Source organism: Narcine bancroftii, chromosome 3 (assembly GCF_036971445.1).
Source record: "Narcine bancroftii isolate sNarBan1 chromosome 3, sNarBan1.hap1, whole genome shotgun sequence".
Classification (NCBI taxonomy): domain Eukaryota; kingdom Metazoa; phylum Chordata; class Chondrichthyes; order Torpediniformes; family Narcinidae; genus Narcine; species Narcine bancroftii.
Genome location: NC_091471.1, coordinates 154,731,672 through 154,803,760, shown reverse-complemented (window position 1 = coordinate 154,803,760; position 72,089 = coordinate 154,731,672). Strand labels below are relative to the sequence as shown.

The following is a 72,089-nucleotide window of genomic DNA, read 5'->3' as shown; positions in this document are numbered from 1 at the left end:
TTCCTTTGTCTGCTTTGCATGATGTTTCAAACAGGTCTCACAGCTTGAAACCATCCTGTCAATGTCAGTTTATTCCTGTCCAAAAAACAGCAGTTCTGTCCCTCTTCTTGTATTTCTCCATTCCAATGTACCTCTTGTGCACCTTTTTCAGCATCCCTTGTTGCAGTGATTGAGGAATGATCATTCTGCCCTATCTGAGTAGAAGCCCATTGACAACACTCTGCTCAGCAGTGATGTTGTAGTATGGATGACATTTACCTCTAGGCCAACCTTCATTCAGATACTTTATGACCTTCTGTAGAATTGTCTCCTTTTCTATTCAGCTGCGATCTGCTTGAATTTCATGTCAGATAGGGGAAGAGATTCTGTGATCAGGTTCACGTGGAGATTCACATCTGTCTCTGTGGAACTCTCATTGTGTGCTTCACTCTGTGTCATTGCCCTGGATAATGCATCAGCTAAGACAATATGCTTTCCTGGTGTGAACACCAATTCAAAGTCAGAACGTTGTAGCTTCATTATCAGTCTTTGGATTCTCAGCAACATTTCACTGAGATTTTTTCTTGATTATTGCTATTAAAGTTTGAAAACCACTGCTCTAAAACAACTGCAACATGACCTCCCAACATCTGTTTCCTGATTGATAAAGGCCAACGTGTTGAAAGCCTTTTAGGCCACTCTATCGACCTATGATGCCAATTTCAAGGAACTATGTACCCATAGTCCTGGATCCTTCTGCTCTGCAACACTTCCTGGATCCCTATCATTCACCGTATAGGTCCTCCCCATATCCTATATATCAAGCCATAACTCAATAAGCAAAGCAAAGAGTATGCAGATAAATTACAGATTTCAGCAAGAAGGACATGTGAATGTGAAAATATTCTTTAATGAAGCCTAAAGGTGGAATGGGCATCATCGTCATTGAAGACATCTTCCATATCCAAAGTGAACTGGAGGAATGAAAGCATCTCCTCAGTTGCTCTGAATTTGTTTAGCCCAAACCCTCTGTACAATTGGTGACTAATGCATGATGCAATGCAGTGGGCAAATCATAGCAATACTACAGAGCAAAGAATCCTTTGGCTAAGTGGCATTTCAAAAATACATTACTTAATTAAATGAATCAAGTAACTTTAAATACATCTGTTTTGAAAGACAATGGAAAACACGTTTCAATATATGCCGAAGAATTTGGTTGCTAAGTCTATGTCATCTACCTCTTCCTCAAAGGCCATTTGAAATTATGGAAAACTAAAAGCAAAATTGTTTTGTAATTATTACAATGAATCTGATAGTGCATATGTAAAGTGTTGCTCGTAGTCAACAATTGAAAACATTAAAATTTAGCTTATTTAGTTATTAAGTGCACCAAAAGTGGTTCTGAGCCATTCAGAAGATTCCCTTGCAATTAAGTTGATCTGGTTTTCAGTGGGTTTTAATGGGGCTGGAAATCAACCATCATAATCAAGATCATAATCCAGTGTGACCTGTTGGAATACATTTGAGTATGAATGTTCTTATTCCTGTCACAATCAAGTAGTTCGCTAACATAGAAACAGATCTCACAGCTTTGTACTGCAGCTTTTTGATTGGAAGCAGATGTGAATTAGAATGAGGATGTTGATGCACCCAAGATTTACCATTTACAATGGGAAGACCACTCTGTGTTGCATACTGCCTGGGCTCCTATCACATTTCTTACTTTTTCCTTTTGTCAAATGAGGATACAAACCCAAAGCACTAAGCTGCAAATCCTATGTAACTATTTAAGGTTGCACAAGAAAAATGGCCATTTGAGGTGCAGTAAATGGAAATGAATGGAAATGGAAATGAATAAGAACATTAGTAGTAAGTCTTTCCAGTGCTCTAAGTCGTCTTGTAATTTTTTCATTAATGGCTGATAATTTAGTTTATATAGATGGCTGAGATTATTATTTAGTTGTATACCTAGGTATCGAATTGCTTGTGTTTGCCATCTAAATGGTGATTCTTCCTTAAACTTGGTGAAATCCGCATTATTCATTGGCATTGCCTCACTTTTATTTGCGTTGATCTTGTACCCCGATACTTCTCCATATTCCTTCAATTTCTTATGTAATTCTTTTATTGATATTTCTGGTTCTGTTAAGTATATTATAACATCATCTGCAAATAGACTGATTTTATATTCCTCTTTTATTTTTATTCCTCGTATTTTATTTTCTGTTCTTATCAGTTCTGCTAGTGGTTCTATAGCTAACGCGAATAGTGAGGGAGATAGTGAACATCCCTGCTTTGTTGACCTGCTTAATTTAAATTTGTTTGATATATATCCATTTACTGCCACTTTCGCCAATGGCCCCTTATATAATGCATTAGTCCAATTAATATATTTCTCTGGTAGGTTGAATTTTTGTAGTACTTTGAATAAATAATTCCATTCTACTCTGTCAAAGGCTTTCTCTGCGTCTAAAGCAACCGCTACTGTTGGAGTTTTGTTTCCTTGTACTGCATGGATTAAGTTAATGAATTTACAGATATTGTCCGTTGTTCGTCTTTTTTTAATAAATCCAGTTTGGTCTAGTTTTACTATTTTTGGTACACAGTCAGCCAATCTTTTTTGCTAATAGTTTAGCTATTATCTTATAATCTGTGTTAAGTAGAGATATTGGTCTATACGATGCTGGTGTTTGTGGATCTTTCCCTGTCTTTGGTATTACTGTAATTATTGCTGTTTTGCATGAATCTGATATGTTTTGTGTTCTTTCAATCTGGTTCATTACTTCCAGGAGAGGAGGAATTAATAAGTCTTTGAATGTTTTATAGAATTCTATTGGGAGTCCATCCTCTCCCTGTGTTTTATTGTTCAGTAGTTTTTTTAATATCTCCTGTATTTCTTCTATTTAATTTACTTTGCTCCTCTGTTTGTAATTTCGGTAGTTCAATTTTAGTTAGAAATTCATCTATTTTGTCTTCTTTTCCTTCATTTTCAGTTTGATATAATTGTTCGTAGAATTCCCTGAAGTTTTTGTTGATCTCCATTGGGTTATATGTAATTTATTTGTCCTTTTTCCTTGATGCCAATACCGTTCTTTTAGTTTGTTCTGTCTTAAGCTGCCACGCTAGAATTTTGTGCATTTTTTCTCCTAGCTCATAATATTTCTGTTTTGTCTTCATTATGTTCTTCTCCACCTTATATGTTTGTAGTGTTTCATATTTTATTTTCTTGTCTGTCAATTCTCTTCTTTTAGTTGTATCTTCCTTTATTGCTAATTCTTTTTCTGTATTTGTTATTTCCCTTTCCAACTGTTCTATTTCTCAATTGTAGTCCTTCTTCATCTTAGTTACATAACTTATTATCTGTCCTCTGATGAATGCTTTCATTGCGTCCCATAGTATAAATTTATTTTTCACTGATTCCGTATTTATTTCAAAGTACATTTTAATTTGTCGCTCAATGAATTCTCTAAAATCTTGTCTTTTAAGTAGCATGGAATTTAATTCTTGGTGGGATGTCCTCTAGCTCTATTGCCAATAACAGGGGTGAGTGATCTGATAACAATCTAGCTTTATATTCCGTTTTCTTAACTCTTCCTTGAATGTGGGCTGATAACAGGAATAGGTCTATCCTTGAGTATGTTTTATGTCTACTTGAATAATATGAATATTCCTTTTCCTTTGGGTGTTGTTTCCTCCATATATCCAAAAGTTGCATTTCCTACATAACACTGATAGGAAGGATAAACTGTATTAAAATGAACATCTTCCCAAGGATACAATACCTATTTGAGTCATTACCAATTCACCTAACAGAGAAATTCTTCAAGGAGCTAAAGAAAATAATAAGGAAATTCTTATGGAAAGGGGGGAAACCGAGGATAGCACTAGATAAATTAACAGAATGGTACAAACAAGGAGGCTTACAACTACCAAAGTTTAAAAAATTATTATAGAGCAGCACAATTAAGATACCTATCAGATTTTTATCAAACAAGGGAAAAACCAGATTGGACCAGATGAGAGCTAGATAAAATAGGGGAGAAGATACCTGAGCATATACTCTATAAGTGGGATGAAAAATTGGTGCAACGTAGGAATTCAGCAGTATTACACCATCTGCTCAACATTTGGAAGAAGATTCACGTAGAAAGGAATAAAATAAATGATCAAATACCAAAATTAATATTAACACAAAATCAACTAATCCCTTTCACAATAAATAACCTTTCCTTCAGAGAATGGGAGAGAAAAGGGATCAAAAGAATAGAAAATTGTTTTTCGGGAAATAAATTATTATCTTTTGAACAAATGAAGGACAAATATAATATAACTCACGATACAAGGTTTGCATACCACCAACTGAAAACCAACTTGAAGGACAAATTGGGAAACAGTCTGAGGTTACTAGAAGGAAGAAATTTTGAATATGTGATTACAGACACAATGATAATTAAAAAATTTATAACAAACATGTACATCAAACTGCAAGAAAAGGAGAACGAGGAAACAAAAACCTAAACAAAAATGGGAACAAGATCTAAACATAAAGATAAAGAATGAAACATGGAAAAGCTATGCTCCGGAACCATGAGAAATACAATGAACATGAGGTTACGTATGATACAATATAATTGGTTACACAGGCTATACATCACACCCCAAAAGTTAAATAAATGGGACCCAACAGTATCAGACAGATGTTTTCGCTGTAAAAAGGAAACGGGAACAACAATTCATTCAATTTGGACATGTGAGAAAGAGGAAAAATTTTGGGAAGATCTAAACCAGATATTAAATAAAATCACAAAAAGCAATATACCAAAAAACCCAGAGACCTTCCTTCTAAGTAATATAAGAAATAAAGAATTTGGACTCGATTTGGATGGAGCACAGAAAAGATTTATTATGATAGCCCTAGCTGTAGCAAAAAAATGGATTATGTCAACCTGGAAATTAGAAGACAACTTGAGAATACAACAATGGTACATAGATATAAATAAATGTATTCCATTAGAAAAAATAACATATAATTTAAGAAATAACATCACAATATTCAAACAAATATGGGAACCAAACATGAAATACAACAGAGAAATCCTACCATGAACCTCCACCACCTAAAATGACAGTAGGAGAAGACAACAAAATGAACTGACTCAGTATATAAAAGTAAAAGATAAAAATTTCTTGTTTATTTTATTAAGTGACAACATTGTTCAACGGATTTAATGTATCTTATAGATTGAAATTTGAATAAATGGGAAGGGGGAGAGGGAGGGAGGGAGGGAAGGGAGGGGGAAAAGGGGAGAAAATGACACTGTATATATTCAAGAGAAAAATGTCTGTATGTATTTTGGTCAATATGGTTTATTGTGTAAAAAATAAAAAATAAAAAAAAAAAGAAATGAATAAGAACATAAGAAGAGGAGCGATGCGCCATACAGATCATTGAGCTTGAACCAATATTCAATAAAGTTGTGGCTGATCCAATGCTCCAAGAACTGCACCTCTTGTTTAAAAATCTTACAATATCAACTTAAAAGATAAATATCCACAAAGAGTTCCTGAGACTAACAACAAAAAATTTAGAGGGTAAATAAAATTTTAATTTCTGTCCCAAATAGCTAAACTATTATCCTGAATTATGTTCACCCTGTTCCAGATTTTCCAGCTAGCAGAAAGAGCCGTTGGTCACCTCCTCCTTAAATTCATTCTTGAATCTTAATAGCTTCTCCCCTCCTCAATCTTTTGGATGCAAAAGTCAAGAAATAATTGGCAAAAGTTAATGATGCATTTAAGTTTAAATTTTTTAATTTAAATTTATTTTAAATTTAGACCATACAGCACAGTAACAGGCCCTTTTGGCCTATGAGTCTGTGCCACCCAATTATACACAATTAATCCCAATACATTTTTGAACAGTGGAAGGAAACCAGAGCAGTGGGGAAAACCCTCGCAGAATGTACAAACTCCTTATAGACAGTTTGGATTCAAACCCTGGTCTTTGGAACTGTAACAGTTTTATAGGGAAAGTGATTAGGGCAGTGAACTAGCAAGGGGTTCAGCTGAAGGACCCACATAGGCTACAGGTGGTTGGCAACGCAGTCAAAGGACTCACACAGGCTGTGGACTACTGGAGATTGGCTCATGGGAACCGGATATCAGAACCGGGATTAGATAGAGTGTTGAGGGAAAGAGTGGTTCCCGAAGGGGCTCAGGCACTGAAGGCTCCTAATCATATCAAAAGTTTGGATCTAGAGTTCAGGTTGCTGAAGGTTTGAACTGAAGGCTTCGCAGCTGCAGAGGAAGTAGAAGCGCTGGAAGTGAATCCACAAACACTTAATGTCTCTGAGGGACTCTTTTGCTTCTTTTTCTCCTATTATTAGGGAGGCCAGGCAATGCTCATGTCGACTCTTTGCCCTTTGACAGACAAAAGACGAAGTATATCATTGTGGTGGCATGTTATTACACCACTAGGTCAGTAGGTCTACCGCCAGTGGGCTGATATCGCCTCAAACCGTGCATCTTGGCGCCTCACAGTTCGGCGGGCAGCAACCTCCTTTGAGGAAGACCGCAGAGCCCACCTCACTGACAAAAGACAAAGGAGGAAAAACCCAACACCCAACCCCAACCAACCAATTTTCCCTTGTAACCGCTGCAACCGTGTCTGCCTGTCCCGCATCGGACTTTTCAGCCACAAACGAGCCTGCAGCTGACGTGGACATTACCCCTCCATAAATCTTCGTCCGCGAAGCCAAGCCAAAGAAAAAGGTCACTAGGTGGCTCACCTGGTGACCTTGCATATATAAACTGGTTGCAGCTCATTCCCCATTCTGGTCTAGGCTTGCACAGAGGCAAGGCCTAGCTGTATATATTAGTCTATTAAAACTAGCATTTTACCTGCACTGTCTCGTGTGGTTTGATGCTAGATGCCATCACTCAAATATATTGCATCTTTAAAGCATTATTATGTGACAATCAAATTACTTAACATGAGCTTGCTGCTACAGTTTCTGAGTCAACCCTCTGAATGCAGATAGTGCACCTCCTTTCTCCACCAATTAGAGTGCTGAAGAAGTCGTCTGTGTTCTGCCTCAATGACTACCACCCAGTTGCACTCACATCCATCATCATGAAGTGCTTCAAGAGGCTTGTCATGGGGCTCGTCAAGCTCCTACTGCCCCTGTCACGAGACTCCCTGCAGTTCACATACAGACCTAACCACTTTATGGATGATGCCATTGCCACTGCCCTCCATCTAGCCCTCACCCACCTGGAAAATAAGGACTCATATGTTTGTTGACTTAACTCAGCATTCAACACAATCATACCACAGTACCTAATAAGGAATTTGAAACTGGTGGGTCTAAACACCTCCCCCTGCAATTAGCTTCTTAACTTCCTGTCTGGGAGACCTCACGCAGTCTGGATTGGTAACAGTTATCTCCAAAACTATCACACTGAACATGCCCCCCACCCCCCCCCACCTAGGACAGTGTACTGAGTCCACTGTTATTCACTCTGTTGATCCACGACTGTGCAGCTAAACACAGCTTGAACCACATCAGGTTCGCTGACAACATAACTGTGGTGGGCATGATCAGTATGAATGATGAGTCACCGTACAGAGATGAAGTACAGTCGCTAACAGTCTGGTGCAGAGCCAACAATCTGCATCTGAACTTTAAAAAGACAACTTCAAGAGGGCCCGAGGGGAACCTTGCACTGCTGACGATTGATGGCTCCATCGCTGAAGCCATCAAGAGTATCAGGTTCCTTGGAGTTCACTTGGTGGGGAACCTCACATGGTCCCTTAACTCAAGCTCGACAGCCAAGAAAGACCAGCAGCGCCTCTACTTCCTGCAAAGGATGAGTAAAGTTAATCTCCCACACTTCATTCTACAGAGGATGTATCGAGAGCATCCTGTGCAACTGCATCACCGCCTAGTTTGGAAACTGTACCACCTTAGACCGCAAGACCCTACAGAGAATAGTGAAATAAGCAGAAATTATCATTGGGAGGTCTCTTCCCACTATGAAGGACATTTACAATGCAGGCAAAAAGCAATATAGATTGTGAAGACTTCGACATATCCCTCAAATAAACTGTCCTCCCTTCTGCCATCAGGTAGGAGGTACCGTAGCACTCATGCCCTTATGTCCAGATTGAGCAATAGCTTTTCCCCCCAAACCATCAGACTCCTAACTCCCAGAACATTTGGGGATAGGGTACTGTGGACTGTTACTGTATAAGTCTTAATATTTTAATGTGCTTAACTTCTCTTCTAACTTATATTTATGTAAATATGCTCTGTGGTCCTGGTACGAACGATAAATAAAGACGACTTGACTTGAAAGTAAGAAGGCAAAAGCAACATATTTACTCTGAAGCTAGTCTTCTCTACCCTCTAGTGGAGAAGTATGAAATAGCACTAGTGGAGGGTACTCTTCATCTCAATGACTGTCCTGAGGATTCAAATAAGCAAAGCGTAACCTTGGCACTGCAAGAACAGCATCCTGCACTCTACCAGAACAATTGTTCAATTTCCCACATTACACTTCCAAAAATGCTAATCTTTCAACAGGGTTTACCAGGTTAAAAGGAAAGAATAGAAATGAGAAAGCTTACAAATTATTGCATTTCAAAGGCAGTAAATGCAGTAGCCAACAAACTAACTTACTGTTGAGGCTTTTACTACCAAATCCAGGCCTATGTTTCCTGCATAGACTCTTCATTGGAATTTCATCTGGACCTGGCATACTTTCTTTTTTCAAATACTGCTGTGGATTGCTAACATTTTATTATATTACTATTATAACTGATGGCACCAAGTGACTCAGGGAAAAACTCAAGGCTGTAAAGATTTGAATCAGAATTTATTGTCATGAACATGAATTTAGTTGCTTTGTGGCAGCATCATAGTGCAAACATTTAGACAAACCACATTACAAAATAAAAATAGTGGAAGAAAAAGAAAAAGTAGTGTCTATGATTCATTGTTCATTTAGGAATCTGATGGCAGAGGGGAAGAAGCTGTCCTTAGGCTGCTGAGTATTCGTCTTCAGGCTCCTGTACATTTTCCCTGTATGAAAACAAAGGCGAGAAATCAGACTGCTCAAACTACAGGGGAATCGCGCTGCTCCCCATTGCAGGCAAAATCTTCGCTAGGATTCTCCTTAATAGACTAATACCTAGTGTCGCCAAAAATGTCCTCCCAGAATCACAGAATGGCTTTCGCGCAAACAGAGGAACTACTGACATGGTCTTTGCCCTCAGACAGCTCCAAGAAAAGTGCAGAGAACAAAACAAAAGACTCTACATCACCTTTGTTCACCTCACCAAAGCCTTTGACACCGTGAGCAGGAAAGGGCTTTGGTAAATTCTAGAGTGCCTCGGATGCCCCCCAAAGTTCCTCAATATGGTTATCCAACTGCACAAAAACCAACAAGGTCAGATCAGATATAGCAATGAGCTCTCTGAACCCTTCTCCATTAACAATGGCGTGAAGCAAGGCTGCGTTCTCGCACCAACCCTCTTTTCAATCTTCTTCAGCATGATGCTGAATCAAGCCATGAAAGACCTCAAGAATGAAGACGCTGTTTACATCCGGTACCACACGGATGGCAGTCTCTTCAATCTGAGGCGCCTGCAAGCTCACACCAAGACACAAGAGCAACTTGTCCGTGAACTACTCTTTGCAGACGATGCCGCTTTAGTTGCCCATTCAGAGCCAGCTCTTCAGTGCTTGACGTCCTGTTTTGCAGAAACTGCCAAAATGTTTGGCCTGGAAGTCCGCCTGAAGAAAACTGAGGTCCTCCATCAGCCAGCTCCCCACCATGACTACCAGCCCTCCCACATCTCCATCGGGCACACAAAACTCAAAACGGTCAACCGGTTTACCTATCTCGGCTGCTGCACCATTTCATCAGATGCAAGGATCGACAATGAGATAGACAACAGACTCGCCAAGGCAAATAGTGCCTTTGGAAGACTACACAAAAGAGTCTGGAAAAACAACCAACTGAAAAACCTCACAAAGATTAGCGTATACAGAGCCGTTGTCATACCCACACTCCTGCTCGGCTCTGAATCAGGGGTCCTCTACCGGCATCACCTATGGCTCCTAGAACGCTTCCACCAGTGTTGTCTCCGCTCCATCCTCAACATTCATTGGAGCGACTTCATCCCTAACATCGAAGTACTCGAGATGGCAGAGGCCGACAGCATCGAATCCACGCTGCTGAAGATCCAACTGCGCTGGGTAGGTCACGTCTCCAGAATGGAGGACCATTGCCTTCCCAAGATCGTGTTATATGGTGAGCTCTCCACTGGCCACCGTGACAGAGGTGCACCAAAGAAGAGGTACAAGGACTGCCTAAAGAAATCTCTTGGTGCCTGCCACATTGACCACCGCCCAGTGGGCTGATATCGCCTCAAACCGAGCATCTTGGCACCTCACAGCTCGGCGGGCAGGAACCTCCTTTGAAGAAGACCACAGAGCCCGCCTCACTAACAAAAGACAAAGGAGGAAAAACCCAACACCCAACCCCAACCAACTAATTTTCCCCTGCAACCGCTGCAACCGTGTCTGCCTGTCCCACATCAGACTTGTCAGCCACAAACGAGCCTGCAGCTGACATGGACATTTACCCCTCTATAAATCTTCGTCCGCGAAGCCAAGCCAAAGAAAGAAAGAGCAGAGTGAAAAGGGCATGGCTTGGGAAGTGGGGGTCCTTGAGGATAGAGGCTGCAATCACGAAGAATCACAAAGAAGATTTGCCAGCGGCTAAACTTTGAGGTGTTTGAGGAGATTCGGTATGTCACCGAACTTTTTAAAACTACTATAGGTGTACCATGGAGAGCATTCTGGCTGGTTGCACCACTGCCTGGTATGGAGGTGCCAATCCTCAGGACAAGAAAAAATTCAAGAGGGTTGTTAACTCAACTTGCGACATTACAGGCACCAGACTTCACTCCATCAAGGTCATCTACAAGAGGCGAAGTCTTAAAAAGGCAGCCTCTATCTTCAAAGACCCCCACCACCAAGACCATTCCTTCTTCACTCTGGTACCATCAGGGAAAAGGTACAGGAGTCTAAAGATAAGCACTCAGCATCACAAGGACAGCTTCTTCCCCGCTGCCATCATGTTCCTGAGTAATCAATGAACCAAAGACACTGCCTTACTTTTTCTTGCACAATTTTTAAAAATTGTTGTAAGGAGGTGTATATGAATGTTTGTACGATGATGCTGTCACAAAACACCAAATTTTGTGGCTTGTTCATGACAATAAATTTTGATGATGCCCTCGATGGAGTGAAGACTGGTGGTCATGATGTTGCAGGCCAACTTAACACCTTCTGGATTTTTTTCTTGTCTTGAGCATTGGCACCTCCATACTAAACAGTGATGCAACCAACCTGAATACTCTCCACGGTATACCTGTAGAAGCTCTCGAGAGGCTTTGGTGACATACTGAATATCCTCAAACTTTACCAAAATTTGGTTGAGAAAATTGAATCCATATATTTATGTACTTATCATTTTTTGTAACGCTTGTTGGTTTGCTAATATGAGATCCCATTGGCGCATGTGCAGCCAATTCATCTCTTTGACTTGCAGCACATAGCATGAAAGCCATTTTGAGCACCGACAAAACTTCAAAAAAGACGGTACATCGTGTTTAATTCAATCCAACCAACATGTGGAGGCCGAGCGTAAACCCCAGGGAGGCTCTTCCTCAAAGGAGGTGAGCAAAAAGCGATCCAGGGCAGCTGGTGGGAGGTTCCCGTGCCCTGAGCTGGGAGAGGAGCGCAGCAAAAAGGCTTCAAGCTCACAGAACTCCTACAGCGCAGTCGAAGCACCAAAGAACCAGTGGGCCTTCCGTGGAGCAGTCAACCCACTGAGAAGCAGCAATGCTGACCTACCTCCATTGAGGGTTGAGTTAGGGCAAGTCAATCTACCTCCATTGTGGGTGGGATCAGGTGACAGTGGCCTACCCTCATGGAGGGTGGGGCCCAAGTCTAGCTGAACTGACCTAACTACGTTGAAATTGGGGTCTGACATGTCTGGCAGTGATACAGAGATGCTGCCGCAGGAGGCGAGCTCAATGAGGGTATGTCGCCTCAGTTCTAGCAGCAGTAAAGAGGAGGTGCCTTCACTTAGTAAGACAAGGTCTAGCTACTTTACGACCCACTCATCGGGCAGTTAATCTGACCACTTGATGGGCGAGGATGACCAGCAACCGCACAAAAAGCCTGAGAAAAGGCAACATAAATGTCTGATCCACGGGCACCTGCTCAATCGGGGTCCATCACAAAAGCCTGCCAGAGTGCAGAGCCTATGACCAATGAGGAGATCTTGCTAAGACTGGATAAGTTGGAAGGCATGATATCAGCAATCATGAGTAAACCACAAGTGCCTTCTTAGCAGGGGGAGGAATCTTATTTCCAATATGTTGATCCACAGAAATTCCTTCCAGTTAGGAGTAATAGCTTATACAATTATATATGCAGCCCCCAGATCATGGAAGCTACACATAAAGGATTATGTATTTAGAACATGAAAATGTAATAGAACGCTGCTGTTGGGAAGAGAATGAGTTTGTCTCAAACATATTCACGAGACCTAAGAGGATTGAGGGAACAAGAGCAATCTTAGATTTATCTGACCTAAATATGTCTTATACCAACATTTTAAAATGGACATGATTCATTCCATTATGCCATTATTACGTAAGGGCTATTTTATGGCATCCATCGATTTACAAGATGCTTACTATTCAGTATCTATACACCTGCTCTCTAGAAAGTACCTGAAGTATATTTGGAAGGATGAATTGTGGCAATATAAGGCATTACCTAATGGACTTAGTTGGGTGCCAGAATATTTACAAAATTACTGAAAGTGGTTTTCTCCTTCCTCAGAAAGGATGAACACATGGTGATGGGTTAGTTGGATGACACCATCATGATCGGCAGGTCCATGGGCGAAACACAGAGAGCAGTGAACGCCACTACAGCGCTGCTACAGGAACTGGGATTTATTATACACCCAGAAAAATCAGTCCTCAGCCCAACCAGAGAAACTAAATTCCTCAGGTTCCTCTTAAATAATCTATGAGAAATACCCTGCCAAAAGATAAAAAGGTGGAAATTCTTTAGGCTTGTAGTGCTTTGCAGAATCACGTCCCTCTATACGTAAAGTAGCAAAAGTAATTGGGAAATTGGTGGTTGCTTTCACAGCTGTTCAGTATAGTCCGCCAAAGTATAGATTCCTAGAAAGAGATAAAGTACAAACCTTAAAGGTCCCCAGGAGTCATTTTGATAGACCTATGAGCTTATGGCAAGAGGCTAGAGCAGAACATGCATGGCGGATGACAAATGTATCTCAGGCTTATGCCATGATAGAGATTATAAAGTTTGATATGGAAATCCAATCAGATGCTAGAGGTGAAGGATGGGGCGCCACAGACTTAACGACCTCTTCCGGTGGCAGTTGGCCTATTCAAGAGATTAGACTGGCATTAATTTTCTAGAAATGTTGGCAACTCAGTTGGCACTGAAGTTGTTCTGTGCAGAGAAAAGGTATACACATGTTGATGAGGTTAGACAACTCCTCAGCATACCCGAATAGGAGGTTTGAAGTCCCCATCATATAACTGGCTCGCAATACAGACATGGAGTTGATGTATCAAAAGGAATATCTGGATTACATCTGCATATTTGAACTATCAGGTGGATTTGATATCTAGAAAGTTCAATGTTAGAACGGAATGGATGTTGGGAGGAAAGAGTTTTAATCTGATAGTACAAAATTTTGGGTTGCCAGAGAACGATCTGTTTGCATCTCGTTTAAATGCCCAAGTACCGAGATATGTATCCTGGTTGCCAGATCACCAGGCAGAAGCCATAGACGTCTTTACGATTGATTGGGCAGAACTGAATTTTTATGCTTTTCCCCCCTTCTCATTAGTAGCATCTGCAGACTTTCATGTTTTACTCCAGGACATTAAAGATTTGTCTACATTTTAGTAATAGCATTTTTTTTGCACTAACTGCAACTATGAGTATTTATCTAACCCTTTATATTTATTGCCTTTTGATTCTTGTAGTAACTTGATATTTATTGTTAGTATATTTTATGTATCTGTGTAGCTGCACCAAACAAGAATTTCAGTGCAGCTGCACATTGTACATTCATTTGACAACAAACTCTCACCTTAACACTCTACAAGGTAGTGAAGTAATTTTGGGGTGACACACTATTTGTTAAGAAATTGAGCAGGCAATTTACATGCCATCCATGACAAGACAATGTGATATCTTCAGAGATGTTTTAAGGGACTATGCACATTTTTAAAACGTTACAACCTTTTCTCTGTCAACTTGATCATTTATTCCCATGACAAGAGCGTCTATTTAGTGAGTCAGGTATCAGACATACAAATAGCATGGTCAGCCTGATGGAACTAGGCATATTAAATGGATCCAGCAGAGAATGTTCCAGTGAATTTGGAGAATATTATAGAAGCAGCAAAGGTGATATTTCTCCTGTCTCAATGTGCCTTCTGTAGAAGGCTCATGTTTCAAAAGCATCTCAAATCACTGCTGTCCCATAGAATGAGTTCTTTCTTCCTCTTCAAACACCCTTTTCTTCAACCAACTAAAGGCTGTGTTGGTGCAATGAAAGTGGCAATGATGTTCATCGTCGATATTTTCTGATAAATGGCTTCCAAAGAATGTTAAGTTTTCCAGGGTCTCATCATGAACTTATTTGCTGGAGGACAGTGTGGTAAGAGTGAGGAAGGTTGGTAGTTACTGTAGTGATAGAGTTCTACCACCAGGAACTGTCGGGAGTGTGTGGCATCTGAGGTACGTTGCATCTTGGGAATGCTGTTGCATCTTGTGTAGATCCAAGGTGGAGGACTCCATATGAGGTCCTGACTGTGTGTATTCTGTCTTAATGCTGTTTGATTTAATTGGTTAAAAAGAACCCAAGTTTCTTTATTGTAATAAAAGAAATATCATTTGTTTCATGGAGGTTGAGTGCAAGGCCTGTATCTTCTATTCTTCAAAGAATAAGTTAACAATGGTTTGTTGCTCAGAGTTCAAGTTTATTTACCATCTGATTTGTCAAGTACAACCTGACCAGTGTTCTCCAGTCCTTGGTGTAAAACACTGCATTTACACATAGAGACATAATACACATACAAATGAATCATATGCACAGTATTGTGACAGAGTAGATAGAGGTGTTTGGGAGATAAATTGGGAAAGGTTTGTTAGAGCAGGTCACACACAAACACTTTAAAACACAGAATTTTTGCAGGAGCTTTTGCAAGATGCTCAGACTCATGATGGACTATTATTTGCAAAAAGGCAACAAATGTAACAGCCGGCAACTGCAGCTTTGTCTGGAATGGAGCATTTACTGTCTGGAAGGCCATGTGATCTTTGCAGGCAGAGAGGAGAAAAAGAAGCTTTGCTCTCAGAGTTGGAGGGAGTGAGAGAGAGAGAGAGGGAGGAGACACAGACATCGGGCCCAGAGGGACAAGCTGGCAAGCTTTGGAAGACAGCCTGGTCAAAGGAGAAGACTGGCTGCCCGGTGTTTCCCTTGGAATAGAAGAAACAGAAAGGCACTCTGTGGTGACCTGAAAGAAAGAGGTTATCATCTGGAAAACCCTGAAGGGGGCAAGACACTGGAGTGGCTGATTAAAAAGGAATCAGTTGTGGATGTCCTGGAACAAGAAAAACTCTCTCTGAAAACCAACATGAACCTTTCTGAGTGGTAACCATTTACCTGTTAAGCACCAAAGCCCATTGAACTTTATTAATGCTAACTTCTGTGCACAGTATTAGCATTGCCTGCAACCAGTGAGATTGGACTGTGAACCAAAGAACTTTGCTGAACTTACACACACATGCACTTAGAATTAGAGGGGGTTAAGTAGGTTAAATGAGTCAATAGAGATAAGATAAAGTTTGATTCTATTTTCATGTTCAAAGATAATTAAAAGCAATTTTTGTTTAAGTAACCCTTTATCATGGTGCATATCTATTGCTCATAACAGTATGTATATACAAATATTAAAATAAATAAATATTATTGTTAAATAAATAGTAGTCATGGAGGGTTTGTATGAGCAGTTCATTCATCATTCAGCAATCTGATTGCCCATGGAAAAAAGCTATTTCTCAGCTAGATGGTTTTGGCTCTGATACTCCTGTATCTCTTTTCAAATGGGAGTAGCTGGAAGATACTGAAGATTTTCTGAGCCCTCTTTAGGCAACGATCCTGGTAAATCACGTCAATGGGGGGGGGGGGGGAGGGAAATCTATTGATCCTCTCTGCTGCTCTTATGGATTAACCTCCGATCTGATGCTCAACAGCAACCCTACCGCACTGTGGTGCAGCCAGCCAGGACGCTCACAATAGAGCTATGAGAATGTTGTCAGGATGGTGGCCGGTAGCCTTGCCAGCCTCAGTCTTCTCAAGATGTGCGGTTGCTGTTGCACCTTCCTGACAAGTGAAGAGATGTGTGTCCAGGATAGGTCACTTCTTGAGAGGACTCCAAGGAACTGGTGATAGCTATTCTATCTACGACCGAGCTATTAATGTTTATTAGAGGATGGTCATCCCTAGTCCTCCTGGTCCTTTGTCTTGTCCACATTGAGACTCAGGTTGTTATTTTCACACCATATCACAAGATTTACCACCTCTGTCGTGCGACTCATTGTTGTTGCTGTTGAGTCCAACTACTGTCATGTCATCTGCAAATGATGACTCTACTAGAGCTGAAACTAGCGTTGGAGTCGTGGGTCAGTAGCGTGAACAGGAGTGGAGTGAGCACACAGCCCTAAGTTACGCCAGTGCTTAGCAGGATGGTGTTTGACGTTCTGCCGCCAACCCAGACAGACTGAGGTTTTTTTGTTAGGAAGTCTAGAATCCAGTTACAGAGTCTGCAAACACAAGTATTGTCTGCATTCTGCAGCTCAGTGACTGAGGATGAGATTATCCTGATTCTGCTGTATACTGTCCAAATGTTAATCAGTTTCCTATTGGTTCTGAAGGTCAGCTCCACACCAGAAGTAAACAATCCAGTGATTATTGGAGGATCAGAGGTGGAGAGGGTGAGGAAATTTACATTCTTGGGAGCCACTATCTCAGAGGATCTTTCCTGGACCCAACACACCAATGGCATCATGAAGAAAGCACGTCAACGCCTCTACTTCCTCAGGAGTTTTCAGAGGTTTGGTGAACCCTGGGAAGTTTCTACAGAGGTGTGGTGGAAAGTGTGCTTCTTGGCTGCATCATGGACTGGTATGGGGACACCAATACCCCTGAACGTAAAGCCCTGCAAAAGGTCGTGGACATAGTCCAGGACATCACGGGAAAAACCCACCCCACTATTGAACTACATCCACGATTGGATTGGATAGCAGCAGCAATCATTAAGGATCCACACCACCCAGCACATGCTCTGTTCTCACTGCTGCCATCAGGAAGAAGGTATAGGTTCCACAGGACTCACACCACTAGGTTCAGGAGCAGCTGCTACCCCTCTACCATCAGACGTCAAACTCAATCCAACGTCTTCTTATAGATGGCCATCTCTGAGGCTTCCTCGTATAATCTTCCACCATCACGTTCCCTCTGTTCGTCCGCTACTGATTTGACCGACGCACGCATGCGCAGGGCTTTTCCGCGGTGACGGGGAAGGAGCGACGGACGCTTCGGAATGACGTGCGCCTGCACGGCTTGTAGGAGCGCAGCGAGATGATGAGATGGCCAGCCGCGAGCCGATTGTTGGCCGCGTACGCGCCGCCGAGGAGTCCCCCGAGCTGGAGGGTAATCGCTGCCTTCGCGCCTGCAGACCACCAGGCTCGCGCTCGGCGCGCACCGCACGCCAGGTGGGGCAGCGGCCTATCAGCGGCGGGGCTGGTCGGGTCGGCTCCTCTGGCGGCGCAGCCTTTCCTTAAACTGATGAGGCTGGACAAACCGATCGGTAAACCAAAGCGGGGTGGGGTTGGGGGAGGGGAGTGCATGCCGGGGTGGGGGGGGGGGGGGGTGGATGAGTGCGCGGGGGATTAGGATATTGGTTGGGGGAAGAAGCTGATGTGCAAGGGTTCATAAGGAGAGGACAGGTGGTGGATGGTGAAAATTGAGGGGGAGTAATTTGGGAGGCTTTTGTGTGTTGAGATAGTGTTGAACTGAGAAGGTTTAATGGGTAGGCAAAATGGGCTGTGAATGGGCATAGACTGGAGAACGTTAATCGAGAGGACACCACTCAACTCGATATACTTTTAACACAGACACTACCTTCTGGTAAATTATTCCCGTTTTTCTATGTAAAAAGAGCAGAACCGGAATGGGGGTGACATTCCAGTTCTGACTTTTTTTTGCCTAGACCCCTTGTCGTTTTCCCAGAATGCCTGCAGTGTAAACACTGCAAGTGTTCTGGGACTAATTCGGATCAAAGTGTACTGACATTTTCTCAGTATATTTGTAATTTTCTTAGTGCTGCCTGCTCTCTCCCGCAGTCCGCTGTCCGGACAGTCCGCTGCCAGCTCTCTCCCACGGCCTGCTGTCCCACTGTATCCCATTGGACCCCTGTCTGCTCTCTGTTGCAATGAGCCTAACCAGAACCCCAACCATAGCCCTAACCCTATCCCAAATCCTAACCCTAACCCTAAAGTGTTAATATAAGGTCACCACTATGCAGACAAATTTACCCCAGGGCATATCAAAATGCACAACTGATCCCACTAAGAGCTAGAAACTAACATAGGGTAATGAAAGCATAGGCCAACCAAAAGTGCCAGTTTATAGTTACACAGAACCTCTGAGAGAGGAGACCAGTGAACACAAGAGGGATGATTATCCTTCCCACATATTGATAAGTTAACCTGAACCTTTACCCTAGATTTGACCCTAGGTCTGCCAGATTGTGACCAAGCTGCTCTGTGGATTTGTCCTTATTGAACAATCTGAAGCCTACCGCCTCACTCCCCCCACTGACACCCCACCACCAGCCCCCAACGAAAGGTAGCAGTGATTAATAAGGGATTGCTTAAGGTGGTATGTGAGTGGAAAGAAAAAGTTTGAAATTCACTTCTTTCAATCAATACTTGCAGTAGATTTTCCCACACACTTAATTGTGTGTGCATTTCCCCCACTCCTTTATACATTGTCAACATATGTCTTATTAAATTGTGTGTTTTTGTTCCATGCTCTTTCATATTGTGCATGTATGTGCTTTATTCCCACGCTCTTCTATTAATTGTTTTTTAAAAATAAAAATACCAATTGATAGCAAACCCTTGGTTTCAGACTCGTCTCTCACTTTCTCAACACAACAATGACCAGTGTGGGGACCTTCAGTGTTTCTGTTGGCATTACTCACCATTATCACCCAATTTCAACCTGGCATATAAAACTGGGGGAATATTTTTGAGTGGGTCTAACATTGCCGTCAAATACAGTATGTTATATGTGACATTAGATGCAGACACCGACACTATTGAGTTATACATCCTGCCACTTTTGTTCATGGAATGCCAGTATGCTAACTAAAATCACAGACAGAAATGGAGATTTGCAGTTTTGGTTATTCCTGTGTCCAATGCTGGGATATCAGAGACTATTTAACGGTAAAATCCAGCGAAGTCTGTAAAAATCATGTGTTTCCAGGTACATGTGCAGCAATTGTAATTTCCTCAATATTTTCCTCCAGTGTAGGCTATCTGAAATAAATAGTTAGACAGGAGCAGATGCTACATGTGCTAAGTCACTTGCTAATCTCCTTTGATTTTCCCCAATTCTTGTTGTAAACCACTGTGTGGTTGTTGAGGATTTGGTCGAGTTCTGGCTGTGAGGTGTCATGTAGTTTACATTGAGTATTGAACTGATTTCCAGCCAGTCGAGGGGAATGTGTTGTAGCCAGTTTCTTCTGAAGAGTGCTGGTCCTTGGGTATCTACGATGTAGAGAGAGAGAGTGTTTTGGTTGCTTTTGTTTGTATTGTGCTTGGACCATACTTTTTCCAAACACTGATTCTGTCTCCTACGACAGATCTTAGAGTTATTTCAGTTGTTTTTAACCAGGAGGCATGGTAGCAAGCATAACTTTACATGTAACAGCATTATGGACACCTCTGTCCCTGTGTCTAACTCCATCTTCAGGGGGTGTCTGTTTATTTTTAGCTGTATAAAGATTGCTATGTTTCTTCCATTTATTCCTTGGATGTATAATATCTCAGGAGCTGAAATTTCAGGAGCTTGAAGGTCAGCCGTTGGGCTGTTATCATTATCTTTGGTAGGTTGCCTCTCTCTGCAATTGTTTTGACTTTAGCCGCCTATTTAGTTGTAGGCCACCTGCACTTTAGAAGCGGACATTTAGCTTTGATATGTCCTTCTATTCTGCAATGGTTGCATTTAGAATTTTTGAAGAAACTGTTTTCTAGTCGGTGGTTGTATTTCCCACAACAAAAGCATTGTTGGCGGGAAGACCTCCTGACTAGAAGGTCTGGTTGACCCACATCCAAGTTTTTATCTGTCATTTCAGAGCTGCAGGCAGTTCTGTATGCAATCTGTAATGTAACGTCTTGATCCATTCCTAATAATTTTTGCCTTGCTTGGTGACTTGGTGACTAATCTGCCTCACAGTGCCTGATTTAGAAACTGCTTGAAATGACAGTGCTCTGCTAGTTTGCGCAACGATGCCAGGTATTCACTTACTGTTTCTCCTGATCTCCTTTCATAGAATCGTTGACTTTCTGCCATAACTGGTGGTTTGGGGCTTAAATGGTTCTTTAAAGCTGTGCATAATTCGTTGAATGTCTTTCTCCCTGGATCCTCCGGGGACAGCAAGGTCTTAAGAGGTTGAATGTTTTGCTGCCCATTATACTGAGGACGAGGGCACGTTTGTGGTTTTCTGGACCTTCCACAATATTGTGGGCTAAGCAGTAGTAGTTCAACCATTCTACGTAGTTATCCCAACTTTCTTCTACTTCGTTGAATTCCCCGAACTTTCCCTCTGCCATCTTGGCACGCTTTCACCTTGATCATTTGGCAGAATTTGTTGGGGTTGTTAGGCAGTTGTTTTCCTTCTCATGGTATGGAGTATGTGTAGGGTTTGTTTCTTTCCTCGTTGCCACTATTGTGTATGCACTCACATAACTAAGACTCAGACGTGATGCTTTCTCTTCGTTTACTTCTATTAGACTAACCTGGGAACTGACACACAGGGTTATATAAATATGGAAGGGTGACATCATGACGTGGGTGTCATTTTGTTTAGCAGAGGCCGGGCTTATACCGAACATTAAATATTTAGGGATTTGGTCAGATAATAATCTGAAGAATTTATATAAATTGAATTATTTATCATTACTCAAAATGTTGAGGAAGATTTTTTAAAATGGATCAATTTACCTATAACTTTAGTGGGAAGGGTTTATTGTATTAAGATGAACATATTTCCAAGAATATAATATCTTTTTCAAACATTACCTATTACATCAATTTTTTCTCAAGAATTGAACAAATATGTCAGGAAGTTTTCTGGAAAGGTAAAATGCCAAGAGTCTCTGTAGAAAAGCTGACATGGAAATATGAACTGTGAGGCTTACAGCTTCCTAATTTCAAAAATTACTATTGAGTGGCACAAATGACATTTCTTACTTTTTTTGAAAGAGAAGAAAAACTGGAATGGGTTAAAATAGAACTGAATAAAATAGGAGAGAGAAAAATGGAAGCATTCATATGGAATGCAAAATTGATGCTTGGTTTAAAAGAAACACCATTGTTGAAGCACCAGATTAATATCTGGAATAAAATAAATGATGAATTGGTGTAAGAGGATGTATATCACCTAAAATGACTGACTCAAATCTGATACCTTTTTAAAAAGATAATCAATTTTTAGATATTTGGTTTTGTAATGGGATTATTAATGTTGAAGATTGTTATGAAAAGGGTCAATTGATGTCATTTGAACAATTGAGAAATAAATATGGAATAACCTAAAATACCCTTTTTTTTGTTATTTTTAATTGAGAATATATTTGAGGGACAAGCTAGTGAATTAGAAATTCTTATTAGGAGAGAAATTGTAAAGAAATTTACTTCTATAATATGTTCTTTATACAAATAGGAACTCCAAAATGTGAAGTTCATAAATCTAGATAGAGGTGGGAACTAGATTTGAATATTGCAAATGATGAGCAAATATGGGCACATCTTTGCAGCGACTGTATGACTAACACTGTTAATGTAAGGTATATATTCATTCAGTATAATTTTTTACATCGGTTATATCCTTACACTAGAAAAATTGAATAGATTGAAATTAGATTGATCAGATCAATGTTTTAGGTGTGGTGAGGATGTAGGAACATTTTTACATTCAACTTGGTTTTGTCCCAAGGTAAGACCTTTTTGGGTGGATTTAGGGAGCTTTTTGCATTTCTGTAAAATCCAGATTAATTTTTATTGGGAAATATTGAAGGAACAAGACCTAAACTAAAATTCCCAACATATCAATTGGAATTTGTTAAAGTTGCATTAACAGTGGCAAGGAAATGTGGTGCATTTACTTGGAAATTGGATATGCTTTTGGGTATGGCACAATGGAATGCAGAAATTCAAAGTTGTATTCCTTTGGAAAAAATTATATATAATTTGAGAAATAAATCTGCTACGTTTTTACAAATTTGACACCCATATACTCAAACATTAGGTTTAAATTTGTAATATTGTGCTTCCTGTGCTTCTGGACCTGTGAAAATCTTCTCTGAATTGTATTAAAGAACTCTGTTTAAATCTATGTGTTAGATGGCATCCCTTTTGCAATCCTGAAAGTTTTGTTTTTCTATACTATATTGTATCTTTTATATTAATTATTTATAATATATAAATAGGGTGAGGGCTTGGGGGGACATTCGGGTGGGGATATATACCATCATGAATATAGTTTCTAGTTTTTTTTTTGCAATTTGTATTATAATCTTTACTGCATGTATGGAAAAAATTTTTAAAGAAAATATTCAAAAGAAAGAAAATTGAATGCCCCATTAGAAGTCAATGGGTTGTACATGATATAAATGTTCTCAGGTGCATCAATTTCAATACAAGGAGTAATGTAGAAAAGGGAGACTAGCTTAGAGTATGGATTAGCATGTGGAATAATGACATTGTGATCACCAGTGAAACTTGGATAGAACATGGGAGGGGGCGCCACGAAAGGGGGAAGAGTGACATTGCTCGACAAGGAAAATATCACAGCTGTGCTCAGGAAGCACAAACCAGATGGCTTATCTACTGAGGCTATATGGGTGGAGCTGAGGAACAGGAAAGATATGACTACACTCATGGGGTTGTATTATAGACTGCCCAATAGTCAGCGAGAATTAGAGGAGCAAATCTGTAGCGAGATGGTAGACAGCTGCAGAAAACATAAGGTTATGATGGTGGGAGATTTTAATTTTCCACAGGTTGACTGGAACTCCCATACTATAAAAGGGCTGGATGGCTTGGAGTTCATCAAATGTGTTCAAGAAAGTTTTCTAAATCAATATGTATAGGAACCAACTAGAGAGAGTGAAATACTGGATCTCCTATAAGGGAACAAGAGGACAGTTGACAGAAATATATGTAGGGGAACATTTTGAGTCCAGTAATAATAATGCCATTAGTTTCAAGTTAATTATGGAGAAGGATAGGTCTAGGGATCGGGTTGAGATTCTAAATTGGAGAAAGGCCAATTTTGATGAAATTATAAAAGATTTAGAATGTATGGATTGGGATAAGTTGTTTTCGGGCAAGGATGTGTGAGGTAAGTGAAAGGTGAAATTCTGAAAGTACAAAGTTTGTATGTTCCTGTCAGGATTAAAGGCAAGTTTAACACACATAGGAAACCTTGGTTTTTAAGGGATATGGTGGTCTGGTTTGGAAGAAGAGAGAGATATAGGCAACATGGAGAAAATTAGGTTCTTGAGGACAAAAAAAAATGCAAGAAAAATCTCAAGAAAGAAATCAAGAGAGCTAAAAGAAGACGAGGTTTCTTTGGCAGACAACATGAAGGAAAATCTTAAGGGTTTCTATAAGTATATTAAGAGCAAAAAGATAATGGGACAAAATTGGCCGCCTTGGAGAGTGGTCAGCTTTGTATGGAGCCAAAAGAGATGGAGGAGATCTCAAATGTGTTTTCTTTCATCAGTATTCACTCAGTAAATGGGCACAGAAAAAAGAAAGCAAGCAGTGAGGTCATATACAGATTAAAGAGCAGGAGATGTTTGCTGTCTTAAAGCAAATCAGGGTGGAAAAATCCTCAGGGTCTGACAAGATATTCACTTGGACTTTGAGGGAGGCTAGTGTAGAAATTGCGGGGCTCTAGCAGAAATATTTAAAATACCCTTAGCCTCGGGTGTGGTGCCGGAAGATTGGCGGGTAGCTCACGTTGTTCCATTGTTTAAAAATAGGCTGCAAATGTAACCCTGGAAATTATAGGCCAGTGAGCTGGACATCAGTGGTAGGTAAATTATTTGAAGGTGATCTAAGAGATCGGATATATAATTATTTGGATAACTAGGATCTGATTATGAATAATCAACATTTCTTTGTGTGGTAGATTATGTTTAATCAATCTTATAGAGTTTTTCAAGGAGGTTACCAGGAAAGTTGACAAAGGAAAGGCTGTGACAAGGTCCTGTATGCGAGGTTAGTCAGGAAGTTTCATGTGCTAGGTATTCATGGTGAAGTAGTGAACTGATTTTGACAATGGCTGGACGGGAGAAGCCAGAGTAGTGGTGGATGATTGCTTTTTAGACTGGAGGCCTGTGACGAGTGATGTGCCTCAGGGATTGGTTCTGGGACCATTGTTGTTTGCATTTATATCAATGATCTGGATGATCATTGATAGAGACGGTAAATTGGATTAGCAATTTTGAAGATGACACTGAGATTGGAGGTATTGTGGACAGAGAGGAATCTTTTCTAAGCTTGCAGAGGGATCTGAGCCAGCTAGAAAGATAGGCTGAGAAATGGCAGGTGGGATTTCATGCAGACAAGTGTAAGGTATTTGGTTTTGGAAGAACAAACCAAGAAAGGACATACAAGGTAAATGGTAGGTAATTGAGAGGTGTGGTACAACAGAGGGTTCCAAAGAGAGCTTTTGGCATATTGACCTTCGTAAATCAAAGTATTGAGTTTAGGAGTTGGAATATTATGGTAAATTTGTATAAGATGCAGGTGAGGCCAAATTTGGAGTATTGTGTGTAGTTTTGGTCACCTAACTACAGGAAAGTTATCAATAAGATAAGATTTATTAGGATTTTGCTGGGACTTCAGGAAAAGGTTAAGCAGGTTCGGACTATTCCCTGGAGCATAGAAGAATGAGAGGAAATTTGATAGAGGTATTTAAGATTATGAGGGGAATAAACAGAGTAAATGTAAGTAAGCTTTTTTCAACTGAGGATAAGTGAGATGCACACCAGAGGATAGGAGTTCAGGGTGAAAGGAGAAAAGTTTAGGGGGAACATGATGGGGAACTGCTTCACACAGAGAGTGGTGGGAGTGTGGCACGAGCTGCCAGCTGAGGTGGTGAATACGGGCTCTATTTTAATATTTAAGAAGGATTTGGACAGGTTCATGGATGGGAGAAGTATGGAGGGCTATGGACTGGATGCAGGTCAGTGGACTAGGCAAAAAAAATGGTTGGAAACTGACTAGAAGGGCCGAAGGAGCCAATTTCTGTGCTGTAAAGTTCTGTGTTTCTATGGGATAGTGTTACAGTTAAACAAAAGTGCAAGGCATATTGTCACATAAGACAAAAATGCGGGATATAGTATTACAAAGTACACTTAAATAGTGCAAGGCCTATTTTACTAGTGAGAGGTCTGTTCAAGAGACTACAAGAGCAGGAAAAGCAAGAAACAGTCCCTGATTCAGGAGTGCGTGCTTTAAAATTTGTGGGGTGATGGAAGGGGAAGAGTGTGTCGGGGCTGCAATGAGTCCTTTAATATTTTGGCAGCTTTCCTGAGACAATGGGATATGTGTTGTGTATTCTTTCCTTAAAAAATACATTTGCGCAAGGAGAAATGTTGTGCCTTGTTAGGTCTGTGACGTTATGCCCCTGAATATACCCACAACACTCTTTCCCTCTTCCCCCCCCCCCACAAAAATAATGGTTCGTTTAACAGCATATAAGCAGTAAGTATACTAAACTACCATAAGCCTAACGAATGTAAATATAACTAATCATGTTAATTACTATTCCGCGTAACAATGTAAATGTTTTGGTATGAAACACACCAAGTCGGCAAGTCATTGTATGTAGTCCCTCAGAGGTATTGGAAGACGTCTTTCCCTTTTGGATCTTCTTGGAGATGAAGGAGGACTTCAGGAGAAGGTAATACCTCCTTATCGGCTCGCTCTCAGGGCTGTGAGCTCAGCAGTTGGTCGGCACTATTCTATGTCTGTTCTCCACTGCCCTCCTGAGCAGCCCATGATGAGTGTGCCTCCACAATTGGTAAGGGAATTATCTTAGGAGTGTCACCATTGAAATGTTCCCAAAATGAGGTGTCTTGGAGATGATTTGTCTTTGGAGCAGACACTGGGTCATCCACTGCTCTTAACTGGCAGATGTATTACTTCCATCCTTTGTTTCCCACCAGTACAGAATATGAATGTGGACTCTTCTTTAAGAAGCACACCTCTTATCCATGTTTCTTTATTTTCTCGGTAATCCCTTACCAGTACTCGATCCCCAATTTCCAAAGATCTGATCGGCTTACTCAGAAATGTTGACTGTTGGATACAAAAGCCGATGTCTAGGTGCACTGTAGTGAGTTAGGTTCTTAAGTTACGCTCAAACATCAGTTTTGCTGGCATTCATTTCATTGTGGAGTGCAGTGTGTTTCTAAATGACACAGGAAATCTGCAATTTTGTGATTCCATGATATTTTCAGTGTCTTCTTTGTCTTCATGGCTGCACAAAGCATTCAGCTTCTCCATTGGTACTTGGGTGGTAGGGTGCCGACAAGAAGTATCGTACATTGTTATAACATAGAAATAGTTTAAAAGCATCTGATACAAATTGAGGTCCATTATCGGAGATTAGTTCTATAGGTAATCCTTATCCTGCAAAAATATCTGCAGTCTCTCAGTTGTCTGTCCTGTCATTGTCATTCACTTATGTGATACTACTGGCCATTTGGAGTGTGGATCAAACACAATAAGAAAATTTTCACTCGTAAAATGGACCAGTGAAATCAACATGAATCTGGTGCCATGGTTGTGATGGCCATTTCCATGGGTTAGCTTCAGCTTGGGGTGCTTTGGGTTGCATTTCATGGCAAATGTAACATCTTCTCACCATCTGGTCAAAATCAATGTCAATTGATGGCCACCGGACATGCACGCATGCCAGGGCTTTCATTCAGACCATCCCAATATGATTGATGTGGAGCTCGGATTACATGGTCTCTTGCTATTTCTTAGGAATGATTGTCCTTGTCCCCCACAATAAGCAACCCTCTTTGATCGATATCTCTATCGATCCCTATGGTTCAGGAGAAATAGTGTTGACCTTGGGCCACCCGGTTAAGGTGAAGTATAGAACCTTTGACAGTGTCCGTACAATTTTGCTGATAGTTTTTGCTGTCATCGGTAAATGAAGTTGTTCCTAATTAATAGCTGTTGCTTCTGCCGTCCAGTTAATCACCTCTTCTGTCTGTTCAGTCTAAAGCAGAGGTAAGCATGATAAAGCATCAGCATGGCTATTTTGGTTTGCTGGACTATGTTTTAAGTCCTAATCGTATGCCACAAGTTCCATTGCCCACCTTTGAATTCTTGTCACCCTTTCTAAAATTAAGGTGAACTTCCTACCATATAGGTATTGATAAAATCACTTTAGACCAGAAATTACGGCAAGTCCTTCTTTTTCCAGTTGTGCACAATTACGTTCACAAACTGTCAGAGTGGGAAGCATAAGCCACAGATTGTTCTCCCTTTTCTGTGACCTGCAGCTGTACAGCATCCAAACCAACTGGCAAAGCATTAACAGCTAGGATTACTTCTTTATCTGGGTTGGTTGCGAACATTATCGCTTGAGGTCAGTAATTTCTTCAAGCGATTGAACGCTTTATTTGTCTCCGCATTCCAGCACCATTTCTGATCTTTTTTCAAATAATTGGTTAAGTGGGCTCAACAGCATTGATATGTTGGGGATGTGTTTTCGATAATGGTTAACCAAACCCAAGAATTATTGTAGTTTGGTTTGATTTGATGGACAGGATTCCCTGCGGACAGCATCAGTGCCAGCTGTATCCATTCGGACTCCTTCACTATTAATTGTAAATCCCAAATATATTACTGAGGGTATCAAAAATATGCATTTGTCTTGGTCAGACGGACTTTAGCTTGTTGCAGTCAGGCGAGGACCTTTTCCAGGTTTGTTGGATGCTCTGTGTCGTCACGACCTGTAATGATAATGTCATTGAAGTAGTATCCAACATTTATTCTGTGCAATAATTTGTCCATAACTGCCTGAAACATCATTGGTGCAGATGATATTCCATACGGCATTCTAATGTAAGTGAACAATCCCAAATGAATATTGATTGCCACATACATTTCGATTCAGAATCCATTTCAACTTACTGGTACGCTTGTGATAAATCCAATTTCATGAACTTTTTTCCACCATTCAGAGCTTGAAATAATTCCTCCACTCTGGGAATGGGATGTTCAGGTACTTGCAGAGGTTGATTAATGGTGATTTTGTAATCATGTCAAATTCGAATTTCACTTTTGGCTTTTCTGACTGGCACAATAGGAGCTACTCAGTCGCTGTACTGAAGTTTTTCAATGATTCCTTTGTTTTTCAATCCTTTGAGTTCCAACTCAAATTTTTTTTTTAAATGGCAAAAGGTACCGCCCTTGGCTTGTACGACGGATTTGGCATCAGGCTTCAATTGCAATTTAGCCAGACCCTTTCCAAAAACTGTTTGATACTTCTGAAGCACTTGCTCCAGCTTTGATTTTGGCTCACCCTCAACTTCCTTCCAATCCAGTTGGATGTGTGACAACCACTCTTTTCCAAACAACGTTGGGTCCCTTTGTGTCACTGACGTAGAGGGACATTTTTTTCAGTGTCTGTCCCTTGTATTCGATGTCTACATTTTCCTAGCACTTTGACTTTCTCCCCATGACCGTCTTCAGTACCATGTCGGACTGTTTCTTATTAAGATTGAGTAATAGTTTTACTTTAGAGCTTTCGGCATTAAGGACACAGCTGCCCCTGTGTCCGAATAGTGTTGTAGGTATATGCAGGTGTGTGACATCACATAACAATATTGTACTGTGGAGTTGGGAGGAACCATTTTGATTTGAATAAACAAGGCACAACACTTCTTGTGCAAGTGTATTTTTTAAGAAAAGAATACACATCAAATTGGCGACGAGGATAAAAACGAAAACTATTTCATACTCCGAAGGTTAAAGAGATTTGGATGTGTTAGGTCTGCTTTGTTCATGAATGAGTGAGTCAGACACCAGACTGAGTCGAAATCAAGGTTCTTTGTACTTTATTACCGGATTGTAACACTTGCAACTAACAGTGTTAGTTGGAGAAGGCGCATTCTGCCGTTATCAGCAAGTGGTGTTTATTTTATACCTCAGGATACGTACTTAGTAAATTATCATACCATTACATTGTCCAATGAATAAACTGTTGCTATCCTTCTCTGCTAGCTTGCTGCACATCAATTTGTCATTACCACTCTTATCTTGAGAGTACAAGTTCATTCCCAGCTCATGATGTTTTTACCTAACAATCCCTCCTTTGTCCTCTTTAGAGGACAATCTTGCCCTGACTATGCTACCACCGCGTTCGCCTATTATTGTCAAGCTCTATACGGGTTCTGTTCACGGGGTTGTTCGGCTGGTGGGCGAGGGCTCCCCCCAACCCTCTTTTGCGTATACCCCCCGTCCGTTTCCCCGATCCCATTGCCCGTTTACAAGTTTCATCCCCATTTTCCCCCAAGCAAATAACTAGCTAATCCCCCCCAAACATTAGTAAGTACCCAAGTTAACATATGGTCTACAATCTATTTCATAATATTTGTTCTACAATCTATTTTATAATGTTTGTGTTACAATCAATGTTATAATATTTGTGTTACAATCTATTTCATAAACTCTCCTCCCCGTCACATTCTCCATCAGACTCCAGATCGATCTCAGCAACTTTTGACGCCTCCTGTAATGTGAGATAGTCCCGCTCCGCAGCCTGCACAGCTTGATATTTCGGAGGCAGCTCATCGTGGTTGGCAAAGGCTCTCTCAATGGTCCTCGTGACCAGCGTTCGAATGCATGGAATACAACAACAGCCACAAGTGATAAAAATTGATACAGAAATGAACAATCCTAGCAAAAGTTGTCCTAACATTGTGCCCCATCTCCCAAACACTCCCTGTAACCAGGACAAAACAGGGTTAGAGACTCCAGATTGGGCTTTTAATTCCTTCTCCAATGCCCTAAGTTTTGTTAGCCCCTTAGTGAGTGATCCATCTGGCCCTGTGTTATTAGAGATAGAAGTGCAGCATAGATCTCCAAACATGGCACACACTCCGCCTTTTTCTGCCAGGACCATATCAATCGCTATCCTATTCTGAAGTGTCATAAGGGAAGTTTCTGACAGTTGTTGGTGTACTGCCTCAACAACGTCCCTGGTCAAATTTGCAAGGCGCTGGACATTATAGTGAATTAGGTTGATCCTATTTACATTTTTATTTACTGTGATGGGAAAAATTGCACTAAATATAGGAAAACTTTCAAACCCAGCTGCAATCTCATCGACTAGTTTAAATTCGTCCGGTATATTCCGGGCTTGGCCAATTGCATCAATCCATACCCCGTCAGGGTTCCTTCCTCCTGGCCCCAAGAGTCCAACACTCCTCCTTCTTCTCCACATCCAACCCTCTGTGTGGTGTAAATCTAGGGCATCCTCGTCCCCCTCCTGCCTTTCCACAATCAGGACTGGCGCATTAAGCGTTACTAGAGCACACCGACCATTCCAGTTAGAGGGGAGCCAGTTATACAGCACTCTCCCTCCGCAAAACCACCAAATATCTGCCCTAGCCTGGGTCAAGCGGGTTGCACTACTGCTGCCTGAGAGATCAACATGAGTCCTGCACGAGTCACTGGGCAGCCAACCCATGTGGAAAGCGTGCGCTGCTGTGTTGTTATTGGCGAAGCAAGTAACATTACTTATGCCCGTGGACCTAAAGATAGGGGGGGCCACATTAGCCGGAGCTATGGGAAACGCCTGTTCCCATGTCAGACACCTATTCAGTGGGTTAGATTCTGACATTAGGTTCAAGGCGCAGTCCATAGCATCTGTCTCCTCAAAAATCGATCTGCTCATCCGTAACAATGGCCTTCCTCGGGCACAGATCCAGCAGTTCCCATACCCTGCCTGGTCCACATATTTATCCATCTGTTCTATCCAGGAGTTTGTCTCATCTATACCTGTCTCAATTGCTATCTTCTCTCCCCTGGACAGCTTCGTACTGTCAAATGTTCGCAATGCCCCCTCTGTCGAAGTGGGTTTAGGTATGTCCTTTGTGTAGGTTTGTAAGTCGAACCTCACCATTCCCCAAGGATCTTTTCCACTTACAGACACTCCAATCATTAGGTAGAGGAGGTCTCCGACACCATGTTCTCTCCCTGTGCCCCCCTCACATATCTTAGAGCTCCATCCCTTCATATCCCACGGGTTGTTCAGCCCCGCTTTTACTGCCAAAATCAGGGGATTCTTTCCTTCCGTAGTATGGGTCACAGCACCACGTATCGGAGATTTTAGTGAAAAAATTATAATAGGGTCTGCTGGACCCTTTGTTAAGGGGTTTTCTTATCCATCTAGTGTCGGGTCCTGTCCACCACCAAACCTCACCCCAAGACGGACATACATTTAGGCCCCACTTAGGATATCCTCTCTGAAAGTTACACATGTAAATATCATATCCTCTCCAGGATGCCTCATTCCTACCACACGCTATTACACTGCATAGATCGAACTGGAAGGTGCTATCCCTGTCTTTGTCTATCTTCAGAATAACTTTGGCCCCGCAGGGATCCAAGCTACTCTGTTGACTTATTTGGCATCCCATCAGTAGGAATGCCCATAGGGCCCTCGGCATTGTCCACATGAGTCTCATCAATTTTTCCAAGACTGGCTACTTGCTGTTTTGCCTTGGAACAAAAGGCAAAATGATGCCAATTATTATCCCCTGGTTTGTCAATTCTTACCGACCTATCTGTTACGGCGCTAACAGTGTATGGTCCAGACCACCTAATTTCAGTCCAATGTACTTTCCCTGGTTTACGGATATACACCAGGTCTCCCTCCTTCACTGGAACTCCTTCAGTGTCCGGGTTTTCCTTATTTGCATTCGCCACCTGTTGTGAGACTAAAGCAACCATATTACCCAGCATCTGCATATAATGGTCCAGTTCCACTTCCCTTTCTTCCCACAACTTTACCCAGGCTGGATCAGTCTTTGGACCGGGCATGGGTCGACCCGTTAGAATCTCGTGCGGTGACAGGAAGGTATCTTTGGCCTTCTCTTGTCGCATAGACATCAGTACTAATGGCAATGCCTCGACCCAATTCAACCTGGTCCCACCCAAAACCTTTCCTAATTTAGATTTTATCGTCCTGTTTGCCCTTTCTACCAGCCCCTGGCTCTCAGGCCTATAGACACTACCGAAACGGTGTTTGATCCCTAAGTATTCTTCAACCTGTCGGATCAGCTCATTCTTAAAATGAGACCCATTATCAGAGCATATCCTGCTGGGGACTCCGTAGCGGGGTATTAACTCTCGCGTCAGCCAGCCTATTACACTATCCGCATCTTCCCTCTGTGTTGGGACAGCCTCCACCCACCGTGAGAACCTATCCACCGCCACTAAGAGATATCGGTATCCTTCCTTTGTCCTAAGGTCAGTACTCATATCTGTATAGTCAATATAGATCTCTTTCCATGGGGCTGTCGGTACTGGAAATCGTAAAAGCGGGTGGGGTAAGGTGATCCTTTGGTTATGCCCATTGCAGATAGCACATTCAGCTCTAAAGTTGTCAATGTGCTCGCGTAAGTGGGGATTCCACCAATGTTGTTTAAGCGTATTATAAGTTTTGGTGGCGCTAATGTGAGTCGGCCCATGTGGTTCTTCAAATAATAACGGAAGTAATTGGCGGGGGGCAACTATCGTACCTATCGGGGAGCGCCAAACATGTACTGTCTGATTGTCATAGATGATCTCCTGTCGTGTAGCACCGTGTTTCATCCATTCCTCTTTCTCACTTGGGCTAGCTATTTCCTGTATTTCTATCAGGTGCTCAATATTCGGTGGGGGTCCCTCTCCCTCCTTTTCTGTGTGATCACTCAACTTGCTACAATCTTCCCTATTCTCCAATTCCTCTTTCTTGCTATGGGACCTCAAAATCATCCCCTGTGTAGGTTCATGATAACCACATGAGTGGTTTGGCTGCCCTGTCAGCTGCCGTGTTTCCCTTCCCTTCCTTTGTGTTTTCAAGGGAATGGCCTGCCACCTTAATTAGGCTCAGAGCCCGGGGAAGCATGACCGCCCTGACCAGTCTCCGTAAAACCAGATCATGACGGACGTTTTGTCTGGCAGCAGTCCGAAAGTCCCTTCTTATCCACCCTGGTGCTTCAATATGGACTGTACTCCAAGCATACGCAGAGTCAGTATAAATGTTAACCGATTTACCTTCGCTCAGCTCCGATCCTCTTATGAGCCCTATCACTTCTGCCAATTGTGCTGATGCCGGTTGGGGAATGATAGAGGACTCTACTAGATAGGGTGCATCATCCACCCATCCTACCACTGCATATCCCACCACATTACCCTCTGAATTTTTGTGGCAACTTCCATCTGTAAATAACTCCCAATCCACCTCCTCCATGGGATCCTCAAATAGCTTCTCCCTCAGCTTGGAATCTATCTTGACTCTTGCTACACAGTCATGCGTTTCCATCAATCCCGAGTTCAATCCCCTAGCCATGTTGGACTAGTTGTCCCTTGGCGACCTGAAGGTGATGTGAGGACCCTTAAGGGCGTCCTCCATCTTAATGGATCTGTTGGCCGAGAAGCTGAAGGCATTAGACATTAAAAGGGCTGAGACACTGTGGTCTGTATTAATAACCAGGGGATGACAGAGGACAATATGTGCGGTTTTTTGTATCGTTCTAGCTACTGCTGCGAGATATCGGAGACATGGGGCCTTTCCTCATTCTACATTGTCTAGTCTGCAACTATAGTAACTCAATACCTTCCTTCGTCCTCTATCCTTCTGATATAGTACTGAGCTAACAATGCCCCCAGTTTCAGCCACGTCCAAGTGGAATTCTTTACTATAATCCGGATTAGCCAGGCTGATCGTTTTCCCCAATTCATGTTTAACACGCAGGAAAACCGCCTCGCGTTCTACATTCCACCTGACTGGTTCCTTAAGCCTTCGGTGACCTATCTCTGTGACCATTTCCCTCAAACCCTGGGTCAAACTCACATATCCTGGGACATAAGTTCGACTATATCCACAGAGCCCCAAAAATGCTAGCATGTCTTGTACTGTTGTAGGTTTCCGATAACCTAGTATCGTTTCTCTATGTGCCTCAGACGTGGCCGTACCATTTTTACCGACGAGTCTTTCTAGGAAAGTTACCACCCTCCTTCCAATCTGACATTTCGACCTCTTTACTTTAAACCCAGCCTCACCTAACCCCCTGAGTAAAACCGCTGTCCCCATTAGGCACCCATGTGCCGTTCTCCCTGCTAATAGCAGGTCATCTACATACTGAATCAGTGTAACATCTTCCGGGAGCTTCAATTTCATTAGGATTTCACTAAGGGCCTGATTGAACAGTCCTGGACTGTCCTTATAACCCTGAGGTAATCTAGTATATGTGTACCGATTTTCTTGGTAAGTGAAGGCGAACCAGTCTTGGCATTCCTCGGCTAATTTTAAGCAGAAGAATGCGTTTGCCAGATCAATGACAGTATAGTATTCGTGCTCTGGACTCAGAGCCCTAAGTGCAACGTATGGGTCTGGGACTGGTCTCCCGATGGTCTTGGTAGCAAAGTTAATTTCCCGGAGGTCGTGTACCATCCTCCAGTCTTTTCTACCCGGTTTGGGGACAGGCATGATGGGCGTGTTCCACATGCTGTCTGGTGCCGCCCTCAAAACCCCCGACTCCATTAACCCTCCTATCGTTCCTCTAATACCCACCTCCTGACTGGGCGACAAGCGGTATTGTTTTCTCCATATCGGTTTCTGCCTGGGGTTGGCCAATTCCAGAAATACCTCCCCTTTTATTGCTCCCACATCATAAGGCCCCGTTGTCCATATTTGTGGACTCAGATCAGAAAGATATTTGTCTGAGTCCCCGTGATCAATATTTTCTCCTTTTATGGGTCGGTCTCTTTCTACTTTCTCATTCACTACCCAGTCCCATGCTTCAATATTCAGTCTGACAAATTTCTCTCCCTCCGAGGTGGAATATCCCGGGATTTCTGTCTGCCTATATTCACACCCCATCGCTTCCTTCACCATCGGACCCAACTGTCGGGCGTGGTGATCTTTGGCAATTCCCAAGGTTACATGTGGCACACTTTCTACTCCTAAGCAGAACCACTTCATTTGTTCTTCTGTCATGACAACCATAGCAGCTATTCCCTCCTTACCCACAAAGATAAATGGACAATGTATCATTTCTGTCTTCCCTTCTTTTAGAGAGTCCCACCTCTCCTCATGGATGGTATAGTTTAATGTTACATGCATAGGATCCAGTGGATATTGGTAATCCCCATACTGAGGAATACTGGCCCTCCACTCAAAAAACTGTTTAATCAACCCCGGGCCTGGTTCATCATACAGTAGTCGACTCCAGAAAATAATAACCTCCACAGAGTCTTCTGAAGCATTGGTTGGAGTCATTACTATAAACTGTCCTTCCCTTTCTATTGTGTCCCCTGGGTATGTTAACCGAAGGCCCATCTCAGAACATTGTATGGTTATTCCCAGTTTAGTAAGAATGTCCCTTGCCAATAAATTAATGGGGCAACTTGGCACAACCAGGACAGGTACTCTAACCCTTTGTCGTCTAAATGTCATGTCGATGTTGTCTGTATAGGGCTGTGTTTCCCTTATCCCGGAGAATCCTATTGTAGATAATGTTTTGCCCGAATATGTGCTCCCTGGGGGCTGTTTAATCACGGTCGTAACCGCTGCCCCTGTGTCAATCATAAATTCAATTTTTTCTCCATTTACCGTCCCCCAAATTTTCGGTGGCTCCCAGGGAGGCGTGATTTTTGATTCTCCAGGGCCCCATCAATAATCAAATTCAGCACCTTCCCTAATATCGTCATCACACTGGGGTGCCTGGACTTGTTGATCACTCTGCCATCCCCCAATTTTCTGGGGCCGATCAATGTGTCCACCCCTACCCCTTGCTTGTCCTCTTAAATTTCCTCCTCTTCCTCTATAGCCTCTAATAGAGGGTAATCCTTTTCCCCTTCCTCTCCCAGCCTCTGGACAGTCCCGCTGGTAGTGTCCAGGATTTTGGCAGTGCCAGCATAGGGTATGTTCTCCTCTATACATGGTACTTAGTGGTCTTTCCCAACCATTCCTTACTTGGGGTCCCGGATTTATCACTGGCCCCATGGCCTGTGGGACTATCTGTTGGGCCGCTAGTTTAATCCCTATTTGTTCTATGGTTCTCATCAATTTATCGGTTGTCTTGTCCACTCCCTTCTGGGATGCACTTTCTGACTTAGCCTGCTCTGATTGACGATGTCGTTTGAGTGCATGTGTCAGGTGTCTTTTCCACAAGTCCTCTGACATCGTATCTAATCCCACAATGTCCCTTAATTTTGCTTGAACCGGACCAGGTAGTCCGTTTATTGTCCCATTGCGAAAATGAACATTTCCCAGGGGGCTGTGGTCGAGTCTTTCTCCAGTCCCTGTCTCCCATAAGTCCCATGCTCGAGAGAGGTACTCGTGCACAGTCTCCCCTTCTTTTAGTTGGAGGGTTACCAAGGCGTCCAAACTATAGGGTGTAGGGAATGTTTCTCTAAGTGCTTCCCAAAATCTATTTCGAAGTGGGTCAAATTCTATTTCATCCCCCAATTTACTGCTTCTAAGGATTCTCTCTATTTGCTTCAGGGCCCCTTCTGCCTTCATTTTTATCATGATAGTTCTGACATCTGCGAGTGCTAATTGTTCTTGACAGGTTTCTCGCTCAAAACAAGAAATCCATGGACCAGCCCCATTACTCAATGGAGGAAGTTTTTTCATTAGACTCTCTAAGTCCATTCGTGACCAGGGTACATATTTTTGATTTCCCCGCCCCGTGATCAGCAATGGGCATTGATATCTCAATTTTGGGGATTTCTGTCCCTTTTTTACTCTTGGAATACATCTATTTATTCCACCCTGTTCAGACACCTCTTCGTCACTACTGTCACTGTCCCCGTCAGGTTCTAATGTCTCAGAGTCAAAGGTATATCGTTCACGCTCGTCTCTAAGATAATTTTTTCGGTCACAGTCTAGTGGTTTCACGTCTTTCTCTTTCGTCCTAACTATGTCCAGGCGGGCATGTCTACTCTTCTCCCTCCCGAGTTCTTTTATGCTACTTCCCTCCCAAGGTGGGCCGTATCTCGTTTCCTCATCTGTACTACACTTTTCGTCCTTTATTCCTATTACTGTTCCTCCAGCTTTGAGTTCTGCTGACAGTGTTGTAGTTATCTTTTCCATTTCTTTCAATACACCTACCATTAATTCTTTTTGTTCCTTACTGATCTGCCCCAGCACATTCATATCTTTGTTTAAGTTTTTAACGTTATCCTGAACCTTTTTCATGTTCCTGTCATGTCCCAGTGTTTCAATATCTGGATATAAGGGACGTGACTCCTGGGTCCCGTCTGGGGTGTCAGGGGTACCTTGTGACTCCACATATGCATAGGGCGGGGGTCTACAAGCTATTTCTACAGGGGCCATAATAGGTGGGTTGTCAGGGAGACCAAATTCTTCGAATATAGCTAGGACATCGCGGTACTGCATCTCCTTGTCTCTCATCTTTTTTTTTGTGCAGACTCTCGATTAAAGATTTTCCTTTCTATGTCCCGTTTTGTTTCTTCCAGCTTATCTAAGACTCTACGTTTTAAAATTTTGTTTCCCTCACCTGTCAGGAACATCTCAGTGCTCCCGGGTAACCAACCCCTCTTCCTCCAACGATCTACACATTTTCGGAGAATTTTTTGTTTCTCCAATGCCACATTACTGGTATTTCGCTTCCCTAACTCCTGATTAATTTCCCTAATAACTTGGTCAAAGGACTTAGCAGGCAACTGTGTAGCCATTGCTGCAGGACCGCTTCCTAATGCTTCTCTTAATTTAGGTTCTTGTCCGTTAAGAGGATCTATGTTAACAAAAACCGCCTTTAAAAATGTCTCCTTACAGGCCGGATGACAAAGGTTTTTTAGCGAAACAGTCTCCAAGCCTGTTTCTCCAGTGGACCTCAGACTATCCTGTGTACTCTGAATGCTCGTCTTCCACTCTCTTTTTTCCCAAAGAGGTCGGAAGATTAGGTTACAACTAGGAAACCAAGTTTCTGGGCTATATTTTTGTCCAGTTTCCCTGTACCAATCTATGAATTTACTTAACTTTATCTCCTTGGTGATGCTGGGAATACATACCCTCATTTAACTTATCAAAAATACTTCGAATAAACCGGGTGTCTCTTAAGATTCTGTCAACTTTTTCAATGATATCTCCTACCTGATCCGGACACAGCTTTTGCAGCCTTTCGTCGTCGTCCTTGTTCACCAGGCAGGCGTCCCTGAGTACTCTTTTTGTCCTCTCAAGGTCACTAATGTCCGCTGTGGTATTCCACCACGGCGAATTGGGGAAATAAATTCTTAAGTTTTCAAGTGTACAGACATTATCATACCTACCGGACATTTATAAGTGAGTCTTATACAATTGAGGCCAATAAGCCTGAACCTTTGTTTTCTTACAAAGCCCAACCTTCACATGGGAGATTTCTCCTCTTAATAACCAGTTTAGGGCAGAAAACTCAGGTCCTCAATTGTTCTCAGACCACCTTCTCACTCTATTTGACTTTGCAACGTCACAATAAAGACTTTTTAAACTATAGTAGTTTGTCGGCGAAGCACTTATCAAATGTCACTAAAACACCTTAAGGACTTTTCTTTTATCTGTAACCACTGACGTGTTACAATCCTGGCAGGTGACGACCTTCAATTATGGTCGTCTAATTTGTCCGATCTCCAGTTCTTACTGACAATCATAAAGATTTTAAAAGAGAGAATTTTGTTAAAACAGGCTTCTCTGGACCTTTTTATCAGCCGGCTGAGATGATTGTCAAGAAAAACAGAAACCGTCGTCCAGTGTCCACTTACCCATCACGTCGGGGTCACCAAATTGTTAGGTCTGCTTTGTTCACGAATGAGTGAGTCAGACACCAGACTGAGTCGAAATCAAGGTTCTTTGTTCTTTATTACCGGATTGTAACACTTGCAACTAACAGTGTTAGTTGGAGAAGGCGCATTCTGCCGTTATCAGCAAGTGGTGTTTTTTTTATACCTCAGGATACGTACTTAGTAAATTATCATACCATTACATTGTCCAATGAATAAACTGTTGCTATCCTTCTCTGCTAGCTTGCTGCACATCAATTTGTCATTACCACTCTTATCTTGAGAGTACAAGGTCACAACTGCATCTTGTTACGGCCCAGCACTGGGTGACTCCTTCTTCATTCCCAGCTCATGATGTTTTTACCTAACAGATGTGGAAAAATGAAAACTGGAGCCACATTGAGCCGCACATGCTCATTCACATTGGAACAGAGATAAAGAAAAGAGAACAAAGAGAAGTGTTAAAATGGTGAAAGGATGTTTTGGAGAATACAAAGAATTGGAAGACTGGTATTATTTGGAGAGGTTTGATATGTTCTTTGTTACCATAATATAAGGGATATGGATGCCTACAGAAGGAAACAGGTACTGTTTTTAAGTGAGGTAGAGAGAAAGGCATACAGCCTTTTGAAATCTCTTGGCACCGGCAAGACCAAGTACTAAGTCTTATGAAGAATAATGTGCTGTAGTTGTAGAACATCTATCTCCAAAACCGGTAGTGATCGAAGAAAGATACAAATTTTATACAGGAAAGCAAAAACCATTGGAAACTGTGAATCAATATTGGGCTGAATTGCATACACTGTCGGAAACATGTCATTTTGGAGATTTCTTGAACAGGGCTTTAAGAGATAGGTTTGTAATCAGTTTGGCTGACAGCAACACCCAGCAAAAAAGATTTAAACATTAAGTCTGCGTATGATACAGCATTGACTTTCAAAATGGCCAACGAAAACATGGATATTATGCAAGGGGAGCAGCACGTGGTGGTAAAAGTAAACTGCAAAGAATACTTCTGTTGCGGGAGGAGTAACCACAGTCCTGATCATTCTTACTTCAAAAGGACCAAGTGTCATCTATGTGACAAAGAGGGATAAATCAAGTCCAAATGCCCAAGGAAAAGAAAAAGTAGAGAAAGGAAAATTGCCTAAGGAAGAAAAATCAAACTGAAACACAAAAAAGTTGTCCAAAGTGAAAAACGTCATGGAGAATGGCGAAAGTCTTAGCTGTGGCTCTGAGGAGGACTCTTTATTGGAAGTAAAGTATATTCATAATGTATTGGATTGAAAAATTGAAAATTTTGGTTCATGTTAAAATTAACAGTGTGAAGATGGAATGAATGGAGGAGAGCTTGGTTTACATGATTTTTCAGTGACATTCACAGCTCTGCAGTTTCTTGCAGTCTCTGGCATGGCAGTTCCCATGGGAAGCTGTGATGCATTTGGACAGGATACCTTCTGCAGGATATTTCAGTACGGGACATTGAGGTCATGTCAAATTTTATCTTCCCTCTCCATTCTCAGCCCTGCAAAACATTTGACAATCTCTTTCCGCTGACAGATGGTGCTTGACCAAGTGAGTTCCTGTGGTGGGTTTTATTATAATTTGATTCTGTAATGAATATGATTTAGTGTAATCTATTAGTCCAGTTAAAAAAGCTGATGGAACCTTGGTTTATCATCTCAATTATCTTGGTTTATCATCTTATTTAGAAGATAAAATCCCTGCACTGAATTGTTGGATTAGATCATGAGGGGCATAGATGCACTAAATAGTTGGAGTCTTAAATTCCCAGAGTAAGGGAATTTAAATCGAGACTGCTTGGATTTAAGGAGTGAGAGGAAAGATTTGAAAGGGACTGGAGGGTCACCTTCACAAAGCGTAATGTTTCTATGGAATGAGCTGCCAGAGGAAATGGTGGAGACATTGTAACAATTAAGACCATTTGACATTTACCTAGATAGGAAAGGATTAAAAGGATATAATCTAAAGGCAGGCAAAGGGTGCTATCTTAGTGAGATAGACAAGTTGGCCAAAGGGTCTTTCTCCATAATGTGGGTCTCTGAGTCTAGTTAATGTACTTGGCTATTTGGAGTGGGTCGTGCAATGTACTATTTATAATAATATTCAACTTACCGGTATTCTTTTTGCTTTTCGTTTTGCAATGTTAATATGGTAACGGTATTGGTAATAGGAAAGCTTTAACTTGTCATAATTTAATATTTTAGGGACGTGGTTGCTATATTTGCCTTGTACCTGGAGTATTGGTTTAGCAGCTGAGCCAGGCTGCCTTCCAGATCTGTCCATGCTGGCACTTTTTGGAACAGGCGCGATGTTGATGCGAGGAGCTGGGTGTACAATTAATGATATGTGGGATAAAGACATTGATAGAAAGGTAAAACTCCTGAAGAACATTCTTTCCTGTGTAAGCTATTTACTTATATAGAACACTATATACATTTTTCTTTTAAGAAGAGTCACCATTTTAAAACAGTTTTGTGCTATTTTTCATACAGTTGCTCAGCAGTTGAGATAATTATCATCTTAAAATCAGTAGTGAAACTGTTCAAGACTCAAATATATCAATGCTGAGGCTGTCACCAGGTTGGAGTGTTAGGGATTCATTAGTTTGGGGATTGATCAGAAGAGGGATTAGATTTATTTTGAGAGCTAATAATCAGAAGTTCGAGAGACTGCAGGAATGATTGTTTATCACACATGCCAGCCCTTGATCATTTCAACAAAATTCTGCAGCAAACAGCATCTCAAGACACGGTTACTTAGAAGACAAAGTCAGGAACACAATGGAATACTAGCCACTTGACTGATGAATGAATGGACCAGTGATGGTGAAGATTCCATTATTGTCACTTAATACTACATTTAGAATGTAACATACATGAAATTCTTTAATTTTGTCTACCATAATGAAGACAGAGAGTTGCCACTTTGTCCAGCGCACCTCATAGAAATGAGGTCCCAGCAAGGAACGAACTTGCAACCCCTGGTTTACAAGACCAGTCCTCCAACCACTAAGCAACAGTGAGTCTGTTGCATGAATATAGATGATGGATGGTTGTATAATAAGGTGGAATTAATAACAAAGAACTTGAGATATTGTATGTTATGGAAGTTAGATTCCAGAAATTCAGTCACTTGTTCTGATGCAGGATCTTGACCAAAACTTTGGCTATCCCTTTTCACCTCCACAAATGCTTAGTTTGTTTTTGCTCCAGACTACATAATCTGCAGTCTCGTATGCATACAGTTACTTGGCATCCTGTATTAGGTGTAAGGCCTATAAAAATTATTTTGTCCTGAAGCACAAAGTACTGTATATGGTTTAATGGTCATTACCTTCCTTGGCAATTAGTAACAGGAAGTGCCTATTACTTTGTTCCTCTCACCACAGGTGTTAGATCAAAGTATTTCCCACTTTCCCAGATTTCCAGCTTTTGAATTTTTTTGCTTTTTAAATGCTAGAGTTAATTTATCTCCTAAATTCCATAATGCTGTCTGACCTGTTACACATTTACAGCATTTGTAATGTTAATACTGATTACTGTTATTCCAATGCCAGATTTAATATCGTTCTGTCTTTTAATATGTGTTATCAAAGATTCTTGTTCATTATTATGCATCCCTCTGATCTCCAACAGGTTGCCAGAACTGAAAATCGTCCCATAGCTGCTGGAGAAATTAGTCGTTTTCAAGCTCTTATTTTTTTGGGTGGTCAGCTAAGTCTAGCACTTGGTGTTCTCTTATGTTTAAATTATTACAGGTAAGTGAAACAGCTGCTCTTGTAATGGGTCAAATTCTGTTACTTGATTAGTGTAAAGGAATTAGAGGGACAAATTGAATACATATACTGATTTGTTTTGTAACCCATATGTTGTATTGAGGTGCCTTTTGTGGAGAAAAAATTTCATTGGACAATCTAATGAACCTTACTGGTTCAAATTCAAGTTTATGACCAGATGAGGCAGTGTTTTTCCAGACCTCGGTGCACACATGCACAATGCATTTCTTATGCAAAACATAATAATCACATGATCCATATGAATATAAAATAAATACTGGTATGTATAAATATTCTGGAATAACATTTATTGCTGGATGGTTATAGTTGCACTCTGTGGACTTCATCTGGGATTGTGGTTTTGTCATGTGAGCATAAAATGAGGCAAGCTAGGCCCGGACAGAGAATAAGAGGAGATCTTGTTGAAATTTAAGTGGTAATTGAAATATATAAAATTCTTAAGTGGCTTAATGGTATTGATGAGTTAATGTTACTTTGGCTGATATGGAGATGAAGCATTGATGGATTGAGATCAGGGCCTCAGGGCCTATTACTGGATAGGTGGGAGGGCAAAATTTGGTGGTGACATGGGTATTGGTGCCCAGTCTGATCAGTAAGCTTAGAGGATGGGGTTGGGGTAGTGCTGGATGCTGGTTTAAGGAGGGGATGCTGAAAATAAATGATAAAAAGGACGTTCCCTTTTGGTGTCTTAAACTGGCAATGTGTTGCAAAGAATCAAATTTTGTAGGATGTTTGTGATTGGGACACTGCTGGCTAATTTTTTTCATGAAATGGTGCAGAAGGAAGATGGGACAGGAAGTGATGTGCTACTCATCTGACAAAGAAATCACATGAGATGTGCAAGCTTAATGCAACACTAAAGTGCCCAGACAAATTTCAACTAATGTGAAATGATCCAGACAGGATTGTTAATATCTTATATTGTTTAATTAGATTTTCAATCATCAAGCACTAAAACAAACAACTCGCTGCAACATAATTAACATGTTATATGTGTATTTTACAAACCAGGCAACTCCCTCCGCGCGTTATATGCATGTCACACAATACGAGAATATTTTTACATGTTGAAAGAAAGCACACAATTAATAGCGGGCATGGGAAAGTTGAACCATCAATTTATAGCAGGCATGGAATATAATAGCAGTATTGAAAGAAAGCGCACAATGTATAGCGGCGGTGGGAAATTTTAATCCTGGGAGTATCTCTTTGTACTGAATGCCATGGTATTCTGGCTAGGGTACTGCATCATATCAATGTTAATTGCCTGGACCCATCCCTGAGGGAGGAGATTAACATGTCAAGTACTTCTGATTTGAAACATTAGAATCAAAATCCTGCTTAATTCTGAAGCCTGTCTTCAATCTATTTGATTCCTCTCCAAAGCTAATTAATGTGATGCAGGAGGATATCATCTATATAATTGGCAATTGACACCTCTGGGGGAAGTTGATTGGGTGTTAATTATGGGGGATTAATTGTGGCAGATACTGGTATGTGTTTGTCTCATGTCCCATTTAAATGCAAATTGCTTTTGCCATTTGGAATTTAGAATACTACACCCATGCGATTATATATGTGTGCGCGTTATACGAAAATATTTTTATACAATTTATGATTTTCTGCGCATTATATGCATGTGCACGTTATATGAGTGAAAATATGGTATCAGACAGTCATTCATTAGGAAAGCTGGTTGATCATATTTAATGCAGTTTTCCATGATGGGACTTGAGCCACATTTCCTATCTTACTATCCAGATTGGGTTTGTTAATATCCTCAATTGATTACGTTGACTTGTTTCAGTGAACGGAAGTGTACAGTGTTTCCTGAAACATGATTAAGTGCCAGTTATGCAGGTGAATACCCAGCTGTTAACTCAGTCTGGTCATCTGTGCCTCTGACTTGATGCAGAATGTGCTGGAGATCATGTGCTGGTACATCTCATTACTGCTTCAAAATGTACAGAGTTGAAGGGCCACCCAGCCCCAAATGGTGCAGCCAAAAGAAATGTTCAATTGGAGCTACTGGGTTTTATGGAAAGTAAATTTAGCTGTTACTTGTTTTTCTCTTCTCATCTTGTATTTAAATGTTTAATACCAGTTTACGGAATTTTAAATATAATTTTTATATTTTACATTTTAATTATTTAAATCAATTTGAACTTTAAAAAAAATTACTGATTAAAAACAGTGAAGCATAAGTTGTCAAAGACTACTAGAGCAACATGTGTTGGTTTGGACCCTTGGGATGCAATGCCATTCAATAAGATGACTATGACAGCAATGCCTTGTTGTAGTTGAGACCCATGTGGCTGAAATTTTTAAGGTTGATCACATGGCTGGAATGATGGGCAATAAAAGAGCTAAAAAGTGATTCAGATTGAATGTGACCTTGGACGGATAAATTCTGAAGTTATCGTTTTATAAATGGCCTGAAGTGGGCAGAGTCCACCTGTTATGAAAATTGATAGTAATGTTTCATTTATAATGTATATTGTTATATTTTAGTGTTATGCAATCAAGAAACTGCAATACTATTTTTAATACAACTTTAGGTAGCAAGTTTAATTCACAAAATACCTTTGGATCAACCAGATGAAACACCAAAACGTCATATGGAAGCTTTATGTTTGCTTTTATAAGATTAAGATTAAAATATATCCATGAGAAATGGAGGCATGGGTTTCATGCATTGGTCATATAAGCGTATTTTGGCGGTGTGGGCTGTATTGAAAGCGTCCAGGCTGGCTGCATCAAGGTGTGGTATGGTTGCTAAAGAGAATTGGATTGGAGGTCAATCATCTACTCCTGTGAGGAAAGAGATACAGGAGTATCAGAACCAGAACCACCAGGCTGAGAAACAGCTTCTTCCCATGGGCATTGAGAATGCTGAACAACCAAAGGAACTGCTCACTAACTATCTGAGACTTTTCCGGTTGCTTGGGATTGCTTGTTGCATGGATTGGTGAGGCGGGCCAATTTTAAACCCGCATTTTTTATCTATTTATTTTCCAAGATCTTTTTGCCAGTTGCCTGAGGCTGCTGGTTGCTTAAATCTCAGATAATTGGATTTACTGTATTGAACTACTCTTTGCAGACGATGCCGCTTTAGTTGCCCATTCAGAGCCAGCTCTCCAGCGCTTGACGTCCTGTTTTGCGGAAACTGCCAAAATGTTTGGCCTGGAAGTCAGCCTGAAGAAAACAGGTCCTCCATCAGCCACCTCCCCACCATGACTACCAGCCCCCCCACATCTCCATCGGGCACACAAAACTCAAAACGGTCAACCAGTTTACCTATCTCGGCTGCACCATTTCATCGGATGCAAGGATCGACAACAAGATAGACAACAGACTCGCCAAGGCAAATAGCGCCTTTGGAAGACTACACAAAAGAGTCTGGAAAAACAACCAACTGAAAAACCTCACAAAGATTAGCGTATACAGAGCCGTTGTCATACCCACACTCCTGTTCGGCTCCGAATCATGGGTCCTCCACCGGCATCACCTACGGCTCCTAGAACGCTTCCACCAGCGTTGTCTCCACTCCATCCTCAACATTCATTGGAGCGACTTCATCACCAACATTGAAGTACTTGAGATGACAGAGGCCGACAGCATCGAATCCACGCTGCTGAAGATCAAACTGCGCTGGGTAGGTCATGTCTCCAGAATGGAGGGCCATCGCCTTTCCAAGATCGTGTTATATGGCGAGCTCTCCACTGCCCACCGTGACAGAGGTGCACCAAAGAAGAGGTACAAGGACTGCCTAAAGAAATCTCTTGGTGCCTGCCACATTGACCACTGCCAGTGGGCTGATATCGCCTCCAACCGTGCATCTTGGCGCCTCGCAGTTTGGCGGGCAGCAACCTCCTTTGAAGAAGACCGCAGAGCCCACCTCACTGACAAAAGACAAAGGAGGAAAAACCCAACTCCAACCAACCAATTTTCCCTTGCAACCGCTGCAACTGTGTCTGCCTGTCCCACATCGGACTTGTCAGCCACAAACGAGCCTGCAGCTGACGTGGACATTACCTCTCCATAAATCTTCGTCCGCGAAGCTAAGTCAAAGAAAGAAAAATGTATTATATGTCTGTATGTGTACTACGTCTGTTGTGTACCTGCATGTTTGCACCAAGAACTGGAGATTCATTGGATTGTACTTGTGCAGTCGGATGACAATAAACTTGAACATTATTGGTGCAGTGTCCAAATGGTATTGTCACCTTAACGATTTTTAAAATTGCTTTATCTTAAATTGATAAAGATCAATTTTAAAGAAATGTATTCAAACAAACTGAAGGAACAAGCAGAGACAACCTTGCAAGTTTGGTTGCAATTTGTTTCAGGGGTACAAGACAGGAGTGATAAAGATACATACTTTAGCAGAATGTGACATCTAGTGATGAAAGGATAAGTTTCCCTCATCTTTTATCATTACATTTGTTATCCTTTATAAAGTTAACCAAGAACAGTAATACATAGTTCTAAATCTATGTGCAGTACTAAAAATGTAATGTGGCAACATTTCAGCACTTGTTCCACAATGATATAAACTATCTGGAAACACTGCAGTGAACAAACGTAAAAAGATTCAAGATTCTTTTATTGTCATGTAATATTACAGGAAATTTACTTTAATCTCATAAGACTGACAGATTCGCCATCAGCAGAAATTGCTGGGCGCGTCTTGCAGTTGGAAAAAGAGAGTACACCCAGGGTCACGAGTGCTTGGGATTTGCCTCCAGTGCTCCCACAGTCTCTGCAGCCACACATTCTTCAGTCTCTCCCATCAGCAGCCTGAGCTCCAGATTTGAACTTCCAACACAATCAGGAATTCTTCAGTGCCTTTGGCACCTTCTCGCATTCTGGTTCCAATACCTGGTACCCATTCAACCTGTCTCGAACCACTGTCCAGCAGTCTGCAGCCTGGTGTGAGTCCTTTGGCCATTGTGGCCTGTAACCCACAGCCTGCATGGGTTCCTCACCTCGAGTCGCTAACAGCCCCACTGCCTGTGTATTCTTCGACTACAGAACCTCACTGGTCCACCACTGTGGTCATCATCCCGTGGGTTGTCTCCTCTGCTTCACTTCAAATGGGGTGGAGGTGGGCGGTGGGCTCCCTGTTTTCTGGTGCCCTGCGCCAGTCCTCATCTCTAGTCTGCAACCCAACAAGGCTGCTGTTGATCGTAGGCAATGCCATCTTGTGCACAGACCCCGCGGTTGCAGGATTTTAAAATGAACCACCTTTTTCTCCTTTAACAACTGTATGGAGATGTTGATAGTTAGACTGGGTAAAGCTAAACCTCTATTCTTTTTAAGTTTTTCTAAATGGACTTTATTTAGGTGAAGACGCTGTGCGTCATTTTCACTATTTCTTGGAGGGGAGGCCTTTCACCATTTTTACCGACCACAAACCCCTCACTCAGGAGCTCGCTATGGCTAGAGATCCCTGGTCGGCCCGCCAACAGTGTCATCTGTCCTTTGTGTCGGAGTGTCAGAGTTCACCACCGACATTCGGCACAAGGCGGAGAAAGACAACATGGTCACCGACGTGCTCTCCCAACCAGCCATTTGCACGCTGACACCCGGCTTAGACTACGCCCGGGACCAGAAGTCCGACAAAGACCTTCAGGACTGCCATCACAGGCCTGCGGTTCCAGGACCTCCCGACTCCTCTCAGTGACGATACCATCCTGTGCGATGTCTCCATGGGCACCCCGCGACCGGTGGTTCCCCAGCAGTGACGCAGGCAAGTTTTCCACCATATCCACAACCTTTCTCACCCTTCCATCAGGTCCACGGTTCATATGGTGGCAGAACGCTTCGTCTCGCACGGGCTTCAAAAGCAGATTGCAGACTTGGCCAGGACCTGCACCCATTGCCAGCTTTCCAAGGTACACAAGCACATCAGAGCACCCGTGCAGGATTTCGAACATGTCCAAGAATGGTTCAGCCACATACATGTGGACATTGTTGGCCCCTTACCCGTTTCCTGAGGTAACCATTACCTTTTCATGGTGGTAGACCGCACCACTCATTGGCCCGAGGTGATTCTGATGCCAGATGCCTCCACGGACTCCTGCTCCCGAGCACTTTTGACCAGTTGGGTTGTCCAGTTCGGCGTCCCGACCCACCTCACCAGTGACCGAGGCGCGCAGTTCACCTCCGCGCTCTGGACACAGCTCACCAACAGGCTGGGAATCGAGCTGCATCACACAACAGCCTATCACCCACAGGCCAATGGACTGGTCGATCGATTGCACCGCCACCTTAAGTTGGCATTTATGGCCCACCTCACCGGCCCTGACTGGATGGATGAGCTGCCTTGGGTGTTCCTGGGCATCCGTTCCACACCCAAAGAAAACCTGCAGGCGTCATCGGCTGAGCTGGTGTATGGTGCACCGCTAGCCCTGCCCAGTGAGTTTATCAATGCACCTCACAACCCTCAACAGTCACCGCACAGTTTACTTCTCCGCCACCAGGCCCAGATGAACTCCTTTACACCCCCACCACCGCCCAGACACAGCACACGGGCCTCTTGTGTCCCCAGTGAGCTGTATTCTGCTGAATATGTTTTTATCAGATGAGGCCTGTCCACAGCACCCCTTCAAAGACCGTATGAAGGGCTGTTTAGAGTCATCCAGCGTTCAGGATCCACCTTCACACTGGACATCGGTGGTAAGAGGGAACTATTTACTGTGGACAGATTAAAGCCAGCACGCCTCAACCCCAACGAGCCAGTGGTCGAGGCTCAGCCCAAGAAGCGAGGCTGCCCGGCAAAGAAGGACATTGATGCCGCTTCTGGGGGGGGGGGGGCGGGGGTGGCACGCCATTAGGCAGGCGAACCGGCCCTGCATGTCACGCATATGGCGGGGCAGCCGGCCAAGATGGCACCGTCAGGGGTTTCTTCCCGACCTCGGCACCAGGGTTAGAAGCCCGCACTCTGCGGCCCACGTGACTCCAGGCATAAGACCAGCCAGGCAGACCTCAATAAATCAATTTTGCTCACTGAACTTAACCCATTTGGTTGTGGAGTTATTCAGTAAGCAGAGTAGCCATTGCTACAATATATCCATATGTACTCTGTATTTTTGGATGTGAAATTTCAATGTTAATAAAAATATTGAAAAGATAGTTGGACTGGGCAGTAGGACCCTGCGGAGGAGTGCTGTGTCTCCCCACTTTCTGTGGGTCTGCACCAGCGTCTGTGGCACCATTGCAGCAGCTCTATCAGCATTGCCATAATTTATTATTTTTTGGATGATGCCTTCACCTGCTGCTTCTTAGCAATCTCGAACATACAGTTTTTCAGTCTGTTTCTCTCTGATTGAAGCTGCCTGAACTGCTGAGTATCTCCAATAGTTTTGCCTTTATCTCAACTTTACAGTACTGTATCTGCAGTTTCCTTTTTGTTTTTCATATCCCGTAGCCTAAAACGATCTGCTGTACCTTTTACATCTCAACACTTCATTTCAATATATTTTTTAAAAAATCAAATTTAAAGTTAGACAGTTAAAGCCTTTTCAGCACCCAATTAACTTACATCCTTGGTACATTTCGAATGGTGGGAGGAAACTGGAGCCCCTGGGAAAATCCACACGTACAAACAACTTACAGACAGTGTGGGATTTGAACCCCAGTCCCGATCGCTGACACTTTAAGGGCCTTGCGGTAACTGCTACGCCAACAGTGGTGCCCCCGCTACGCCAACCGTGCCACCCAATATATTGGCTAAAATACCAATTTAAGTTATTAATTCTGGTGATCCTATGTTTTTCCAAATCAGCGATGTTCATTTCTATCTATTGACAGCATTTTACTTGGAGCTGCATCGCTGGGTCTCGTGGTCTCCTACCCTCTGATGAAGAGGCTAACTTATTGGCCACAATTTATTTTGGGTAAGGAAGAATTTTGTGACTTTGCACTAACAGGGGGAAAAAACTTGTAGATGGAATTTGATCATTTCAACTTATTTTTGAAGTTGATATTAAAGTTTACTCATTATCACCTTACTTTTTGTATGTCTTCATTTGAGAATGAAATGGTTGCTTGAGATATAAAGCAATTAAAAATTCAGTAAGGTGGCGCTGATGTTTAACTTATTGCACTATGCTTCTGAGAATCAGAAATCAATGTTCCTTCAGTCGAAACCACACTAAACAATTTTCTATGCACACGAGTAAGATTTAGGGATCTGGCAATTGAAATGCAATATGATGCACATCTTTCAAGATTTCAGAGATTTATTTGTAACTTCCCCTAAAGGCCTAAAACTTATAATCTGCCACCAATATTTACTCACTTTAATTTACTTACCCATTTTTATGTTATAAACTGTAAAATTTGAATGTCATATCTGTATTTGATTTTTGCCAAATTTAATTTATTCCAAGCACATCATCCATCACTACGTTATTGCTTCCAAAATCCCTCCCCACTTTTGGATGGGGCACAGCTTGATTCCTCTTTAATGATTTTGATAAATTTTTAATCTTTAATGATTTTTTTAGACTTCTAAACAGTTTAAAACATTTCAAGCATTGTAAACAAATTGCTAATCCCAGGCATGAATTTTTCACATGGTTCATCATTTAAGATAGTAATGTATGTCTCGGTATGTATAAATAAATAAATAATTACATTCCACTTGGTCTCTGATATTAAAAGTTTTTTCTGGGTTCAGTGAATTTGTTTTCCATAAAATACCTATACATAAGAACTAGGACTAAATTAGGAGTTCTCCTGTCTTAATCAGATTGTTTTTCAGATTTCAGATTTATTGTCAGAATACATACATGACATACAACTCTGATTCCTTTTTCCTGCTGGTGCGGCAGAATTACCACTAATTAGTAGTGCAGAATTTAACTGCACATAGTCTGAACATGTGAACAGTTAAAAGAACTGTAAACAGATAACGAATGCAAACAAACTGACTGTGCAGTACAGGGACAGCAAAGAAAATGAATAAAGTGCACAAGTAAATGTCCTTAAATTAGCCCCTGATTGAGTTTGTCATTGAGGAGTCTGATGGAGGATGGGTAGCAGCTGATCCTGAGCCTGGTGGTGTGAGTCTTGTTGCACCTATACCTCTTTCCTGATGGCAGCAGCAAGAACAGAGCATGTGGTGGGTTGTGTGGTTCTTTGATGATTGCTGCTGCCCTCCGATGGCAGCATTCCCAGAAGATGTATTCATTAGTGGGGAGGGCTTTGTCTGTAATGTCCTGGGCTATTTCCACTACCTTTTGGAGGGCTTTATGCTCAGGAGTATTGGTGTTCCCATACTAGACTGTAATGCATCTGGTCAGTACACATTCCATCACACCTCTTTTCCAGGGTTTATGATGACATACAAAACCTCCACAAACTCCTGAGGATGTAGAGGCACTGATGTGCTTTCTTCATGATACCATTGGTGTGTTGGGTCCAGGAAAGATTCTCCAAGATAGTGACTTCTAAGAAACTAAATGTGCTCACCCACTCCATCTCTGATCCCCCAATGATCACTGGATTGTATATCTCTGGCTTTACTGAAGTCAATTAGCCTCTTTATTTTGGTGACTGAGTCAAGGTGGTTGTTGGTGCACCATTCAGCCATTCAGTCTCCCATCCTGTACGCTGACTCATCCCCATCCTTTATACAACCCACTACTATGGTATTGTCAGCAAATGTGTAAATGGTGTTATTGTCATACCGAGCTACACAGTTATAGGTGTAAAGTGATTAGAGCAGGGGGCTAAGAACACAGCCCTGTGGTGCTCTGGTACTGATGGAGATTGTGAAGAAGTTGTTGCCAATCTTCACTGATTGTGGTCTGGAGGTGAGGAAATCCATGATCCAGTTACATAGTGAGGTATTAACTCCCAAGTCTTGGAGTTTGCTGATCAGTTTTGAGGGGATGATGGTGTTAAGTGCCAAACTGTAGTCGATAAAGAGCTTCCTGATGTATGATCTTTGCTGTCCAGATGTTCCAAGGCTTTGTGTAAGGCCATTGAGATGGCATCTGCCGTAGATCTGTGTTGTCACCATTCAGACAGGAGCAGAGAAGCTTCATCACCAGCCTTTCAAAACACTGTTGATGTGTTACTGGTTGATAGTCATTAAGGCAGGTTACTGCAAGAGTGTTTTCAAGAGTATTTTGTAACTTTTTGGTAGTATTCTTAAATGAGAATTTCTCTTTGCTTGAGATACTTGGATCCAGTTGGTTAACATTTGTTTTATACCTAATTTTCCCTCTCCATTACATCAGTTTGATGTCCATTGAGATTTTATTTGGGACAGTGCTTTAGAATTTATATAAATATAATTGATTTGTCCACAAACTATTGTCTTATAGGTCTCACATTCAACTGGGGAGCCCTTTTAGGTTGGTCTGCTGTGAAGGGCACCTGTGATTGGTCAATCTGTCTACCACTTTATATCTCTGGTGTCATGTGGACATTGATATATGACACTATTTATGCACATCAGGTAAGGTCATCAATTATGGTTTATCTAAATGTCAGTTTCTTGGCATCCTGAAGAAACCATACAGTCTCACAGAATTTGTTAAAACCTAAATTCAGCTATTTGACAGCTAAAACTGCATTTCCACACACTAGTATTTTAATGGTAGGCAAACAACTTACTGAAGTAGACAGAAAATTTTCAAATTGAACTAAGGAATTGGGATTTAAAATACATTTGATGATGTTTTGGAAAAAAAAATCCTCCTACCCTTCTAATCTTTCTACCAACCATTTTAAATCCATGCGCATTGGATCTTGACTCTCTGCTATGACAAAAAAGATCCTTGATAATTTTGTGTACCTCAGCAAAATCTCCCTTCAGCTTCTTGAGTTCCAAAAAAACCCACAGCATATCCGGTGTTTCCTCGTATCTAAATTTTGCTGCATATGGCAGTATGCCTGCAAATATCCCATTGTTCCTCTCCAGCCCAATTATATTTTTCCTGTGTTATTATGATCAGAATTATATTTATGACCAAAAGCTGTAGTGTAATCTTCCTGCCCTTGTATTCTATGCCACAGCTAACAAAAGAAAGCATCCCATAATACAGTTAAACAAGAAGTCTGCAGATGCTAGGGTTGAGTGCAATGCACAAACATGCTGGAGAAACTCAGCAGGTCATGTAGCATCCATAGGAAGTAAAGGGTAACCATCGTTTCTGGCTTGGGCCCGTCATCAGTTTATTTATTGAGTTTTTTTTTAACCTATTGAGTTTCTCCAGTACGTTTAGATTAGATTTAGATTTCAAATTTATTGTCAAGAGTAGATACATGACATCACATACAACCCTGAGATTTTGTTTCCTGCATGCCAAGAAGAATTACCACTTACTGGTGGGCAAAAAAAACTGCACAATGTACACATGTAAACAACTGACTGTGCTATACAAAGAGGAGAAAAAAAACCATTAAAGTGCAAGAGTCCTTAAATGAGTCCCTAATTGAGTTTGTCGTTGAGTGGAGGGGCATACTTCTTTCCTGATATTAGCAGTGAGAATAGAGCATGTGCTGGGTGGTGTGGATCCTTGATGATGCCAGTGTTCCCCGTAGATGTTTTTGATCGTGGGAAGGGGTTTGGCTGTGATGACCTGGGACTGTCCACTACCTTTTTCAGGGCTTTACACTTAGGGGTATTAGTGTCTCCATACCAGACTGTGATGCAGCCAGTCAGCACACTTCCACAGCACATCTGTAGAAATTTGCCAGGGTTTCCTATTTCATACCAAATCTCCACAAACTCTTGAAGTAGAGGTGCTGATGTGCTTTCTTCATGATGCCATAAGTGTGTTGGGTCAGGAAAGATCCTCCAAGGTATTGACACCCTAGAACTTAAATTTGCTCACCCTCTCCACCCCTGATCTCCCCAATGATCACTAGATCGTACACATCTGGTTTTCCCTTCCTAAAGTCAACAATTAGTGTTTTTGGTTTTGGATCACATAATATGCCTTTTTAACCACTTTACAAACCTTGCTATCTATAAGGATCTGTGGACAGGCTCTTCAAAGTCTACTCCACACCTGCAATTATTCTGTTTCTCGTTGTTGTACCTCTCCAAATGCTTCATCTCAAACTTTTCTGAATTGAATTCCATTTGCTATATTTCTGCTCAACTGACCAGACCTTTTATACTTCCCTAAACTCAAAATTGTTATTTCTTACTATCAATCTTGCCATTTAATTTTGATTCATCAACAATCATTTTTATTATGCAACCTACATTTAAGCCTAATCGTCAATATAGAATTAGTGTTTGATGAAAATTCTTGGAGTTTGCTACATTCCCAGGGCTGAACTGATATTTTGTTCATCTTCACCCACAACTGCCTTGGCATACCTGACCAATCTCTCCCTTCAACTTGCAATGCTCCAATGTACAATTGTTACTGACTCCAGGCCTGGTCCATTCTGCACTCCACTCTCTTTGTCCCCCCACCCCACACTGATTTCCCATGATAGGCCACAATTCACTAGAATCTTGCTGTTCAGTTACCTTGTGTAACATTGTTGTTTCATTGTTTTCCATAAGTAATTTCTAGCCCAATGTACACCCTTTCATAATGTACTTTATATTTTCCATAACAGAATATTGGACCAGGAAGTTTATGCTGGAAATGTCTAAAACACTAGTTATGCAACATCAAGAATAACAGTATAATTCTAGTCACAGCACAAGAAAAATGTACTGGTAATTTTTTTTTTTGCATTCTTGTGCAGTTAAATACTGTTGAAACATTTGCTTTATGGGAACATGTTGTCCACCTATTACTTTAGGAGTGCAATCTTTAACGTATTTATTGCATCCATTGATAAAACATAGAACTCAGCCAGTCACATTTTCCCTGCTCTATGCTGAAATGTTTTAAGCTTAAAGTTTCAACAGAGAGAAAGATTCTTCTGAAAGCAGTTAATAGATCAACTCTAATATTCATATTGCTGTACAAAGTAAAAGGGCAAGAGAAAAATAACAGGAGCTTGAAGGCTGTGGGGCAGGAACTATTGGTCTATTGGTGTGTGATTCTACACTCTTGGACCTTCTCCCCGACGAGAGGAAGAAGAGAATGTGTCCAAGGTGTGATGGGTCTTTCAGAATGTTGGCTGATATTCACAGGCAAGGAGAGATGTAAATGGAATCTAGGGAGTGTGACATTTGCATGAGGGAGCTGCAACATCGTTCAATCTTGGGAAGAGCAGCTTTCATGCCACATTGATGGATGTAGCAGGTATGCTGTCGATGGTACATCTACACAAGTTGTTGAGGAGCGTGCGGGACATGGCAAACTTCCTTAGTCTTCTCAGAAAGTTTGTGTGCTATCTTGTCTGTCATGTCAGTGTGCTTGATCCAGGTCACTGGAAATATTTACCAAGAACCTGAAGCTCTCTACTCTATTTTCCAGTGCTATTGATGTCGACGGGAATATAGTCTCTATCGCCTCTTCTGAGCTCTGTGATAAACTCCTTCATCTTGTGTGTTTATTTCTATAGAGATGGTCTTGCCTCTTTTAACCATAACTTGAATGAATCCAAAATGTAATTATGAATTTGTTGGTTTTTTAAATATTTAGTCATTTATAAATATCTTTTACTTGTGACGTGGCTAGTTATAAAATCATGGCTGCAAGGCACATGGAACATTTTGTTCTACATACAAAATATAAATGTTTTTCTACCTTCCTAATTTTGGGAGGAGTGTCATTTAAGTTATATTCATTGAAATTTTTAATGATTATTATTTTTAAGAATATTGTATTCTGTTTATTCCATACAAAGAGATATTGGTTGCATTCTTTTTCAATTGCATCTTCTGAACTCCTAAATATATTGGTCTTGTACATGAGTGTCTTGAGAAGACAACAGCACTTTTTTGAAATGTGATGTGCTATTCTTCAACTTGCTATTTTCTATCTAGGATAAAGCAGATGATATTCTGGTTGGAGTGAAATCGACTGCATTGAAGTTTCAAGAGCAGACTAAACGATGGCTAATGGGATTTAGCACAATCATGATGACAGGATTGGCAGTGGTAGGACTAAACAGTGAACAGACATTGCCCTATTATGTAGCTATGGTAGCTGTTGGATCTCATCTAGCCCATCAGGTATGAACAATTATATGTGTTATTTTGACTGTAATTTGCACAAAACATGTTCTTTTATAATTAAGCGAGGCCGGAGTTTTGAATTATTTCTTTTTACTTTTTATACCCTGTGATAGTACAGACCTATCACCAATGTATATAGTTACAGTATCTAGAGTGTAATGACTGTGCTTACAGCGATTGGCTGAGAGCTTAGCCACGCCTACTGTCTGGGCCTTAAAGGGTTGTGTCCCTAGCCAGGTCGGATCATTCCGGACTGGTCGGCCACCTGTGAAGAGCTCCTGTCTTTTGCTAATAAAAGCCTTGGTTTGGATCAACAAATCTTCGGTTCTTTTGACGAGCTCTACATACCCCTACAAAAGAGAGTGGCTAGGATAATTTAAGAGAAATATCTATCCAGTTTTGCCATGTGTATAATTGTTAAATGTTTTGAATATTGATGAATCTACCTAGTATCTCTGTCTTTTAACAACAGCTCCACCATCAATTGCAATCTGTAAGAAATTACCAATTTAATATTGACTTGAAAATTTTGCTCTACCTTTGGCTGTATAAGCTGGTCTGAGCAAGTTTAAAACTTTAAAGGCTCAGAAGAGCTAACAATGAATATTTTGATCACTAATGAATAATAAGCACAAAAGATCATTAAATTGTTTTTAATGCAAGATAATTGAACAAGAATTTAAAAATTTTCATCCCATTTTGCAGCTTCATTTAAAGCTTTCATGAATAATTAAAAGTGTAAAACTTAATTCCTCTTATCATGAACTTTTGTTGGAGTTGAACTTAAAAAAATATGTTCACCTTTCTTTAGTTTATTTTTTTCTTTATTTGACATCAAATTTATTGGTACAGGTACACCATCTTTTATCCGGAACCTTTGGGGGACAGTGTGTTCCGAATTTCGGATTTTTCCGGATTTCGGAAAGCCCACCCAAATTGTGCTGACTTATCTACCCCCACTCCCTTTCAGTCGGCCGACATGGCAAAACTGGATAGATATTTCTCTTAAATTATCCTAGCCACTCTCTTTTGTAGGGGTATGTAGAGCTCGTCGAAAGAACCAAAGACTTGTTGATCCAAACCAAGTTCCAGTCCCTCAGCCGCCAGGTCGCCTCCCCCAAGCGCCAGACCCTCGGCTGCCTCCCCCAAGTGCTGGGCGCCTCTCTCCCCACTTACCGGATTTTGGAGCTTTTCGGATTTTAGAAGTCCGGATAAAGGATCGTGTACCTGTATTCACTCTAATTCCCCCTCCTTTGACCATACTTTTTAAAAAATTTTCCCTAACCTTTTAAATTCATTGATTGTGTCAGTCTTATGAGGCCTATTGGAATTAAAGATGACTCACTTTATTCTGGGTTCTGAGGTGTAGTTAATGAGACAGCAGACTCTTCAACATGTGAGGCAAGAGGTAGCTGATGGCCTGGTGGGTAATTTGTGAGGTGGTGCACATTTTATTATGTTTATTCATGGTTTCACAATACATCCAGAATGTTCCTTCTCTATTTTGAGTGTCATGAGCTAGAATTTGCCAGGAATCAGTGGAAATGTTGCATTTCTTCTCGAAAAGCTTGAGATTTCCTTAAATATTTTCTCTGTCCATTTCCATAGCAGAGTTGGGAATAGAGTGTCTGTTTCAGGAGTTGAGCACCTTAGCAATGTAGTCTGCCCAGCATATCCAACTTAAAACCACTCTGGCCTTAATACATGTCACTTGGGTCTTAAGATGCTTGATCTTGGAAGTGTTTAGGAGGGCAGAGATACCTACTGCCAAGTAGGTGAGTTTTGTGCCAGGTTCGAGGTCTTGATCTTTAAATACATTTTTCTTCAGTTGACCAAAGGATGTACGGGTGGATTGAGGGCGATAGTGAATTTCATTGATGTTTGCCTTTGCAGACAGGTGGGCCCGAAGTGTGGAAGATACAATATTCAATTTATTTAAAAATGTCATATTACATGAAATTCCCTTTTGTTGTAAGGCAGGGAGATTCGCCATCAGTAGAAATTGCCTGAAGCACCTCTTAGAGAAAGAGAAACAAGAGAGTTTCCCCCAGAGTCACCAAGTGTCCTTGGATTTGCGTCCAGAACTCCTGCATCCACAGAGTCCAGTCCAAATCACTGGCAACTGAGTTCCAGATACAAACCCTGATATGAATAGGAACCCTTCAGCACCGTCTTGCATTCCAGTTCCGATACCTGGTACCCATTCAGCCACACTCGAGCCAGTCTCCAGCATTCCGCTACTTGGTGTGAGTCCCTTGACTACAGTCTCCATCTGCCCACAACCAGCGTGGGTTCCTCTCCTTGAGTTATCAGCAGTCCGCTGCTTGTGTGTTTTTCAGCTGCAGAACCCCTCACTGCTCCACTGCCCTAGTCATCATCCTATGGATCGTCTCCTCTGCTTCTCTTCAGACTAGGGGGTGTTCACAGGGTTTCTCTATGAACCTTTATTGTTGTAGATTATGCTCAGACATGTTGGTGCACTTCTAATCATATCATTGCCAGACAATGCCTCCACCATTTTAAGGCCAAAATGGTTTTTTCCCCAATGAATGCAGGAAAATATTTGTCTGATCAGGTCTGATGTGTCACAGAAGATACTATTTTCTTGATTAACTAATATCAAATGGTTTACATTTTAATAAATATCTAGAAAAATTTGGTTATTTTGTATATAAATTTAAGAAAGCCTGGGTAATGTAGTAAGATTAATATAATGGCTCTCCTGCCAAATTTTATCCTGGGGCTTAATTCAAGGATCAGTATTTTATGTATTAGAGTACTCTCACTTTGTTTCACGTACGTAGAAAGTAAACATCAAATGATAAAAAGAGAATGAATAAGCTAGACATCATGGAACATATCCAGATTTTATAATTTAATTGGATCATTCTGAGAGCTACAGATCATATGGGAACATTTATGACCTGGATTGTTGTACTTTAATTGCGGTACCACAAAAGAGTATAGCTATTGCACAAGAAAATACCGGTAAGTAAAATCTCATTCAATGAACTCTATTCCTTTTATGTCAATCCGTGTTTATCTAAAAATATAAAAGGTCTATCTTTAATATTATGAATTTATGGTCACAATTCATCAAAATAGTAGCAAATGAGCCTTTTTATAAATACTTTCAATTATTCTTTTAAATAAACATTTTGTTTAAAGATGCATGTAAAATTCTTTATTAAAGATATTGATTCAGCTGAATGTGTATTCTGCTCTTTCCAAAATAGATATACTCATTGGACATAAACAGTCCTCAAGACTGCTGGAAGAAATTCTGTTTGAATCGCACATTGGGACTCGTACTATTTTCTGGAATTGTATTTGGAAATCTGTGGAAAAGAAAGACAAAGACTGATGAAACAGGAAAAGTGCAGAGCTGATCTGTGCATCAGGATGCATATGCCAAAATTAAAATATGAAAGAAAACCAGATAAAGAAACAATTTCAATATCATACCTTTACTAACCACATAATTTATATATTTTGTATCTAAAAATAGTAATCTGGAGTAAAAAAACAAACTAATAGAGGAATTCAAAAGGTCAAGAGGCATCTGTGGAAATGGTGGCCAAGGAATTAATGTCATACAATATGGAAACAGGCCCTTTGCCAAACTTGTCTTTACCAACCACAAAGTCCCATCCACACTAGTCCCAACCTGCCTGGTTTGACTCATTTCCCTCTGTCTAAACCAATCCATATATCTGTCCAAATATTTTTTTATAGGTGGCAATAGTACCTGCCTCATCTACTTCCTCCAGCAATTTGTTCCATGCACTCACTGTGTAAAATAAAACTTATCTCTCAGGTCTTCCTCTTCACCAAAGACCATTGTCCTCTAGTTACTGACTTCCTTATTCTGGGCAATAGACTCTGTACTCTCACATGATCTATTCCTCTTAAAGTTTTGTATACCTCTATCAGATCACCCCCTTGTCCTCCTGCATTAAAAATCTTAGAAATAAATCCCTAGCCTACTCAATGTCTCTGTATAGATCAGGCCCCTGAGTCTTTAATCTTCTCTCCATCCTCCTCCTGATTGACAACTTTCCTATAGCTTGGTGACCAAATTGAACACAATACTCCAAAAGGTGCCTCATCAATGTTTTGTACAAGAACAACATGACCTCCCAACTTCAATACTGAATACCCTGGACTAATGAAGGCCAGCCTATCTTCCTGTGATGCCACTTTCAAAGTACTATGTACCTTAAATCCTGAATCCCTCTGCTCTACAACAGTCCCCAGATCCCTGCCATTCACTGTAGATCTTGCACATTAGACCTCTTACTTTCCTATTCCAACTGATAAAGATCTTGCTGAATTTTTTGGCAATCATCTTCACTTTCTACAATACCAGACACTGTTGTTATTCACAAACTTGCTGTGTATGTTTTATCTAATTAAAGTTTGGAGATGACCATCAGCAATGGGCCCAGCATGAAACCCTGAATCATACCACTAGTCACAGGCTTCCAGTCTAAAACACAACCTTCCAACATCACTTCTACTTTCTTCCATGAAACCTATTTTATCCATTCAGTTATCTGTTCTTGAATTCCGTGTAACCTTACCTTCCAGAGCAGCCTACAGTACAGAACCTTATCAAATGGCTTGCTGAAATCCATATATACAATACAGTGTGGCACCATTATAATGTGATCATGGGGGGGGGGGGGGGGGTCCATAAATCTCATTGCAAAAAAAGCAAGGGTGTACTAAATCAGGATTTTAATAAATTGTTGTTGTTACAGTTGAAATTAAAACACAAATTATCTGATAAGACACATTTACTTGACCCAATGATCCAGTACTTGTGTTTGGAGTATTGGAGCATCTGATTATAAATCCGTGTGCATCTGTGTTTGGAACTGCTGTCTCTTTGTCAAGGTCCCCACTCCTGCCAGAAGCCCGATGCCCCTGTTCATGCTGCGGATCCAACATCCCCACTCCTTCCAGGAACCCATCACCCAAGTCCAATGACTTATCGCGGTGTATCTGAACTTGTATTAAATTGGGGCATGTAAAAATTGGGGTTTCACTGTATGTACAGCTTTGCCTTCGTCAACCTTTTTGAAGACATGACCTCCAACTTACAAAATGGTGGACTATCCCTAATCACCCCTTGTCCATCTAAGTGCATGTAGATCTTCTCACTTGGAAGACTGTAGTAACTTAGCAAACCCAGATGTTTGGCCCACTGGCCTGTAGTTCCCGTGCAGCATTTCTTAAATAGAGGCACAGCATGTACTTTCCTCCTGACTTAATAAATCTCAGCCAGCAAACCTGCAATTTTCTATCTAGTTTCCCATAGTTTCCTAAAATAAAAACACAAGGTATCCGCCTACATTTTGCTGATACCTTGATGAAGGGTTCCAGCTGGAAATGCTGGTTATGTATCTTTATCTTTGATATTCAACAGACTCGCCAAGGCAAATAGCACCTTTGGAAGACTACACAAAAGAGTCTGGAAAAACAACCAACTGAAAAACCTCACAAAGATAAGCGTATACAGAGCCGTTGTCATACCCACACTCCTGTTCGGCTCCAAATCATGGGTCCTCTACCGGCATCACCTACGGCTCCTAGAACACTTCCACCAGCGTTTTCTCCGCTCCATCCTCAACATTCATTGGAGCGACTTCATCCCTAACATCGAAGTACTCAAGATGGCAGAGGCCGACAGCATCGAATCCACGCTGTTGAAGATCCAACTGCGCTGGGTAGGTCATGTCTCCAGAATGGAGGACCATCGCCTTCTCAAGAAGTTATATGGCGAGCTCTCCACTGGCCATCGTGTCAGAGGTGCACCAAAGAGGTACAAGGACTGCCTAAAGAAATCTCTTGGTGCCTGCCACATTTACCACCGCCAGTGGGCTGATATCGCCTCAAACCGTGCATCTTGGCGCCTCACAGTTCGGCGGGCAGCAACCTCCTTTGAAGAAGACCGCAGAGCCCACCTCACTGACAAAAGGCAAAGGAGGAAAAACCCAACACCCAACCCCAACCAACAAATTTTCTCCTGCAACCGCTGCAACCGTGTCTGCCTGTCCTGCAACAGACTTGTCAGCCACAAACGAGCCTGCAGCTGACGTGGACATTTACCCCTCCATAAATCTTCATCCGCGAAGCCAAGCCAAAGATAAAATACACTGTTTGACCTGTTGAGTTTCTCCAGCGTTGTGGTTTTACTTCAATAACAGCATATGCAGATTTTGGCATTTTATTCTTGGAGATTTGTCTACCTTCATACAGATCAGGACCTTCGCCAACTGTAATACTGACTGTTCTCAAGACATTACTACTGACTGTCTCAAGTTCCCAGTCCTCTCTCCACAGTAAAAACAGAGAGATACTCATTGAGAATCTTGCCCATTTCCTGTGGCTCCACACAAAGTTGACTGTTGATTCCTGAAGAGTGGCATTTTTTCCTCTGGTTACTCTTTTCTCTTTATTAAGTATATAAAATTCTGATTTATTTTTAGCTTGCTCCTCAGTTCCTGAAAATCCTCCTGGTATACACTTGATCCCAGCTACTTATACCTGCCTCCTTGCCCTTGACCAGAGGCTGAATTTCCCTCATCATCCAACTCTTGTCAACACACTTGCTCTTCAAACATCCTGTTCTATTCAATTTGAACTAGTTCTCTTGCACCTTCAAAGTTAGCTTTGCCCAAATTCTGAATTTTGATATGGTCCGGCCCTGTTTCTCTCCATAACTATCTTATGGACACTTCATCCCTTCCCAACTTCCCAAGGCTAAATCAAACATTGCTCTTTTCCTTGAACACACTTAACAAATTCCACCCCATCTAAACCTTTCACTCAATGGCTTTCCCAGTCAATATTTGGAAGGTTAAGGTCCCCTACTTTGACAAGCTTATTTGACCTGCAGCTGGGCTCAATCTCCTGGCATATTTGCATCTCTAACCCCCGTTCACACTTTGACAGGACTATACTACACTTCAAACAAGGTGCTTATGGCTTTCTTGTTCTCAGCTGAACCCAAACCTCACTAGCTGTCCCACCTGTAATGTCATCTCTGACCACTGCCTTGATATCCAATGTATAACATGATGTTCCCTCTTTTACCCCCACCTCTGTGCCTCCTGATGCATCTGATGTTGACATTTTAGATCATGATCCTTCATCAGTCTGCATCGCAGTGAGCTGTGCAGAGAAAACTGGGAGAGCTTGTGCATATTTCACCAAAAAGTTATTTTCATGTGTAGCAGTGCTAGAGGGATTGAATTTAAAAGCAGGAAGGTTCTGTTGTGATTGTACAAAGTACTACTGAGGTTGTACCTGGAGTACTGTGTGCAAATCTGCTGTCTTCAGAATGGATATACTGGCTTTGGTGGCAGTGTAGTGGAGGTTCACCAGGTTGATTCCAGAAATAAGGGTTTATGAGTGATTGAATAGCCTCTGACTCCAATAATTAAAGATGAGTGGGAATTTTATAGAAACATGGAAATCAGAAATTAGAGAGGTGAGAGTAGAATAAGCCACCAGCTAAAGTGGTGAATGCGGGCTTAATTTTGAAAATTTGGATAGGTACATGGACGGCAATTATTCAAGTATGGGTCAATGGGACTTGGCAGAATAATAGTTCAACATGGACTAGATGGGCCAAAGGGCTTATTTCTATGCAGTAGGGTTCTATGTTTTTAGAAGTACAGAGGTTGTTTCCACTGGAAGGTGAGACAAGGAATTCGGGACATTACCTCAAGATTCAGGGAGCAGATTTAACACAGAGAAACTAATTCTCCCAGAGAGGAATTCTCAGCCCAATGAACCAGTAGTGTCTGCCTCATTGAATGTATTTAAGATACAGAATTTTGAATAGCAGGGGAATTAAATGTTATGGAAACAGGAGGGTAAATAGAGTTGAATCAAGATTCAATTTATTGGCACGTATAAAAACAGTATCATATTACACAAAATTGCTTTTGTCTGCTGTCAGGCAGACAGATTCACCATCAGCAGAAATTGTCTGAAGCTCCTCTGTCAGTGAGAGAAGTGAAGCAAAAGAGAGTTCCCTCCAGAGTCTAAGTGTCTGTGGATTTGCCCAAGTGCTCCCGCAGTCTCCGCAGCCACACGTGGTCCAATCCAAATCATCGGCAACCCGAGCTCCAGATCCAAACCTCTGATATGATTAGGAATCCTTCAGCACTCTCTCGCATCCTGGTTCTGATACATGGTACCCCTTCACCCAGTTTCAAGCCAGTCTCCAGCAGTCCGCAACCTGATGCAAATCTCTTGACCACAGTCTCCAGCAGCCCGCAGCTTCTATGGGCTTCTCGCTTTGGGTCGCCAGTAGCCCGCCACCTGTGTGGTTCCTTCAGCTGCGGAACCCCTCAGTGGTCCACCGCCATGGTCACCGTCCCAGGGGTCGGTCCTCTGTTTCTTGGGTGGGGAAGGGGTAGTGTCATTTTCTGGTGCCCTGTGCCAGTCCTTCTCTGAGTGTGTAATCCCTTGTGTCTGCTGCAGATCATCTTAGGTGCAGATCCTGTGGTCATGGGATTTTAAATAAAACCACCGTTCCTTTAACAGATCATTCAAACCTTGTACAAAGCTGACATCAGTCAAACTGGGCAGTTGGACCCTGCAGGAGCACTGTTTCTCCATTTTGTGCAAATCCGTACCAGCAGCAGTGCTCCTGTTACAGCAGCGCCATCAAATCAGCCATGATATTATTGAATGATGGAACTGGTTCAATGAATCAGATGATCTACTTCTTTTTCTTGTTTTATGAAATGTCAATGATTACACACAATCCTCACCTCAGTGAATTCCTCTAGCAGTTTGTTAATTCCAAGTTCAGGTTTGAAAATGGTTTGGAATTATTCAAATGCTTATTTAAATATGTCAAAACCTACTTTAAATCTTTAGCCTTTAATCAATTTTCTTTTACTTCAGAAATCCTAATAACTGATTATTATTTAAACTTCTGGTTGTGGAAATAAAATATTTTACAGGCTATTTAAAGCTAACAACAATAAAGTTCTATAATCCCTTTATCCATTTTACAGAAATTTTTATTTACTGTCACTCCAAGTTTATATCTTTTCTATCCTTTGTATGCACAAAGGAAACTCAAATAACTGCAGATGCTGGACATCTGAAATAAAAACAGAAAATTCTGGAAATTCAGCAGGTGCAAGGGCATCAATGGAAAGAGAAACCAGGGCACAGTTTGTGATAGAAGATCATTAGTGCTGGAAACGTGAGAAAACAAGTTTTAAGTTACAAAGCAGGCAAGAGAAGAATGAAAACAACAAAGGGTGTTTCTCTGACAGATGAGGTCAGGTCTGCCCAGGTGATCCAAGTATTTAGGGAGTGGTTGATAAATTAATGAGGTCAATTAGAGAGAAAAGCAAAAAAAGGCATGTTAAGAGCTGATATGCAGGTCAGAGCGAGATCAAAAGGAGAATGTTGGAAAGTATGTTGTTCACCAGTAAGTCTCATGTTTTTTTTGTTTGTTGATAATCTTTGAGCCATTTTTGGATTTTATCCTCAATGACATGTAGTTTGATTTTTGTTCAGTGATCACCAACGACAGTCCAAATTTTCCATGTCCATTAGTTCATCATTATTAATGTTGCTCTTCCTTGGAATCCTCCAAGATCATCTTCTGATACAGGGTCCTCAGTGGAGCATGATGAGAAATGCTCTCACTTCTTTCAAAAGGGTTCATGGATGACCTCTGATCCACAGCCCTAAGGAAGTGGACAACTCAATAACATCCTCGCAGATGGACATAGGTTTGTTCAATCCTTTTATGCCAGCTTGTATGACAGTAAGGCCACAGACAACAACAAGCAGGAGAGTGCATCAGCCACCGACCATGGGATGCTGACAGACTCCATCTGTTCCTTTGAGATGAATAAAACTCCCAGATGCGATGACTGATAAGCTGAGTTTCATGTGGCCTGTGAGACTGGGTGGACCCGGACCTGCTGGAAGTGAACAACACTATACTGGCCAGCAGCATGTCAGACTCCATGAGGAAGGGCATCATCACTCATCTACAGAAGGAAGGGGTAGAAGGAGGACATCAGGAACTGGAGATCCATATCATTGTACTCAAAATCCTTTCCAAGCCCATTGCCTAGTGGGTCACCTGCTCTGAAATAGGTGATCCACCCAGACCAAACCTGTGCTGTTTTGGACAATAAAATCTTTGGCAGCCTAATGCTACTCTGAGATATCATCGCCTATGTGCAGGACAGGACGGTGGATACCTGCCTGCTCAGCTTGGACCAGGAGTAGACCCTCAATAAAATATCACCCACATACATGATGAATATGATATCTAAAATGGGATTTGGAGAGGGAATCAAAAATTGGATTCAACTGTTTTACACAGACATCTATAGTGCAGTTTGAATTAATTGGTGGGGAACATAGCTTTCCCATAAAGTGTAGAGTCAGGCAGGGTTGTTTGTGTCCTGCACAGAGTCTTATTCTGAATCCATTAGGAAGTATGTCAGCATTTGAGTTGTGACGTTGCCAGGAAGTAGAGGCACTCAGGTCAAAGTCACTGTTTTCTGTTCAGACACACAATCGAACTGCAGACTGATTAGCATCTGCAGCTAGTTTGAGTTGGCATTAGGCATAAGAGTTAAGGGATGAAGATCAAGGCAATGCTCTTCAATAACTGGCTTGACCAGTCTGCCATCCCATTCATAGCCACACCTGAATACCTGAAGGTGTTAAGGATTTGGTTTGGAGTGGCTGGGGCGTGTAACAAAAATTGGTCAGAGCAGATAGCAAAGGTCCTCCAGAAATTGAGACTGTAGGTGCAGCGCTCCCTCTAAGTAAGAGGGAAGATTCTGGTCATCAGGTGCGAGGTGCTCCCAGTATGTGGCACAGATGTGGTCCAACCACCCCCTCCTCTTCATCCCTCTGCCCTTGGCCTTGCACCTAGTAAAGCCTGTGACCACTGCTGACTCACAAGAGACCACCCTCGGGTGCCTAGATAAGCCTGCACAAGTCAGCAAGCGAGAACAAGGACAACTTCAATGTCAAGTGAAAGATGCAGCCAGCAGCCAATGAAGGTTTTGATTAGTTAGTTTGGGCTGAAAAAGAGGACCGCCTAGAATGGCGCACCCTAACATAGTTTATTCTTTGTTCTTTCATGGGATTCAGTAACTCATACATCTGGTGACCTCATTACTATACAAACTCGTCACTTATGGAAATGGCTGGTGGTAAAAACAAACAGTTTGAACATCTAGACATTTGACAAAAGGTTAGTCATACTTGATTTTGGCCTCCAAAAGCCTTTTCAATGGATTTTCACCATAGCAAACATCTCAAAACCCATCATCTTTCACACTTCTCTCTGCTTGTGGATTTAAAGAATTGTCATTCAATAGACTGTTACATGTGTGCACTGGTGAGCTGTATCCACTCTCCCACAATGACTGTCACCTCCATACCAGGAGTTGCTCAAACAATTCTATCCCCTGGTAACTCGTTTGTCACAATGATGCCAAACATGTGGTGACTCACCACATCCAGACCCATGGTGGTCCTGTTTCAGCACAAGTCTGCAGGCCACCCCTGGACTGCCTAAAGATTGTGAAAGCTAAGTTCAGTCATATGGAAGAGCTGCTGGGCATCACTTCTACATATGGTTCCAAAGATATCTCCAGGAGAATGGCGGCCTTGTGTACATTATCATGCCCTTAATAATGCCTGCATCCCAATTTGATACAGCATCCTGCATTTGCAGGATTTCTTGGCAAACCTGCATGGCAAGTAGGTGTTCATGAAGATGGACCTTGTGCGCAGCAATTACCAAATCCTGGTCAAGCCAGCAGATACTTCCAAGGTAGCTGTGATTACTCCGTTTGGTATTTTTAAATTTTCTACAGCTACTGCTTGATTTGCAGAACGCAGGCCCACTGTTCCAGCAATGCATGAACCACATTCCCTCTGGCCTCAATTTCATCTACGCATGCATCGATGATGTTCTGGTAGTGAGTTCCAGTGAAGCAGTGCACAGGAACCATTTCTTGTCACTGTTTCAGCGATTGACGAACATGAAATTTTAATCAACCAAGCAAATTCATGTATGGTGTCAGCTAACTCACATTTTGGGGACATCAAGTAATGGAAAATGGCATCTTGCTGGAAGATTTCAGATTTTTTGTCTAGAGTACATAAATTACATCACATACAACTCTGAGATTCTTATTCCTGCAGGTGAGGCAGAATCATCACTTATTGGTAGTGCAAAAAAAACTACACAATCTACACAGGTAAACTAATAAAGAACTATAAACAGACAATAAAATGTAAGCAAACTCTGCAATTCAGAGAAAAAATTTAAAAAATCAATAAAGTGCAAAAATTAAAATCCTTAAACAAGTCTCTGAGTTTGTTGTTGAGGAGTCTGATATTGGAGGGGTAGCAGTTGTTCCTGAACTTGGAGGTGTGAGTCTTGTGGCACCTACGGTAACAGTGAGAACAGAGCCTGCGCTGGTGGTGTGGATCTTGATGATTGCTGCTACTCTCCGATGTCAGTATTCCTTGTAGATGTTCTTAATGGTGGGGAGGGTTTTGCCTGTGATGTCCTGGGCGATGTCCACTACCTTTTGCAGGGCTTTATGCTGAGGGGTATTGGTGTCCCCATAGCAGACTGTGATGCAGCTGGTTAGCACACTTTCCACCACACACCTGTAGAATATTGCCAGGGTTTTTTGATGTCATACCAAACCTTGGAAAACTCCTGAGGAAGTAGAGGTTTTTGGTGATACCATTAGTGTGTTAAGTGCTGGAATGATCCTCTGAGATAGTGACGCCCAAGAACTTAAATTTGGTCACCCTCTCCTCCTCTGATCTCCCAGTGATCCCTTCCTGAATTCAACAATCAGCTCCTTAGTTTTGGTGACATTGAGTGCAAGGTTGTTGTTGATGCACCATTTTTAATTTTTAAAAAAATTTTTCACACTATGAACCATACTGACCAAAATACACACAAACATTTCCCTCTTGAATATTCCCCTTCTCCCCCTCCCTTCCCTCCCTCCTTCACACCCCTCCCCACCCACTCAACATTCAACATATATGATACATTAAACAATGTCATCACACAATGAAAATAAACAAGAAATTTGTGTCATCTACTTTTACACACTGGGTCAGTTCATTTCGTCTTCTCCTTCTTTCATTTTAGGTGGTGGAGGTCCATGGTAGGACTTCTCTGTTGTGTTCCATGTACGGTTCCCAAATTTGTTCGAATGCTGTGATGTTATTTCTTAAATTTTATGTTATTTTTTTCCAATGGAATACATTTATTCATTTCTATGTACCATTGCTGTATTCTCGGGCTATCTTCTAATTTCCAGGTTGACATAATACATTTTTTTGCTACAGCTAAGGCTATCATAATAAATCTTTTTTGTGCTCCATCCAAATTGAGTCCAAGTTCTTTACTTCTTATATTACTTAGAAGAAAGATCTCTGGATTTTTTGGTATGTTGCTTTTTGTGATTTTATTTAATACCTGATTTAGATTTTCCCAAAACTTTTTCCTCTTTCTCACATGCCCAAATTGCATGTACTGTTGTTCCCGTTTCCTTCTTACAGCAAAAACATCTGTTTGATACTGTTGGATCCCATTTATTTAACTTTTGGGGCATGGTATATAGCTTGTGTAATCAATTATATTGTATCATGCGTAACCTTGTGTTTATTGTATTTCTCATAGTTCCGGAGCATAGCTTTTCCTATGTTTCATTCTTTATCTTTATGTTTAGATCTTGTTCCCATTTTTGTTTGGCTTTACAGCTTGTTTCCTCATTCTCTTTCTCTTGCAGTTTGATGTACATGTTTGTTATAAATTTTTAAATTATCATTGTGTCTGTAATCACATATTCAAAACTGCTTCCTTCTGGTAACCTCAGTCTGCTTCCCAATTTATCCTTCAAGTAGGTTTTCAGTTGGTGGTTTGCAAACATTGTACCGTGAGTTATACTATATTTGTACTTCATTTGTTCAAAAGATAATAATTTATTTCCCGAAAAATATTCTTTTGATCCCTTTTCTCTCCCATTCTCTAAAGGAAAGGTTATTTATTGTGAAAGGGATTAGTTGATTCTGCATCATAATTAATTTTGGTAGTTGATAATTTGTTTTATTCCTTTCTACATGAATCTTCTTCCAAATGTTGAGCCGATGGTGCAGTACTGGTGAATTCCTATGTTGCACCAGCTTTTCATCCCACTTATATATTATATGTTCAGGTACCTTCTTCCCTATTTTATCTAGCTCTAATCTGGTCCAATCTGGTTTTTCCCTTGTTTGATAAAAATCTGATAGGTATCTTAATTGTGCTGCTCTATAATAATTCTTAAAGTTTGGTAGCTGTAAGCTGCCTTGTTTGTAACATTTTGTTAATTTATCTAGTGCTATCCTCGGTTTCCCCCCTTTCCATAAGAATTTCCTTATTATTTTCCTTAGCTCCTTGAAAAATTTCTCTGTTAGGTGAATTGGTAACGATTGGAATAGGTATTATATCCTTGGGAAGATACTCATTTTAATGCAATTTACCCTTCCTATCAGTATTAGTGGTAAATCTTTCCAATTTTCTAAGTCATCTTGTAATTTCTTCAGTAATGGCTGATAATTTAG

At 41.4% G+C, this 72,089-nt stretch overlaps 1 protein-coding gene across 6 annotated transcripts; it reads left to right on the top strand.

Moving 5' to 3' along the window:
• The first annotated feature begins 17,697 nt into the window (after positions 1-17,697).
• On the top strand, positions 17,698-60,888 carry coq2 (coenzyme Q2 4-hydroxybenzoate polyprenyltransferase). Of its 6 annotated transcripts, none has more exons than XM_069925447.1 (8): positions 17,788-17,832; positions 39,876-40,029; positions 41,733-41,899; positions 43,164-43,285; positions 51,140-51,225; positions 53,665-53,798; positions 57,246-57,434; positions 60,674-60,888. In XM_069925447.1, exons 3-8 carry the CDS (start codon positions 41,810-41,812, stop codon positions 60,824-60,826), a joined length of 774 nt encoding a protein of 257 aa, XP_069781548.1. In that variant the 5' UTR covers positions 17,788-17,832; positions 39,876-40,029; positions 41,733-41,809; the 3' UTR covers positions 60,827-60,888. The 6 variants fall into 6 exon arrangements, 4 of the variants coding, with proteins under 4 accessions (XP_069781547.1, XP_069781546.1, XP_069781548.1 ...); XM_069925448.1 differs by lacking the exon at positions 17,788-17,832 and adding an exon at positions 17,936-17,989; XR_011353845.1 differs by lacking the exons at positions 39,876-40,029; positions 60,674-60,888 and adding an exon at positions 55,922-56,024 and having other exon boundaries at positions 17,698-17,989; positions 57,246-57,327.
• Positions 60,889-72,089: the final 11,201 nt, after the last annotated feature.

Bases quoted from the DNA above. Each gene is read 5' to 3' on its own strand.
- coq2 (XM_069925445.1), top strand. From the start codon at position 17,761: ATGATGAGATGGCCAGCCGCGAGCCGATTGTTGGCCGCGTACGCGCCG. The intron at 41,900-43,163 runs GTAAAACTCCTG...GATCTCCAACAG, and splicing joins ATAAAGACATTGATAGAAAG to GTTGCCAGAACTGAAAATCG. The intron at 57,435-60,673 runs GTATGAACAATT...TTTCCAAAATAG, and splicing joins GATCTCATCTAGCCCATCAG to ATATACTCATTGGACATAAA.